We start from the raw sequence: 72,089 nt of genomic DNA, 5'->3' as shown, positions 1-72,089 counted from the left end.
TGGGCCCCCTGGCCTTGATTCTTTCGCCAGTATTTTTTATATTTTCCAAAAGTTATCTCCGTGGATTTTCAGGTCATTCCGAGAACTTTTGTTTTCTGCACAATAAACAACACCATGGCAGTTCTGCTGAAAACAACGTCATTCCTGGTTAGTTTCATTCAAATCATGCAAGTTAGAGTCCAAAACAAGGGCAAAAGTGTTTGGAAAAGTAGATACGTTGGAGACGTATCAACTCCCCCAAGCTTAAACCTTTGCTTGTCCTCAAGCAATTCAGTTGATAAACTGAAAGTGAAAAAGAAAAACTTTTACAAACTCTATTTGCTCTTGTTGTTGTAAATATGTAAAGTCAGCATTCAAGTTTTCAGCAAAGATTATGAACTAACCATACTCACAATAACACTTAGGTCTCACATTTACTCATAACACTTATCTTGTAAGAAGTCCTCAAGATCGGCATTACGCACATATGCGTCACATTCATCCTTAATGCCTGCTTTGACCATAAACTCGTCTGATAGCCACTCAGAAGCTCGCACTTCGGCATCCCTTGGTGGTTCATCATCTTGCTCACGCATAGCACGCCTGGGTCCTCTTTTGTTGAGGAACCACCTTGGTACATTCTCCTAGACATATTTCTTTTTCTGGAAAATTTCTGAAATTTTTAGTAACTTCAAAATAAAAGTGAATAAAACTAAACAAGATTGGTAGCAACTACTCCTACAAGTGCCTAGAGCCCATATCATGCATTAGAATTACTTGGGACCTCATAAATTTGACATGCAAGCTCAAGAACAGGGTCACCTATGCAGCAAAAATTTGCAATGAATAAAGCACTAGAATAAAAACTGATTGGACCAATGGAGGAGTCACATACCAAGCAACAATCTCCCAAAGCAGTTTTGTGAATGGAGCTTTGAGCAAGGAGATCGAAAATCGCAGCAAAATGAGCTAGAACTCGTGCTTGATCTGGATGGGGATTTTTTTGGGAAGACGATGGAGTGTGCGGGTGCAGGAATAAGTGGAGGGGGGCCACCGTGGGCCCATGAGATAAGGGGGCGCACCCTCCACCCTCGTGGCCAGGTGCGTGCCCCCTGCAGTGTTTTCAGTGCCTAAAATCCTCAAATATTCCATAAAAAATCATACTAAATTTCCAGGGCATTTGGAGCACTTTTATTTTCGGGATATTTTTTATTGCACGAATAATTCAGAAAACAGACAGATAATACTACTTTTGCTTTATTTATTCTAAATAACAGAAAGTAAAAGAGGGTACAGAAGGTTGTGCCTTCTAATTTCATCCATCTCATGATCATCAAAATGAATCCACTAACAAGGTTGGTCAAGTCTTGTTAACAAACTCATTCGGAATAACACGGAACCGGAGAAATTTCGAATAACACTAAGTTACCTCAACGGGGATATGAACATCCCCAACAATAAGAATATCATACTTTTTCTTCACAGTAGGAAGAGGAAATTCAAAACCTCCAATAATGATAGTTGGAATTTTTCCAAAAGAATTGATGCTATGGACTTGAGGTTGTTTCCTCGGAAAGTGTACCGTATGCTCATTACCATTAACATGAAAAGTGACATTGCCTTTGTTGCAATCAATAACAGCCCCTGCAGTATTCAAAAAAGGTCTACCAAGGATAATCGACATACTATCGTCCTCGGGAATATCAAGAATAACAAAGTCCGTTAACATAGTGACATTTGCAACCACAACAGGCACATCCTCACAAATACCGACAGGTATAGCAGTTGATTTATCGGCCATTTGCAAAGATATTTCAGTAGGTGTCAACTTACTCAATTCAAGTCTACGATATAAAGAGAGAGGCATAACACTAACACCGGCTCCAAGATCACATAAAGTAGTTTTAACATAATTTCTTTTAATGGAGCATGGTATAGTTGGTACCCCTGGATCTCCAAGTTTCTTTGGTATTCCACCTTTAAAAGTGTAATTAACAAGCATGGTGGAAATTTCAGCTTCCGGTATCTTTCTTTTATTTGTAATGATATCCTTCATATATTTAGCATAAGGATTTAATTTAAGCATATCAGTCAAGCGCATACGTAAGAAGATAGGTCTAATCATTTCAGCAAAGCGCTCAAAATCCTCATCATCCTTTGTCTTGGATGGTTTAGGAGGAAAGGGCATGTGTTTCTGCACCCATGGTTCTCTTTCTCTACCGTGCTTCCTAGCAACAAAATCTCTCTTATCATAACGTTGATTCTTTGATTGTGGGTTATCAAGATCAACAACAGGTTCAATCTCTACATCATTGTTATTGCTAGGTTGAGCATCAACGTGAACATTATCATTAACATTACTACTAGGTTCATGTTCATCACCTGATTGTGTTTCAACATCTGAAATAGAAATATCATTGGGATTCTCAGGTGTTTCTACAATAGGTTCACTAGAAGCATGCAAAGTCCTATCGTCTTTCTTTTTCTTCTTTTTAGAAGAACTAGGTGCCTCTAAATTTTTTCTCTGAGAATCCTGCTCGATTCTCTTAGGGTGGCCTTCAGGATACAAAGGTTCGTGAGTCATTCTACCAGTTCTAGTAGCCACTCTAACAGCAAAGTCATGTTTATTATTTAATTCATGAGCAAATCACTTTGAGCTTTAAGTACTTGCTCAGCTTGAGTGGTAACCATAGAAGCATATTTGCTAATGAGTTTTAGTTCACCTTTAACTCTAGCGTCCTATCTCGAAAGCATTATTCTTTAATTCTCTACCAACATAAGCATTAAAACTTTCTTGTCTAGCCATAAAGTCATCAAATTCATCTAAGCATGGGCTATGAAATTCAGTAGAAGGAATTTTAACTTTATCATATCTATAGAGAGAATTTACCCTTACTAACTGTGTCGGGTTATCAAGACAATGTGTTTCTTCAACAGGCGGTAAATTAAGACCATGTATTTCTTCAATAGGAGGTAAATTGTTAACATCTTCAGCTTTTATACCTTTTTCTTTCATTGATTTCTTTGCCTCTTGCATATCTTCAGGACTCAGAAATAGAACACCTCTCTTCTTCGGAGTTGGTTTAGGAATAGGCTCAGGAGTTGGCTCAATTGGTTCAGGAATTGCCTCAGGAATTGGCTCAGGAAGAGTCCAATTATTTTCATTAGTCAACATATTATTCAATAGTAATTCAGCTTGGTCGACTGTTCTTTCCCTGAAAACACAACCAACACAACTATCCAAGTAGTCCTTGGAAGCATCGGTTAGTCCATTAAAAAAGATATTAAGTATTTCATTTTTCTTAAGAGGATGATCAGGCAAAGCATTAAGTAATCGAAGAAGCCTCCCCAAGCTTGTGGGAGACTCTCTTCTTTGATTTGCACAAAATTATATATTTCCCGCAAGGCAACTTGTTTCTTATGAGCAGGGAAATATTTAGCAGAGAAGTAATAAATCATATCCTGGGGACTACGCACACAATCAGGATCAAGAGAATTAAACCAAGTTTTAGCATCACCCTTTAATGAGAATGGAAATATCTTAAGGATATAATAATAGCGAGACTTCTCATCATTTGTAAACAGGGTGGCTATATCATTTAACTTGGTAAGATGTGCCACAACAGTTTCAGATTCAAGGCCATAAAAAGGATCAGATTCAACCAAAGTAATTATTTCAAGATCAACAGAGAATTCGTAATCCTTATCAGTAACACAAATAGGTGAAGTAGCAAAAGCGGGGCCAGGTTCCGTTCTAGCATTAAGAGATTGCTGCTTCCATTTAGCTAATAACTTCTTAAGATCATATCTATCTTTGCAAGCAAAAATAGCTCTAACAGCTTCTTCATTCATAACATAACCCTCAGGAACAACATGCAATTCATAATCAGGGGGAGAACTTTCATCATCACTATCATCAATAATAGCATCTTCAATAATTTCATTCTCTCTAACCCTAGCAAGTTGTTCATCAAAAAATTCACGTAATGGCAACGTAGTATCACACACAGAAGTAGTTTCATCATAAGTATCATCATTGTTGAGGAAATCGTTAACTGGTAGCTGCTCGGTTGGCTGGTGAGTAAGGGATTAATCGGCTAATGGGCAAGTTAATCGGCCATTTAATCAATGAATCGGACGATTTATCGGTTTATAGGCTACTCGGTGACCCTACGAGTAGGGATTAATCGGCAAGTTAACTGGTTAATCGGATGAATTCTTGAACAGGGAGTATCATGCATAGCAGAAGTGGCATCATCAATAACATGCAACATATCAGAATTCATAGCAGTAGTAGGTTTAGGTGTCGCAAGCTTACTCAAAACAGAAGGAGAATCTAGTGCAGAGCTAGATGGCAGTTCCTTACCTCCCCTCGTAGTTGAGGGAAAAATCTTAGTTCTTTCGTCTTTCAAGTTCCTCATAGTGACCAGCAGATATAAATACCAAGTGACTCAAAGAATAGAGCTATGCTCCCCGGCAACGGCGCCAGAAATTAGTCTTGATAACCCACAAGTGTAGGGGATCGCAACAACTTTCGAGGGTAGAGTATTCAACCCAAATTTATTGATTTGACATAAGGGGAGCCAATGAATATTCTTATGTATTAGCAGTTGAGTTGTCAATTCAACCACACATGGATAACTTAGTATCTGCAGCAAAGTATTTAGTAGCAAAGTAGTATGATAGTAATGGTAACAGTGGCAAAAGTAAAGATAGCAGTTTTATAGTAATTGTACCAGTAGCAATGGAAAAGTAAATAAGCAAAGCACAATATGTGAAAAGCTCGTAGGCATTGGATCAATGATGGATAATTATGTCAGATGCGATCCCTCATGTAATAGCTATAACATAGGGTGACACAGAACTAGCTCCAGTTCATAAATGTAATGTAGGCATGTATTCCGAATATAGTCATACGTGCTTATGGAAAATAACTTGCATGACATCTTTTGTCCTACCCTCCCGTGGAAGCGGGGTCCTAGTGGAAACTAAGGGCTATTAAGGCCTCCTTTTAATAGAGAACCAGAACAAAGCATTAACACATAGTGAATACATGAACTCCTCAAACTACGGTCATCACCGAGAAGTAACCCGATTATTGTCACTTCGGGGTTGTCGGATCATAACACATAATAGGTGACTATAGACTTGCAAGATAGGATCAAGAACTCACATATATTCATGAAAACATAATAGGTTCAGATCTGAAATCATGGCACTCGGGCCCTAGTGACAAGCATTAAGCATGGCAAAGTCATAGCAACATCAATCTCAGAATATAGTGGATACTAGGGATCAAACCCTAGCAAAACTAACTTGATTACATGGTAAATCTCATCCAACCCATCACCGTCCAGCTAGCCTACGATGTAATTACTCACACACGGCGGTGAGCATCATGAAATTGGTGATGGAGGCTGGTTGATAATGACGCCGGCGACGAATCCCCCTCTCCGGAGCCTCGAATGGACTCCAGATCAGCCCTCCCGAGAGAGATTAGGGCTTGGCGGCGGCTCCGTATCGTAAAACACGATGAAACTTTCTCTCCGATTTTTTTATCCGCGAAACGGAATATATGGAGTCGGAGTTGAGGTCGGTGGAGCACCAGGGGGCCCACGAGATAGGGGGGCGGGCCGGGGGGGGGGGGGGGGGGGGAGGGCGCGCCCCCACCCTCTGATACGTCTCCAACGTATCTATAATTTTTGAGTGCTCCATGCTACTTTATCTACTGTTTTGGACTATAATGGTGTTTATTTTCCACTTTTATATTATTTTTGGGACTAACCTATTAACCGGAGGCCCGACCCAGAATTGTTGTTCTTTGCCTTTTTCAGTGTTCCGAAGAAACAGAATATCAAACGGAGTCCAAACGGAATGAAACCTTCGGAAACGTGATTTTCTCACCGAACGTGATCCAGGAGACTTGGACCCTACTCCAAGGAACGAAAGAGGCGGTCACGAGGGTGGGGAGCGCGCCCCCTGCCTCGTGGGCCCCCTCTCGCTCCACTGACGTACTCCTTCCTCCTATATATACCTACGTACCCCCAAACAATCAGAACAGGAGCCAAAAACCTAATTCCACCGCCGCAACTTCCTGTATCCACGAGATCCCATCTTGGGGCCTGTTCCGGAGCTCCGCCGGAGGGGGCATCCACCACGGAGGGCTTCTACATCAACACCATAGCCTCTCCGATGAAGTGTGAGTAGTTTACTTCAGACCTTCGAGTCCATAGCTAGTAGCTAGATCGCTTCTTCTCTCTTTTTTATCTCAATACAATGTTCTCCCCCTCTCTCGTGGAGATCTATTCGATGTAATCTTCTTTTTGCAGTGTGTTTTTTGAGACTGATGAATTGTGGGTCTATGATCCAGCTTATCCATGAGAATATTTGAATCTTCTTTGAATTCTTTTATGTATGATTGAGTTATCTTTGCAAGTCTCTTCGAATTATCCCTTTGGTTTGGCCAACTAGATCGGTAGTTCTTGCAATGAGAGAAGTGCATGGCTTTGGGTTCAATCTTGCGGTGTGCTTACCCAGTGACAGAAAGGGTTGCAAGGCACGTATTGTATTGTTTCCATTGAGGATAACAAGATGGGGTATTTATCATATTGCATGAATTTATTCCTCTACATCATGTCATCTTGCTTAAGGCGTTACTCTGTTTTTAACTTAATACTCTAGATGCATGCTGGATAGCGGTTGATGAGTGGAGTAATAGTAGTAGATGCAGAATCGTTTCAGTCTACTTGTCTCGGACGTGATGCCTATATACATGATCATACCTAGATATACTCATAACTATGCTCAATTCTGTCAATTGCTCAACAGTAATTTGTTCACCTACCGTAGAATACTTATGCTCTTGAGAGAAGCCACTAGTGAAACTTATGGCCCCCGGGTCTATTCTCATCATATCAATCTCCATCACTTTTATACTTGCTTTGTTTTTACTTTGCTTTTACTTTTTGCTTTGCATCTATATACCAAAAATACCAAAAATATTATCTCTATCAGATCTCACTCTTGTAAGTGACCGTGAAGGGATTGACAACCCCTAATCACGTTGGTTGCGAGTAGCTATCGTTTTGTGTAGGGACGAGGGACTTGTGTGTGGCCTCCTACTGGATTGATACCTTGGTTCTCAAAAACTGCGAGAAATAATTATGCTATTGTGCTGCATCATCCTCTCCTATTCGGGGAAAACCAACGCAAGCTCAAGATGTAGCAAGAAGGATTTCTGGCGCCATTGCCGGGGAGTCTACGCAAAAGTCAACATACCAAGTACCATCAGAATCCCTCTCTCTCGCATTACATTATTTGCCATTTGCCTCTCGTTTTGCTCTCCCCCACTTCACCCTTGCCGTTTTATTCGCCCTCTCTTTCCCAATCTCCTCCTCTTTTTCCCTTTGCCTTTTGTTTGCTCGTGTGTTAGTTTGCTTGCTTGTCGCTATGTCTGAAATTGGGGAAATTATCGCCGATATGGGCGATAATAATATGAAAAATTCTGAAGCTCCTACTGAAGAATTCCCTACCTATCACACAAAAAGATTTCGAATCGGTAGTGGTAATATTATTGGAAAAGGAGTTATTCAAGATTTCTTTACTTGTGCGGGTGCTTTACCCTCTATGGGTGGTTCTATTCTCCATAGAACTAGTAGCCTTGCGGACACTATTGACATGCTTATCGTTGAACTTGAAAGGCAATTTATGCATATGCACCCTTCTATACAGAGAATTTTCCTAGAATTTTCTAATATTGAACACTCCTCTGTTAAGCGTGCCGCTACTATCTTTTTGGCTCATGAATTCAGGTTTATAATAAAAGAAGCCGAAGAAATCTTTGCGCATTATAGGGTGGATGCTGGCCGTCCTCCCATAGAATCTATCCTGTTTGATCAAGAAGAAATAATGCGTTTTCAATCTATTGACTATGTTGCTTTCAATGAAAATCTTAGAAAAAAGGTGCCTACCAATATTTTAATTGATATAATCTCTGAGCTTAATGATGATTTGGCTATTCGATATAATGAGCTAGGATGCTCTCTTGAGTATAGACTCACAAAGTTCTGTCAAAAGAACGCTTATAATGATGAATTGGTTGTGCAATACGAAGGGCCGAAAGAGGAACCTATACCTCCTAAAATTGATCTTGGGGACTTTTGACCTATTAAATTTAGCCCTTTTGATTACTTTTGCTTGCCTAAAAAAAAAACTTGCTGCCGAACGTAGAGAATATGAAATGAGTTTCACCGATCTATCTTATTACTACGGCACTACCTAGATCTATCATTGCTTTTATGCCTAGCTAGGGGCGTTAAACAATAGCGCTTGTTGGGCGGCAACCCAATTTTATTTTTAGTTTTTTTTGTTTTTGCTTCTGTTTAGGAATAAATAATCCATCTAGCCTCTGTTTAGATGTGCTTTTATCTTTTAATTAGTGTTTGTGCCAAGTTAAACCTATTAGATCTTCTTGGATGATAGTTATTTGATCTTGCTGTAATTTCCATAAACTTTGCGCTTAGTGCTCGAATTGTTAAAAATCACCAGAAAGTTATAAAATATTGATTCCAATTTATGCTGATAAATAAACAAATTTTCCAGGTCTTCTAATTTTGGTAGAAGTTATTGAATTCCAGAAGTTTGCGTTAGTTACAGATTACTACAGACTGTTCTGTTTTTGACAGATTCTGTTTTACGTGTGTTGTTTGCTTATTTTGATGAATCCATGCCTAGTAAAATAGTTTATGATCCATAGAGAAGTTGTAATACACTAGGGTTAACACCAATATAAATAAAGAATGAGTTCATTACAATACCTTAAAGTAGTCTTTTGTTTTCTTTCTCTAACGGAGCTCACGAGATTTCTATTGAGTTTTGTGTTGTGAAGTTTTCAAGTTTTGAGTGAATTCTTTTGATGGATTATGGAACAAGGAGTGGCAAGAGTCTAAGCTTGGGGATGCCCATGGCACCCCCAAGATAATCCAAGGACACCAAAAAGTCAAAGCTTGGGGATGCCCCGGAAGGCATCCCCTCTTTCGTCCACTTCCATCGGTAATTTACTTGGAGCTATATTTTTATTCACCACATGATATGTGTTTTGCTTGGAGCGTCTTGTATTATTTGTGTCTTTGCTTGTTAGTTTACCACAATCATCCTTGCTGTACACACCTTTTGAGAGAGCCATACATGAATTGGAATTTGATAGAATACTCTATGTACTTCACTTATATCTTTTGAGCTTGATAGTTTTGCTCATAGTGCTTCACTTATATCTGTTGAGTGTGATAATTTTTGCTCTAGTGCTTCACTTATATCTTTTAAGAGCACGGTGGTGGATTTGTTTTAAAGAAACTTTATCTCTCATGCTTCACTTAGATTATTTTGAGAGTCGTTAATAGCATGGTAATTTGCTTAATGTTAATATACTTGGTATTCAAGATATGTGAAACTTTCTTTTGACTGCGTTGAATACTAAGATAAGTTTGATGCTTGATAATTGTTTTGAGATATGAGGATAGTGATATTAGAGTCATGCTAGTTGAGTAGTTGTGAATTTAAAGAATACTTGTGTTGAATTTTGTGATTCCCGTAGCATGCATGTATGGTGAACCGTTATGTGATGAACTCGGAGCATGATTTATTTATTGATTGTCTTCCTTATGAGTGGCGGCCGGGGACGAGCGATGGTATTTTCCTACCAATCTATCCCCCTAGGAGCATGCGCGTAATACTTTGCTTTGATAACTTCTAGATTTTTGCAATAAGTATATGAGTTCTTTATGACTAATGTTGAGTCCATGGATTATACGCACTTTTTCCCATCCTTCCACCATTGCTAGTCTCTCTAATACCGCACACTTTTCGCCGGTACCATACACCCACCATATACCTTCCTCAAAACAGCCACCATACCTACCTATCATGGCATTTCCATAGCCATTCCAAGATATGTTGCCATGCAACTTTCCACCGTTCCGTTTATTATGACACGCTCCATCATTGTCATATTGCTAGCATGATCATGTAGTTGACATCGTATTTGTGGCAAAACCACCATTCATAATTCTTTCATACATGTCATTCATGTTTCATTGCATATCCCGGTACACCGCCGGAGGCATTCATATAGAGTCATATTTTATTCTAAGTATCGAGTTGTAATTGTTGAGTTGTAAGAAAAATAAAAGTGTGATGATCATCATTATTAGAGCATTGTCCCAAGTGAGGAAAGTATGATGGAGACTATGATTCCCCCACAAGTCGGGATGAGACTCCGGACGAAAAAAAGAGGCCATAAAAAAAAGAGAAAAGGCCCAAATAAAAAAAAAAGAGAGAAAAAGAGAGAAGGGACAATGTTACTATCCTTTTACCACAGTTGTGCTTCAAAGTAGCACCTTGATCTTCATGATAGAGAGTCTCTCATTTTGTCACTTTCATATACTAGTGGGAATTTTGCATTATAGAACTTGGCTTGTATATTCCAATGATGGGCTTCCTCAAATGCCCTAGGTCTTCGTGAGCAAGCGAGTTGGATGCACACCCACTTAGTTTCTTTTGTTGAGCTTTCATATACTTATAGCTCTAGTGCATCCGTTGCATGGCAATCCCTACTCACTCACATTGATATCTATTGATGGGCATCTCCATAGCCCGTTGATACGCCTAGTTGATGTGAGACTATCTTCCCTCTTTTCGTCTTCTCCACAACCATCATTCTATTCCACATATAGTGCTATATCCATGGCTCACGCTCATGTATTGCGTGAAGATTGAAAAAGTTTTGAAAATGTTAAAGTATGAAACAATTGCTTGGCTTGTCATCGGGGTTGTGCATGATTTAAATATTTTGTGTGGGGAAGATGGAGCATAGCCAGACCATATGATTTTGTAGGGATGAACTTTCTTTGGCCATGTTATTTTGAGAAGACATAATTGCTTAGTTAGTATGCTTGAAGTATTATTATTTTTTATGTCAATATGAACTTTTGTCTTGAATCTTTCGGATCTGAATATTCATATCACAATTAAGAAGATTTACATTGAAATTATGCCAAAGTATCACTCCGCATCAAAAATTCTCTTTTTATCATTTACCTACTCGAGGACGAGCAGGAATTAAGCTTGGGGATGTCTGATACGTCTCCAACGTATCTATAATTTTTGATTGCTCCATGCTACTTTATCTACTGTTTTGGACTATAATGGGCTTTATTTTCCACTTTTATATTATTTTTGGGACTAACCTATTAACCGGAGGCCCAACCCAGAATTGCTGTCTTTTTGCCTTTTTCAGTGTGTCGAAGAAACAGAATATCAAACGGAGTCCAAACGGAATGAAACCGTCGGAAACGTGATTTTCTCACCGAACGTGGTCCAGAAGACTTGGACCCTACTCCAAAGAACGAAAGAGGCGGTCACGAGGGTGGGGGGCGCACCCCCCTGCCTCATGGGCCCCCTGTCGCTCCACCGACGTACTCCTTCCTCCTATATATACCTACGTACCCCCAAACAATCAAAACAGGAGCCAAAAACCTAATTCCACCGCCGCAACTTCATGTATCCACGAGATCCCATCTTGGGGCCTGTTCCGGAGCTCCGCCGGAGGGGGCATCCACCATGGAGGGCTTCTACATCAACACCATAGCCTCTCCGATGAAGTGTGAGTAGTTTACTTCAGACCTTTGAGTCCATAGCTAGTAGCTAGATGGCTTCTTCTCTCTTTTTGGATCTCAATACAATGTTCCCCCCTCTCGTGGAGATCTATTCGATGTAATCTTCTTTTTGCGGTGTGTTTGTTGAGACCGATGAATTGTGGGTTTATGATCCAGCTTATCTATGAATAATATTTGAATCTTCTCTGAATTCTTTTATGTATGATTGAGTTATCTTTGCAAGTCTCTTTGAATTATCCGTTTGGTTTGGCCAACTAGATTGGTAGTTCTTGCAATGGGAGAAGTGCATGGATTTGGGTTCAATCTTGCAGTGTCCTTACCCAGTGACAGAAAGGCTTGCAAGGCACGTATTGTATTGTTGCCATCGAGGATAACAAGATGGGGTATTTATCATATTGCATGAATTTATTCCTCTACATCATGTCATCTTGCTTAAGGTGTTACTCTGTTTTTAACTTAATACTCTAAATGCATGCTGGATAGCGGTCGATGAGTGGAGTAATAGTAGTAGATGCAGAATCGTTTCGGTCTACTTATCTTGGACGTGAAGCCTATATACATGATCATACCTAGATATACTCATAACTATGCTCAATTCTGTCAATTTCTCAACAGTAATTTGTTCACCCACCGTAGGATACTTATGCTCTTGAGAGAAGCCACTAGTGAAACCTATGGCCCCCGGGTCTATTCTCATCATATCAATCTCCATCACTTTTATACTTGCTTTGTTTTTAGTTTGCTTTTACTTTTTGCTTTGCATATATATACCAAAAATATTATCTCTATCATATCTCACTCTCGTAAGTGACCGTGAAAGGATTGACAACCCCTAATCGCGTTGGTTGCGAGTAGCTATCGTTTTGTGCAGGTACGAGGGACTTGTGCGTGGCCTCCTACTGGATTGATACCTTGGTTCTCAAAAACTGAGGGAAATACTTATGCTACTGTGTTGCATCATCCTCTCCTCTTTGGGGGAAAACAACGCAAGCTCAAGACATAGCACCATCGTGGATAGGGTGTGGGCCCCCTTGCCTTGATTCTTTCGCCAGTATTTTTTATATTTTCCAAAAGTGATCTCCGTGGATTTTCAGGTCATTCCGAGAACTTTTGTTTTCTACACAATAAACAACACCATGGCAGTTCTGCTGAAAACAGCGTCAGTCCGGGTTAGTTTCATTCAAATCATGCAAGTTAGAGTCCAAAACAAGGGCAAAAGTGTTTGGAAAAGTAGATACGCTGGAGACGTATCAGTACACCATACATATGACCCCTGTGACGGTCCTCGGTGCCGGTAAGCCGTACGCCAACATCATGGCCAGGTACTATGGCCATGGGGAATCACCGACCCTGACGCACACGACTGACACGACGGTGACCACGCCGACCTCACCCACGGCAAGCACAAACACGCGTCCATCCTCCTCCATCACAAGCAGGCACCGCGGCTCCAATACCAGCACCTGGAGCCCGAAGCCTTGTCGTACTCGATGTTGTGCACCGACCAGGAATGTAGGGCGGCGAGGTGACAAAGGAGTTTCGGCGGCGAGGCAGCAAAGGTGCAACCAGGCTCGATGCAGAAGTAGGGCACATGCATGCACACACTGCGATGATCGTGAAGTTCATGGTAGGTTACATAGCTCTGGAACCCATCATGGGAGCACTCCTTATTGGCCGATGAGACGATGTTGTCCACCAACGCAGGGGCCAAAGCCTCCACCGTACTCTCACGTTGAGCACTATCCGCTGGGGAGCTTGGTAAGGCATGCGCAATAAGATAAATGCCCACTGTCGGTGTCAAAACCGGCGGATCTCGGGTAGGGGGTCCCGAACTGTGCGTCTAGGCGGATGGTAACAGGAGACAAGGGACACGATGTTTTACCCAGGTTCGGGCCCTCTTGATGGAGGTAAAACCCTACGTCCTGCTTGATTGATATTGATATTGTGGATGTTTACAAGAGTGGATCTACCACGAGATCAAGGATGCTAAACCCTAGAAGCTAGCCTATGGTATGATTGTAATGGTTGTTGTTCTACGGACTAGAGCCATCCGGTTTATATAGACACCGGAGAGGGCTAGGGTTACATAGAGTCGGTTACAATAGTAGGAGATCTACACATCCGTATCGCCAAGCTTGCCTTCCACGCCAAGGAAAGTCCCATCCGGACACGGGGCGAAGTCTTCAATCTTGTATCTTCATAGTCTTGGAGTCCGGTCGATGATGATAGTCCGGCCAATGATAGTTCGGCTGATGATGGTAGTCCGGCTATCCGGACACCCCCTAATCTAGGACTCCCTCAGTAGCCCCTGAACCAAGCTTGAATGACGATAAGTCCGGCGCGTATATTGCTTGGCATTGCAAGGCGGGTTCCTCCTCCGAATGATAGAAGATTGTGAACACCAGGATAGTGTCCGGCTCTGCAAAATAAATTCCACATTTCACCGTAGAGAGAATAATATATACACAAGTTCAATCTGCTGACGTTTTTTGCGGCATGTCGTCAAGCCACTACCAAGCCATTACTTGAATCGTTTTTTACTCCACCACCTTAGCGCATTTTAGCGAAGTGGTTTCCTTGGCACGTCTTGTCGAAGCAGAGATCGTGTTCCCCATTAATCCGGGATTCTCATTAATACGGACGTGGGTAACCCAACCGCGCCCGTCGCTACGCCCCCTCTATCGAAGGCGAGTCCCAAACGGTCACGGAGACGGCTCTTGGTATTCTCCCTCTTTATAACGGGACCAAGGCTCGTTTCTTTTCTTCAATCCTCCATCGAATCCTCTCCCCGCTCCAAGTTCCAGCACCTAGAGCTCCAGATTCGAGTGTTTCGGACCTTCAATGATGTCCGGTTCCGACCTCCAGGGCCGGTGGATGCCCTCCTCCGTCACGGAGGAGGACGTGCTAAAGCTGCGGGAGGACAAGTACCTGGCTTATGAGATTTCGCACAGGTTGCCTGCCGAAGGGCAGGCCATCCCCACCCCCGAGCCCGGCGAGTATGTCGTCTTTGTATCCCACCTCCGTCGGGGTTTAGGCTTCCCGATGGATCCTTTTGTGAGGGGGCTCATGTTTTACTATGGGTTGGAATTCCATGATTTGGCTCCGGAGTCCATCCTCCATATTTCCGCATTTATTGTTGTCTGCGAAGCCTTCCTCCGCGTCGCCCCCCACTTTGGCCTGTGGCTGAAGACCTTCAATCTGGCGCCGAAGATGATCGGGGGGCGTCAAGCGGAGTGCGGCAGGGCGGCCATAAGTAGGAGGGCCGATTCCCCGTGGCCCGCTGGCTCCTTCCAAGAGGAGCTCGGCCCGTGGCAGCAAGAGTGGTTCTATATCACCGTTCCGAGGGGCCGCAGACAAAAGCCGCCGCCCTCATTCCGCCCGGGACGTCCACGACGGTTGATGTCGTGGGTCAACCAAGGGCTCAACTGGGGGCCGTCAAAGGACGTGCCCCAACTGCAGGGCCGGATTCGAGATCTCCAAACGAGGGAGGTCGATATGGTGGTGGTAATGCAGGTTATGCTGATTAGGCGTATCCTGCCCTGCAAACGCCGCCCTCTCCGGCTATGGGAGTTCAATACGGAGGGCTTACGGATTCTTCAACACTTCATGGGTATGACACCCCTGGAGATGTACAAATTATTCTTCGGATCGCAAGAGGCGCGTCCGGAATTGACCGAGGATGCTGGCCAAGCTGCAATCGCCCGGATACTCAAGTAAGTAGTTCCAAGCCCGGACATGTCGTTTGTTTGCCTTTCGATAATTCGCCTTATGACCAACTTCCTTCTAAACAGGAGTGGATAGCGGCAGCAAAATTCATACGGTGTCCGGCCCCCCTCCCCGAGACCGCGCCGGATTCCGTGCTGGTTCGGATGCTTGAGGTTGCGCCTCCAGAGGAAGGCGAAGGGGAAAGCAGGAAAGCTACTGCCTTGCCTAAGGAGGCTCTTGAAAGAGGGGGGATCGAGAATCCCTCCCTCCAAGGGGAGAAGAGGACTGCCTCCAAGGACCCAGGGGCAAAAGCCCCTAAACGGGGGAAGAAATCTTCGCCAGAGGGTCCTGCGTCCGGGGAGGCCCCAGCCGCACAATCTCCCTTAAAGAGTCAGCCCTCCAACGAGCCGTAAGTAGAAAGAAAGGAGTTTTATAATAAGGGACATCCCTATTTGTGCTTCTGAGGATAACTAAAGTTTTTACCTTGTAGTTCGGATCTCCGTCCTTCGCAAATGAGCTCGTCTTCGGGGGACCTTCGTCCGGAGATGATGGAGAGCGAGACGCCTCCGTCCGGGGCACCGTCGGATAGGGCAGACGAGCCTGAAGTGTCGTCACGGAGGGAGCCCCCTGGTTTGGCAGAGCCGGAGAGTTTGGCGCCAACTGGTGTACGGCTGAAGGATCTGCTTGAGAATGCGTCTATCTCAGAAGATCACCACGCATTGATGAGCATGGTGATTGAAAGGATTTCGTCCGCCGAAGGCGGGTTGCATAATGCTGTCAGGAGTTTGCTGGCAGGGTTTGAGGTGCGTAAAAATGACACACCTTTTAACAGTTTAGCATATAGAATGCGCCCTGTATAGATAGTAGCCCCTGAGACTCGGTAGGTTGTGGAAATCGACAGCGTGCCGAGGATCAAAATCACAGGTTTAAATTTCCGCCGTGCCGATGTAGGTGGCGGGTCGTCCGGGGCCAGCCGGACTGATGGAGTTGCTGAACTAAAGCGGCAACTCGCTGTTGCGGATGCGGACATCACGCTAGTCAACAGGCGACTTGATGAGTCGCAAGGTAAGTGTTTTTGTGCGGTCACTTGGTAAGGGGGCCGAAGCCAGCTCCTTACAACATGTGCGTGAAATGCAGATAGTGCCGCTGCTGTGGAAAGCCTGCGGGCCGAACTTGCTCAAGCCAAGGAGCAGGCCAGAAGGAGTAATGCGGCGGCCTCGAGGGCGACCGAGGAGTTAGCGGCAGAAAGGGCCGCACACTGCCGGAGCAGGGAAGAGATGGCTGAAATGGCCGTGAAGTTAAAAGATGCTAGCGACCGCAATGAGGCTCTTGGGAAGGAGCGCCTAGCGGGGCAATAAGACCTGGAGAAGGCCACCGCTGAAGCCAAGGATGCCCACTCTGCAATGCGGGCTATAAAGGAAGAGCTGCGCCAGGCCGGAGATATTGTAGCTGGCAAGCCTTTTCTGCTGCGCCGAAGGTTTACGGATCCAAAGTATGCTCAGCTGGGCCAACTGTGGGGTCCGGAGGACCCTTATATGGACTTAGAAGCGAGTGCGGCGGATGCCGTTGTGCATTTTCGAAGCCAGAAGGATCACAAGACGGAAGAGCTGTATTGGTCTCAATTCCATAGTCCGGAGTGTTCACTTCCACTGACCGATCGTTTGGCCGAGTGGGCTGAGCTAAATAGGTTGTCCGGGTTTGCTATGAAGGATATAGTGACCCATGTCCGGCCGGATAGGCCCGAGCCGAATAGTTACTTTGGCTTATTGCAGCAATTTCTTGGGGCGGTGCCGCATATCAAGGCGATGAAGCGGTCGGCCTGCATAGAGGGTGCGCGGATGGCACTCGCTCGTGTGAAGACACATTGGACAGAGATGGATGCCACCGCTGTTGCGACCCCGGGTTCGGATGATAACCGGTTACCCGCCGAGCACTATTTTGGCGAAGTGCTGCGTGGTGCTCGTGTTATAGAGTCGCAGTGCTCAAAAAATGTTACGTTCGAATGAACGTTTTTATGATGTAAAACAATATTTAAGATGTAAGCGCCTTTTATACTTGTGCGTTCAAGTAATAGAATATCTCCTATGCGGCCGTTCATGTATAAGTGTGTATAACCTGAAAGATGGCAGTCGTCGGCTTCAGCCCCCACGCACAAGGTGCGGGGGTGTTCGCAAAAAATAGCGCGTTTTCACACTTAATCCGACATCTCGGTCCTGTAAAGGAGGTGGTAGCGTAGCAAACGAGGCAACCGGACTATAATGCTTTATCACTTTCACTTAGCCATGGAGTTCGAGGGTGGGGCTACGACATAGCCCCTGGGGCACCGCGCTCTCCGAATTTGGGGCGCGTATGTGCCTGACCGGGAAACGGCCCTTCGTCAAAGTGGAGGAATTCTAAACATTCCCATGGTCGATCGAGTGGTTGACCAGTCTCTCGCTGTATCATGACAGTCAGTTTTCGGCTTTCTCTACTGAGGTGCTCGCCCAGCCGAACTGGGGCACAATCGCAGTAGTTCTCCTGGTGCCGCATTAGCCGATGATACGGAACGTAAGGCAGCAAAACACAGGAGCCGGGCATACCCAACATTTGACCAAAGACATGATTCGGAGCTGATGCATATAAGGCCTAACTCGAGACGCCGAACACTCCCGAAGGTGTTCAGTCTTTACAATAGCGGGCAAAACAATGCCCTAAGCCCCTTGTGTCCAGGTATGGGCAAGTTCTTCTGGCGCGGCCGATGCCAAAACGCCAGGCTCCACTCTGTTTATAATGAGAAACCAGGGGATTATAGCAACAAGAGACAATAAGAAAGGTTTACGTAGGGTCTTAGTCTGAAAAGAGTCCTTGCAACGGGTCCCTACTACACGTCTGCGTCTGTGTCTCTGTTGTGCCGTATCCTGGACGGGTGTGCATGTTGTTCATCTGTAAAAAGAGAGGAACTTAGTTTGGAAAAGAAATCGTGCGAGAAAGTGCATAAAAAATTGAAATATAGATTAATAAAGCTGAGCCTATGCTAGCTCATTATGGCTTATATGTACAAACCCTTGTGAAGGGGTGTGCGGCTAGGTAGCCCCTAGCTTATTCATTCCGGACTCGTCCAGCCGTGTCCGGGCTCTTAGGCGACCTTTTAATGAAATGATGCCACGTGGACCGGGCATTTTAAGCGTAAGAGACGCATAATGTGGTATTGCATTGAAGCAGACGAAAGCTTCCCATCCCAGTGATGCTTGATAGCTACTTTTAAATGGGGCGACATGAAAGGTTAGCTTTGCTCGTCGGAAGTTGTCAGGTGACCCGAACACAACTTCTAGTAGTAATGAACCTATGCACCTGGCGTAAGGGCCTGGCGCCACTCCTTTGAAGGAAGTGCGGTTATGCCGAATTGTAGTGGGGTTTATGCTGACTTGCGGATTGTGTCCGGATATAGCAGGTTTAAGTTACTGCCGCCGTCCATCAAAACCTGCGTGAATTGCTAATCCAGATGGTCGAAAGTGATTGTTTTTGACATCCAATCTCGGTGTTCCGCTGGGGTGGACCATGCGACACTTGTCTTGGCGAGTGCCGTGTTGGTTTTCCGTATTATCACATGAAGTGAGTTTACTGTTTTGACTTCTTGTGGGAAATTCTTTTGACTTCCGGCGCTCTGCTGGTGGGGTTCGTCATCGTCCTCGCTTGGCGCATCGAGCCCCTTGTGTCCGGCGTTGAGTCTGCCGGACTGTTTAAAAACCCAACAATTTCGGTTGGTATGGTTTGCAGGGCTTCCGGATGTACTGTGGATTTGACATATCTGATCTATGATTTTGTTTAAATTTGATAGCTCGTCGCTGTTGTCCTTAAGAGGCAGTGTTTTATTGTTTGGCCGCGAGCTTTTGAATCCGGCGTTGACCGCCGTGCCCTTTGGGCTTTTTTCTTTATTCCGGCGCTGATCTTTCCTGCGTCGTGATTTTCCGTTTCCATCTCTGATCTCGGATGTACTCGGGTCGCTGGTGCTGCATCTCGCTAGCCAGCTGTCTTCTCCTGCGCAAAAGCGCGTCATGAGGCTTGTTAGCGCGGCCATTGTTCTTGGCTTCTCTTGGCCGAGGTGTCTGGCGAGCCATTCGTCTCGGACATTGTGTTTAAAACCTGCTAAGGCTTCCGCATCCGGATAGTCGACTATTTGGTTCTTTTTGGTAAGGAACCTGTTCCAGAATTTGCGCATTGACTCTCCGGGCTGTTGGGTTATATGACTCAGATCGTCTGCATCCGGAGGGCGGACATAAGTCCCTTGAAAATTTGCTCTAAACGCGTCCTCAAGCTCTTCCCAACTTCCAACAGTGTTTTCTGGGAGGCTTTTGAGCCAATGCCGAGCTGTCCCTTTGAGCTTGAGGGGTAAGTATTTTATGGCGTGGAGATCATCTCCTCTGGCCATGTGTATGTGTAGTATGTAATCTTCTATCCAGACTCCGGGGTCTGTTGTGCCGTCGTATGCCTCTATGTTTATGGGTTTGAACCCTGCTGGAAATTCATGATCCAGCACCTTATCGGTAAAACATAGCGGGTGTGCGGCGCCCCTGTATTTGGGTGTGCCGCTGTCTTCGAACACTTGTCGTGTTGTGTTACTTCCGGGGGCCCTCCTTTTTGGCCCGTAGATGGACCTAGTTGGGCCGTCCGTTTTCCCAGGATCATAAGTCGGCTTGTGTGCGGTACCGCTTGTCGCTTTTGGCCTGTCATCTGGCCGTCTATCCGGCTAGGCGGCCTCTTTGTTTTTTGGCTGTGAGGGCTCTATGGCTTCCTCGTCAAATTCTGGCAGCAACTTGGGCTTCGGGTAGCTCTTTGTTTGATGGCCATTGCCATATTTGTCTGCAGACTTGAGTATTTTGCTCCACTTCATTCTGAGCATGTCTTTCGCTATTTTGAGCTTCCTCTTTTCCTTCTTCAAACTTCTTGCAGTGGCGACGAGTCTTTTGTGAAGGTTCTTATGCTCCGGTGGTGTGTCCGGACTGCTGATTGCTCCGTGAAGGGGTTGATTATTCGGTTCGTCCTGTTCGGATGGTTGCTTGGTTGTATGTTTGTCGTCCGCTGGTTTGCCCTGCTCTATCGCTGGGTCGTTAGGAATGCTGCTTTGATCGAGGCGGGACTTAGGGCGGTGTTTACGTCGCCGTTTTGGTTGTTTATCGGCGGGATTACCCTCTGCCGCGTCCCGTTGTTCCTCGGTATCGCTTCCCCTTGAGGTGTCCACCATATGTATGTCATGTGACGAGGTGGCCTTCCAGTGCCCTGTAGGCACTGGTTCTTGATCGTCTCCGGCATCGTCGTCCATACCGTTGATGTCTTCGGAGTCGTAGTTTAGCACGTCGGTTAGATCGTCGATGGTGGCTACGAAGTGGGTGGTGGGTGGGCTCTGAATTTCTTCATTGTCCGCGTCCCGACCATCCTGGCCGTAGTTCGGCCAGGGCTCTCCGGATAGTGAGAGATGCTTCAGCGAATTTAAGATATCCCCGAAGGGTGAGTGCTGAAAGGTGTCCGCAGCGGTGAATTCCATGATCGGTGCTCAGTCGGATTCGACCGGCAGGGGCGCAGGAGGTTCGGAGTCCGGCACCCCAGAGTCATGAGCTTTATGCGGGACAAGGTAAGTGTTCGGCTCCATCGTCGTAGAAGTTGCAGCTCCCGAGGCGGTGTCCAGCCATCCGTCCTCGATCTGAGCGATCGGATCCGGACTATGGGTCGGAGCGGATTCATGTGCGGCCTCCAAGGTGCTGTCCGGCGGCAGAGTTAGGTCGTGCCCATCGTGACATCGTGGCACGCTCGGCTGTGGCTCAGATCCATCGAAGATCAAGTCCCCGCGGATATCGGCCGTGAAGTTTAGGCTTCCAAACCTGACCTGACGGCCAGGGGCGTAGCTTTCGATCTGCTCTAGATGGCCAAGTGAGTTGGCCCGCAGTGCGAAGCCGCCGAATACGAAGATCTGTCCGGGGAGAAAAGTCTCACCCAGTATTGCGTCGTTGTCGATTGAAGAGGCCATCAAGCCTATCGGTGACGACACAGAGGAACTCTCAATGAAAGCACCAATGTCGGTGTCAAAACCGGCGGATCTCGGGTAGGGGGTCCCGAACTGTGCGTCTAGGCGGATGGTAGCAGGAGACAAGGGACATGATGTTTTACCCAGGTTCGGGCCCTCTTGATGGAGGTAAAACCCTACGTCCTGCTTGATTGATATTGATATTGTGGATGTTTACAAGAGTGGATCTACCACGAGATCAAGGAGGGTAAACCATAGAAGCTAGCCTATGGTATGATTGTAATGGTTGTTGTTCTACGGACTAGAGCCATCCGGTTTATATAGACACCGGAGAGGGCTAGGGTTACATAGAGTCGGTTACAATAGTAGGAGATCTACATATCCGTATCGCCAAGCTTGCCTTCCACGCCAAGGAAAGTCCCATCCGGACACGGGGCGAAGTCTTCAATCTTGTATCTTCATAGTCTTGGAGTCCGGTCGATGATGATAGTCCGGCCAATGATAGTTCGGCTGATGATGGTAGTCCGGCTATCCGGACACCCCCTAATCCAGGACTCCCTCACCCACCATTACACTGCACAAATTCAAGCTCATAGCAATAAATTAGTATCAATGCTTCCTTCCTCAGGTGAATGGAACAAAGAATCAGTCTAGTGTTAAAGATAGAAACCTGGAAGACATGAGGCTTTAAGGGGCTGAAACAGATGGGGCAGTTAAGCAAACTTATTTCCACTCCGGCTCGCTCCAGCATCGCCTTGTTGGCACTCCGATCGCCATTCTCCATCATCAACAGAGAACACCTCATCCTTACCATTGAGACATCCAGAGAAACTTGCATCCCCTCCTTATTCCGCAAAGAAATCATGGATTACAACACTTCACATTCATGCCATACTTTGTGGAGTTGGCATGCTCCTATGTACAAATATTTCTTTTGCAAAGTTCATAGAATGTGGAGATGGAAGTGAAGAGCATTGACAAACTTGTGCAACTAAGGCTCGGAGGAAGATCCGTTGGGCCGCAACTGCTCGTCATCTCTCCGGACCTTTCCATGTTCTTGGTTCACAGAGTGATGGTGTGAACTATCAGCATTGGGGCGATAATAGCGCTCCCCTGTCGGGTGTGAGTTTCTTTCCAAGCAGCAATTAGAGTTTGATCTGTGATGTATAAAATCAACGTGAGCAAAAAAGCTGTATTCATCTCATGACCTTGTACTCACATCCATTAGGCGAGCTTCTGAAAGAAGAAAGTTCTACAAAGTTAACAAAATCAAATGCATGTACAAATTCACTAGAATATATGTAGTTTATGGCAAGTTTCTTTTACCCAAAAGTTTAGTTCACTGGTAGTTTATGGCTTGTTGTAGACATCTTCGTTGATCAGGACAACTAAACTAAAGAATCAAAATGTTTGTGTAAATTTGTTATGACAATATAGCTATAGATAATATTATCAGGAAGAAGTGTCTGGTTTGTACCTGCTGATTGAGCTAACGCTACATGTTTAACAATGGCCGAGCTTGTTGCGATAGGATTTTCTATGGCAGTGCCAAGCTCTGCTGAAACATACGGCTTGTTATTCTCATCGACGTCAGTGGTAGCAAAATGATTAGCCAGAGCATCATCATTTCTCTCAGAATCAGCACATTTTCCGTCTTCGGTAATGTTGTCTTTGAGCCTTTTAACAAGCACGGAAGCATAAATTGATTCTTCCGAGCAACGAAACCATTCAAGCAAGAATAATCATATAGTTAATCATATCTACATTATATTGAAGATTATAGTTCTGAAAGAGGTTGCCTAGATGCAATTTCACAAAAGTAATAACCTTGACCGGTCATTAGATTTCATAAATAAATGCTAGATCCGCAACATGTAGAAATTACTTTTGCATGAGTATGTGATACAGGACTGAAATGCCTGTTGATTGGTAGTATGGAGCATGACAATATTTTGAAAAAAGGTATACTTCTATATGATACTCTCTCCGTGAAGAAATATAAGAGCGTTTAGATCACTCAGCAAATCCCAACGTGTTGATCATGCAAATTAAATCATTCTTTCACCAAATCATCCAAATGAACTTAGAATTGAACTCAATAATCCTTTTTTAAGAACTCAAAAAATATCTATGTATGATGTTCACAACTTCAAAGAGGAGTAAAGGTCAGTACTAGCTTAGTGCTGGTAACAAGGAAAACAGAGAGCACAATTAAGCACCAGGGCACATGTGGATATATCATTCTCACCTTCGATCTCCCCTCTTGGTCCATGGAGTCCCCCTCGATATGGATGCCCGCCTCCGCGCCCCCAAATACGTATCCCTTGCTGTTCTCGGCCACCCAGTCCTTGGAGAACCATGGAGGAGGCGGAGAGGATGGCCCATTAGCCGCGGGGACGTTCATCTGACTGTTTAGAGGGCTGTGGTCGCCTGACGGAGGTGGGAGCTCGACATCGCTGATTGCTTGTATCTGCGTTGGTATTTCCCCGAAGAGGAGAGGATGATGCAACACAACAATGGTAAGTATTTCCCTCAGTTATGAAACCAATGTTATCAATCCAGTAGGAGAACCAAGCAACACTATGTAAACGGTACCTACATGCAAAGAACAAATACTTGCAACCTAACGCGTAAGAGAGGTTGTCAATCCCTCCTCGATATTGAAATGGATAAAATTAAGGTAATTGGATAAATAGATCTTGCAAAAACACAAAATAAAATAAGTAAAGAAAAAGTGCGGCAATATATTTTTGATTTTTTGGAATAATAGATCTGAAAACAATATGATAAAAGCTAGACTCGGGGGTCATAGATTTCACTAGTGGCCCCTCTCGAGAAAATAGCATACAGTGGGTAAACAAATTACTGTTGGGAAATTGATAGAAGAGCAAATAATTATGATGATATCCAAGGCAATGATCATGTATATAGGCATCACGTCCAAGATTAGTAGACCGACTCCTGCCTGCATCTACTACTATTACTCCACACATCGACCGCTATCCAACATGCATCTAGTGTATTAAGTTCAATTGCATGATGTAGACAAGATCTATTCAGGTAGGAATGTACCCCATCTTTTTATCCTTAATAGCAACGATATATGCGTGCCTCGCTACCCTTTCTGTCACTGGGTGAGGACACCGCAAGATTGAACCCATCACAAAGCACTTCTTCCCATTGCAAGAAAAATCAATCTAGTTGGCCAAACCAAACCAAAGTTTCGGAGAATAAATACGAGGATATAATAATCATGCATTTAAGATATCAAAGAAGACTCAAATAGTATTCATAGATAGATCTGATCATAAACTCGCAGTTCATCGGATCCCAACAAACACACCGTAAAAATTCATTACATCAAATAGATCTCCAAGAACATCGAGGAGAACATTGTATTTAGAATCAAAAAGAGAGAGAAGAAGCCATCTAGCTACTGCCTACGGACCCATAGGTCTATGGTGAACTACTCACGCATCATCGAAGGAGCACTAATGAGGATGATGAACCCCTCCGTGATCGTGTTCCCCTCCAGCAAGGTGCCGGAATAGGGCTCTAGATTGGATCTCGTGGTTCTGGAACTTGCGGCAGCTGGAATTGTGTTTTGTTGACTCCCCTATGGTTTCAGGAATATTTTGGCATTTATAGGGCTGAGAGGCAGTGGAGAGGACTCCTCTGGGCCCCACCACCCACCTGGGCGCGCTAGGGACCTCTGGCGCGCCCTGGTGGGTGATAACCCACAAGTGTAGGGAATCGCAACAGCTTTCGAGGGTAAAGTATTCAACCCAAATTTATTGATTCGACACAAGGGGAGCCAAAGAATATTATTGAGTATTAGCAGTTGAGTTGTCAATTCAACCACACCTGAATAACTTAGTATCTGCCACAAAGTATTTAGTAGCAAAGTAGTATGATAATAAAGGTAACAGTAGCAAAAGTAATATTTTTGGGTTTTCTAGTAATTGTAACAATAGCAACGGAAAAGTAAATAAGTGAAACACAAGATGTGAAAAGCTCGTAGGCATTGGATCAGTGATGGATAATTATGTCGGATGCGATTCCTCATGTAATAGCTATAACATCGGGTAACACAGAACTAGCTCCAATTCATCAATGTAATGTAGGCATGTATTCTGTAAATAGTCATACGTGCTCATGGAAAAGAACTTGCAAGACATCTTTTGTCCTACCCTCCCGTGGCAGCGGGGTCCTAGTGGAAACTAAGGGATATTAAGGCCTCCTTTTAATAGAGAACCGGAACAAAGCATTAGCACATAGTGAATACATGAACTCCTCAAACTATGGTCATCACCGAGAAGTATCCCGATTATTGTCACTTCGGGGTTGTCAAATCATAACACATAATAGGTGACTATAGCACTAGTGGAAAAAGGGTCAATTGTGAGACACATTAGTCCCGGTTTGTAATAGAACCGGCACTAATGTGTCCATTAGTGCTTGTTCCAACGGCTAGCCGGGAGGAGCTCTTTAGTACCGGTTCGTGGCAAACCTTTAGCACCGGTTCGTGCCACGAACCGGTACTAATGAGAGTGGTGGTAGGATGTTGTCAGAGTGGGGCCCTTCCAGCACCTTTAGTAATGGTTCGTGGCACGAACCGGTACTAAAGGTCGTCCTATATGAATCCTTCATCCACCCGCACTCTGTTCTTCCCCCTTTCCACTCTCCCTCTCCTCTGTTCTTCCCTTCTTCCTCTCGAGTTCATCACAAAATTTGCCCCAAATTTGTCAGGATTTGCAGGCCCTCATCCATTCAAATGATCACCAAGGTTAGCAACTTTGTCCTTTCATCTCTCATTGCTAGATTAGCTCTTGCATTGGTTTATATAGTGATTAATTGTGGGTTTTAGTAATTTGGGAAGAATTATATGTGGTAGTATTTGATTTATATGCAATTTGAGGTCAAAATAACACTTAGTTTGCATATGTAGGTGTGGTTTACTTAGTGCCTTCTAAATCTCCGTCGTAACCACCGTCGATCGCCCGCACCGTCCCGTCGCCGGCACCACCTTGTGGTGAGCCTTGTTCATGAAATTTTATATAAAAAATTAATGTTTTTGTGATTTGGATATATAGTTACTCGTATAATACTTATCTTACCCGTACGTTGTTTGTTATACATAGTGCCATGGTTTTGATATCCATCCCCATCGGCCCTCGTCCTTGTTATGATTCGGATGTGGTATATTCTCTTTTAAAACTATTTGTTGCATTTCGTGTTTATGACAAATTATGCCCATCAAGTTGACATAGATATTTTTATCTAGGAGGTATGTGAACCGGAAATTCCAACCGACCCTATTGTCGAGAGGTTAAATTTAGTTGAAAGAGAAAACAAGTACTTGAAAGAAAAATTGAAAAGAATTGAGGGGGAGAAGATGGAATTGGAGTTGCATGTTGCCGATGTCGTCGATGATCACAAGATCAAGATGGAGAAAATGCGCTTGAAGATTAGAAAGATTAGAAAATATGCCATCGATGGTGAGGCTTGGTATCATTATGCTGTTGGATCAATTGTTACCTTAGTTGCGATCTTGATCGCATTTGTTGTTGCATTTAAATGCTTTAGCTAGAGAGTTATTTGTTTGTTGCATTTAAGTGTTGTATGAACTTTACGTATGAACTTGTATTAATTTGGTCTATTCGGTGTTGTGTAATTAAGATGAGCCGGCAATGGATGTATGATGACCGATGCTCTCCCCAGTTCGTTGAGGGCGTGCATACTTTTCTGCTTGTGGCTGAGGCAAACAAGCGTGCGGATGGTTTTATGCCTTGTCCATGTGCTGGCTGTAAGAATGGTCGCAATTACTCTACGTCAAGAACCATTCACGTCCACCTGTTTGAGTCCGGTTTCATGCCCCACTATAATGTTTGGACCAAGCACGGAGAAAGAGGGGTTATGATGGAAGACAATGAAGAAGAAGAGGACGACGACAACTATCCTGGCCATGGGTTCCCTGAATACGATGATACAACAATGTGGGAAGAAGCTGAGCCGGTAATGCGGGAAGAAGCTGAGCCGGCAATGCGGGAAGAAGCTGAAGAAGAGGCATCAGATGAGCCCGTTGATGATCTAGGTCGGGCCATTGCCGATGCAAAGAGAAACTGCGCAAGTGATTTGGAGAAGAAGAAGTTAAAGCGCATGTTAGAGGATCACGAAAAATTGTTGTACCCGAATTGCGTAGGTGACAAGAAAAAGCTGGGCACCACACTGGAATTGCTGCAATGGAAGGCAGAGAATGGTGTATCTGACAAGGGAATTGGAAAGTTGCTGGTAATGATAAAGGATATGCTTCCAAAGGACAACAAATTGCCCGAGAGTACGTACGAAGCAAAGAAGGCTGTCTGCAAACAAATTCACACTAATTTCAAATAATTCAAAATATAAACTATTCAAATTTGAAAACTACGGGCACTAACAGAAAGTTTGTAATTTTTTGTACCTAAAGAGGCTGTGTTAGCCTCCGGTCAGGCTATGGCCCCACCATCACCATTTAGTGCCGGTTCGTACCATGAACCGGTACTAATGAGGTTGTGTCAGGTAAGGCTGGGGCCCCACGAGCACCTTTAGTACCGGTTCATGGATGAACCAGACGTAAGCTATTTTTTAGTCCCACCTCGCGAAGTGAGAGGGACTAGGAGCGGTTTATAAGCCCTGAGTGCAGAGACGATGAAGAAGAGGATCAATGCTCACGTTGCTTAGCTTCAAGCCTTCAGGAATACGGTAGACTGCACAGAGGTATGCGCGGTGCAGTTTACACTATTCCGAAAGGCTTGAAGCAAATTAACGAGCATTGCACCTCTTTTTTATTTTTAATAACTTATTACAACTCCGGACTTCTTCTGTTATGGCAAAAACTAATTGCACGTCGACATTTCTTTTTTTTAAGTTATAACTCTAGACTTTGACCATCAAGTTTTGCAGAAAAGAAAAAATAGCAGAAAAGAAAGAAAAAGTATAGGTAAAAAGAAAAAAACTATATAAAAAACTACTCAAAAATAAATAGAAGAAAATAAATATAGCAGAAAAGAAAAAACTACTCAGAAATAAATAGAAGAAAAAATAAAGCAGAAAAGAAAAAACAATATTTGCTATTTTTCAATCGTTTACAAAATGACCGTGAAATTGAAAATCACTACAAAATGAACTCTGAAAATGTTGAATTTTGGCAAACTAGATGAAAAACTACTCACAAATAAAAAGAAGAAAATAAATATAACAGAAAAGAAAAAATATACAAAAAACTATGCAAAAATAAATAGAAGAAAATAAAGCAGAAAAGAAAAAAACTATAAAAAAAATTGGGGTGCGGCCCTGTGGGCCTGATAGGCCACAGGTGTGTAATTACATGCCTTAAAGGCCGAGCAGACTCACAGGGCAGCGCGCAGAGTTTAGGCCCACAAGCCTGCTATACAGAGGAGTTCGAAGTGGTAGCCGCGGCTGGGTTTATAAACCAGTGCGGCTGTCCTTCGCCCGGCGAGGTGGGACTAAACTTTGGGGTGGCAGCGCGAGGCCTTTAGTACCGGGTCGTGGCATAAACCGGTACTAAAGGGGGTCGCTTCCCGCCGCTTGGGCTGGCCAAAACTGGCCTTTAGTACCGGTTGGTGGCACAAACTGGTACTAAAGGCCCCTCCTATATAAACAACACTTGCGAAAATTTCATTCTCCCTCTGTTTCTTCCTCTGTTTCCGTCGTCTCCGTTGCCGTCGCCGCCCCCGTCCCCGTCGCCGCCCTCGTCTCCGTTGCCGCCCCCGTCCCCGTCGCCGCCCCCGTCCCCGTCGCCGCCCCGGGCCCGTTCCCTGTCTTGCCGTCCCCGCGTTGCCGCCCCGGCCCGTCACCGCCCCTGGCCGTCGCCTCGCCGTCGCCTCGCCATCGCCGTCGCCCCGCTGTGAGCTCTCCCCCTCTAACCCCTCTCCCTCGCCCCCGGCGGCCACCATGGGCGCCGCCCCTCCCCGAGCCCATACACACACACACAAGCATGATGAACACACACACACACACATATGTATGAATTAATGCATGTATATATTAGTATATACGTATTTTGTATGTTTAATTAGTTTAGATTATTTAGATTATTATTTTTTCACTATTATATATGTATGAATGCATGTTAGATGGATATAATTAGTGTTTAATTAGTATGGAAACTTTTTATATAATTTTGTTTTTCAGTTTTTTAATGGATGTATAGAAGTTGTGTTTTCTGTTTTTAGTGTTAGATGCTTAATTAGTATGAAATATTATATAGATTTTTGAAATAGTAGAAATGTTAGAAATTTTAGTTATCAAAATCCAATCATTAAAAAAATGTTACTTTTTGCGGGCATATAGCTAGTATTTGTTCTCGACGATGCCCGGCCCGCATCCTCACCGTCGACCCGTCCGCGACGATGTCCAGCCGACCCATGTCTGGGACTGGGCTCCGCCGGGCTGGCACTGGGAGGTGCTGCCTGGAGGGGCGCGCCGCTTGATGAGGAACCCGGCCCCGGGTCCCGTCGTCGACCCTGATCTCGTTTGGTGGCGTTCCCGTGGGCCAGTTTCGGTGCGGAGGGACCCGGCCCCGCCGCAGGTGGTACGTCGCCGTGTCAGGGAGGAGGACGAGCACGTCCATCGCTACATGGTTGCGTTAGAGGGCGGCAGGTTCTCCAATACCTGGCAGTATCTTCGGGGATCTCACTTCAGCTATGATCCTGTGAGGGTTCCTTCTCTTTGGGTGTCCACCGCCCGCGCCGTAGGAACCGCGAGTGTCCTAGATTCTTCGGTTGTATTCGATCTTTAATTAGCTAGCCAGTGATGTACTATTCAATATTATATATTATTCGAGACGATGTATTCAAAATTATATCTATTATTCTAGACGAAGTATTCGAGATTATATCTATTATTCGAGACGATGTAATTTGAATACTAAATTGTTTTATATTTCTTTTGGATTAGTTAAATAAAAGCTATGGTAGACAATACCGACAGAGAGGGAGAACAGACCATGTTCGATATGATACGCGGGCCAGATGATGATCAGAATGAAGAAGATTATGACGGCTCCGAATTTCTAAACAACACCGGAGAGGGTGATATGATATTCGATCGCGATGACCGAATTGATGAAGTCATGAACTACGATTATGACGATGACGAAGAACATGTTGATCCTGAAACAACAAAGACCGGCGAGGTATATATATTTATATAAGCAGGTATCTGGTGATCATCACATGTTTTAAATGACTTGAAGATATATTAACGAATCGATCTTTGTTCTTTCAGCCATCCGGATCGAGCAAATCTTCAGGCAAAAGGACGAAACGAGGCCCAAACAAAAAGTTGAAGGAGGGCATAAAGTACAATATCGAGGCAGTCAGACCTAATGGCGAACCATTAGCGCCTAAGAAGATTGCGGACAAGTTCGTTCGTCAGTGCGGAGTTCTTGTGAAGGACCAACTCCCGATCTCCCTTCAAGAATGGAGAGAGCCAGCAAAAGACAAAAGACAAAAAGGCAAAGAGGACGCTGCTCCACGTCCAGATGTTACTTTTGTCGACAAGAATCAAAAAGATCTGCTTCGGGATACTCTCATGGAACATTTCACCCTACCAGATCATTACACAGAAGCAGATGTGCAGAAAGTCAAGGACGCTGCTCTTAGGAAGATGGCGGTTGCATTCAAGAACCACAAGTACGTCAAGGGGGGAAGGAAGACTCTAGTATTTGAGGGAACACTAGAGAACCAACATGCTCATTGGGACGATTTCGTGAAATTCAAGGATTCGGAATTAGCTAAGGAACGGTCGAGAATAAACAAGAAGAATGCCGAAAAAAAGGATAAGTTCCATAAGCTGGGGCCAGGTGGCTATGTGGTGGCAATGCCTAAGTGGTATAAGTCTGAGAAAGAGATGGAGGATGCAGGTGTCACTCCGGTTACAAAGAGCTGGCCCCCCAGGTGCAGGACTTGGTTCTATGCGCATGGGGGGGAGTTAGACCCGAAGACAGGCAATGTTTCGACGAAGGCAAGTCTGAAGGGAGCCAACGATGCGATACTTGTTGCAATAGAAGAGGCACGATCGGGGGTGTTCCAGCCCAACAGAGAGAACGACGAGCTTACGCGTGCCCTGGGAAATCCTGAACACCCGGGAAGAACACGAGGCATGGGCACTATTCCGTGGTATGAGGGGTTTTCAGACTAGAACACCGGCTACAGAACCCGTGCGAGAAAGAAGATTGTGGAGGAGAAGAAGAGGAAGATGGAGGAGGAGCAGAGGAAGTAGGACTATGAACGCCTTCAAGGCCTAGAAGCAAGTCAACCGGAATTGGCAGTCAAATTCCAGCGGCAGCAGGAGCAGATCGACTCACTTACCTAGCAAAGGGGGTCTCAGCAGCTGCAGCTTCTAGCGAATGATCCAGCATTGGATAGCACCGCCCCATCCATGCCGAGAAGCAGCGCGGGTTCCGCCCCGGACGATGCAATGCTAGGTAGATACCCCGTGGATGACATCACGGAGAACACTAACTGCGAGCTACACGTCAAAATAGCGAACATATCCATGAAGGTGGCGGACGCCGTTGCTTTTACAAATCCCCCCGAGGCAACCTTCCATTGCAACCCGATTCCAGCGGGCTATGCTCGTTTCTTGGTTGGTGAGGTGGTGGCCCCACCATATTCGGAGCTACAGCTTGACATTCCTGGAAGTGACGACGAGCGCTTTCTCGGAGAGGCCAAACATCGTATCATCCTATGGAAAAAGGATTGCATCATCTTTCGAAGGCCACCGACACCGCGTCAGCCGACTCCTCGTCGAAGTCCGCCACCGAGTCAGCAGTCTCCCGCTCCTGCAAGTCCACCAAGTCTGGCAAAGTGTCAGGCCACTCCTCCTCCAAGTCCGGCAAAGTGTCAGGCCACTCCTCCTCCTCCAAGTCCGCCACAGCGTCAGACGTCCACTCCTCCTACAAGTCCGGCACAACCTCAGGCCACTCCTCCTCCAAGTCCCGCACAGCTTCAGGCGGCCACTCCTCCTCGTCCAACTCAGCCCCGTCAGCCGTCTCCGCCGCCTCAGCAATCGCAGAAGAGACACCCCGCAGCTATGGTGCATAGCGGTACGAGTCGAGGTAGTACAGGAAGTACAGGCGGAGGCAAGCGATATAAATATGGTCCAAGCCTCACGCCTCTTCCGCAGAGGGCTTATGACAGGTCCGAGGAGGAAATCGCAGCCATATCAAAGGCCGAGGTGGAAGCCCATTTTGCACCAAAACCGCCACCGCCGCCAATGGAGAAAGTGCCTGAGGAAACGATTGACCACTTCATTCGTCTGGCTCAACCACCAGCTCCCAAGCCTGTTGACACAGACTATGAGCGCCACATCAGGAAGTTAAATCGAGCACGTCTACGTAAGGAGGCGAGCTCGGGATTTAGCAAACAAGAAGCAGCTGTCAAAAAATGCGGCAAAACCATTCCCCAGCTGGGAGAACAGGCGGCGCAATCAATCCCCTCGCTTGTTGTGCCAACAACACGTGACAGTACGCGCGCCCAATATTATTGTGGGCAAACAGTTTACGTTCCTGAGGTGGGCAATGTGGTAATAACGGAGGAGCATATAATGCAGGCTGAAGTTCTCAAAATCACTGTTGGACAACTCCTCGAGATCGAGCCCATGCCTGTGCTTAGAGAGGATGAAATAAAACGGAAATATGTCCGGGGCCAACCTTTGGTCGGGCCAGACAAGGTCAAGAACCTCCCAACGAGAATGTATGAATTGCATCAATGGTACATGAACATTACCAAGATTTCAGATCGATTGTCCCTCATGGTGAATGTCAAGGAGGATCATTACTTCCATGAGAAAGCTCTGTCCGTTGAGTATTCTGAACTGTTTCAGTTATAGAATCAAGACGCACTCGACAAATCTACTGTCAGTTGCTATTGTCTGTAAGTGATTTCTTTCTGTAATTTAAGTCTCAAGCTAGCTGTAGTGATCCTTTTGATCAATCATTACCTGTAATTATCCTCACTATATTCTTTTCTGTGGTATTATGCAGGATGAAGATGTATGAAATGAGAAAAGCTGGACGCTATGGCATTGGGTTCATTGACCCAAACACCGTTAATAATACACATGGCGGATAAATCGACATCATCAAAAGGACGTAGAGGACAACATGCTAGAGTTCTTGAAGCGCCTCAAATACAATGAAGATATACTACTTCCTTACAACTTCCAGTGAGTCACACTGTCTTGTACTACAAATTCTCTGTTTTTGCCTACTAGCTAGCTACATGTTTTTGCTTACATATGCCCGCTTAATTAAGACATGCAAACGTGTGTGCATGCAGATTTCACCGGGTCTTGTGTATCATTAAAGTTGACGACGGAATAGTTGAAATACTGGACTCACTACTCAAAGTTAAAACTGACTATAACATCTTGTTTGGGATAGTCAACAGGTAATTTCAATCATTATTAACTATATATCTCGGCCTATTTAGTTCGTCATTTCATGATATGAACTATTTAATAACCCCTTTATTCATTTTCTTTGTCGGCGGGCAGGGCTTGGGCAAGGTTCATCAGCGTCACGGATGGCGAATGGAAAAAAAAGCTTCAATGGTTTCGACCCAAGGTAAGTAATTAAGTAGTAATAGCTAGCTAGCTAGCTGCCATCTCTTTAATTATCATGCTTGATTAATTATTATCTGATCAAATTCCATTCTCGTAAAGGCCCTGAAGCAGGCGCAGGGGACTGATATGTGTGCATTCTGCGTTTGCGAGAACATTCGCATGATGACGTCCGAAAGGAGCAGATCTCAAAGACATGAATGGGTACGCTTGTCAGAACACTATTCACAATTTTTACACCATTATCGATATCTAGTCACACAACTAATACACATGCATATTGATCTCCTTCTTAACAGTTCAGAGAGGTGCGGGAGAAGCTCCTAGAAACGGAGCGCGTAGAAGCACTTCAAGAGGAAATAGCGGGATTTTTGCTCGACCAGGTCATAAATCCGAAGGGAGAATACTATTACCCGCTACCGCCCCCATGAAAACCACTTCCAATTGTCATCGTGCTCCGAAGGCACCAATTAGGCTAATGCCACTGGCACCGAAGGCAACATGCATATGTAGGAGAAATTGTATATAGCTAGCTATACATTTGTGTATGTGTGAATTAATTAATATGGTGGTTTGTGAGACATTGATGATATATATATGCATGATTGGTTCTATTAGAAATTCTATATATATATATATATATATATATATATATATATATGCATAACGTGTACAATGTGTAGTATCGTAAAATACTAGCAAACAAAAAAAAATTAAAATGGAAACACAAAATTAAATGAAAAAGAAATCATAAAACTAAAAAAACCCAAACCTTATAGTACCGGTTGGTATTACCAACCGGTACTAAAGGCCTCCAGCGCCCCGGAGCTGGCTCGTGCCACGTGGTTGCCCTTTACCACCGGTTCGTGCTGAACCGGTACTAAGGGGGGGGGGCTTTAGTGCCCACACTTTAGTGCCGGTTATGGAACCGGCATTAAAGGGCCTTACGAACCGGTGCTAGGTTCTGCACTAGTGTAGACTTGCAAGATAGGATCAAGAACACAAATATATTCATGAAAACATAATAGGTTCAGATCTGAAATCATGGCACTTGGGCCCTAGTGACAAGCATTAAGCATAGAAAAGTCATAGCAACATCAATCTCAGAACATAGTGGTTACTAGGGATCAAACCCTAACAAAACTAACTTGATTACATGGTAAATCTCATCCAACCCATCACCGTCCAGCAAGCCTACGATGGAATTACTCATGCACGGCGGTGAGCATCATGAAATTGGTGATGGAGGATGGTTGATGATGACAACAGCGATGAATCCCCCTCTCCGGAGCCCCGAACGGACTCCAGATCATCCCTCTCGAGATAGATTAGGGCTTGGCGGTGGCTCCGTATCGTAAAACGCGATGAAACTTTCTCTCTGATTTTTTTCTCCGCAAAACGGAATATATGGAGTTGGAGTTGACGTCGGTGGAGCCTCAGGGGGCCCACGAGACAGGGGGCCACGCCCAGGGGGGTGGGCGCGCCCCCCACCCTCGTGGACAGGGTGTGGGCCTCCTGGTCTTGATTCTTTCGCCAGTATTTTTTTATATTTTCCAAAACATGCCTCCATGGATTTTCAGATCATTCCGAGAACTTTTGTTTTCTACACATAAAACAACATCATGGCAGTTCTGCTGAAAACAACATCAGTCTGGGTTAGTTTCATTCAAATCATGCAAGTTAGAGTCCAAAACAAGGGCAAAAGTGTTTGGAAAAGTAGATACGTTGGAGATGTATCAACTCCCCCAAGCTTAAACCTTTGCTTGTCCTCAAGCAATTCAGTTGATAAACTGAAAGTGATAAAGGAAAACTTTTACAAACTCTGTTTGCTCTTGTTGTTGTAAACATGCAAAGCCAGCATTCAGGTTTCAGCAAATATTACGAACTAACCATACTCAAAATAACACCTAGGTCTCACAATTACTCATATCAATAGCATAATCAGCTAGCGAGCCATAATAATAAAACTCGGATGACAACACTTTCTCAAAACAATCATAACATGATATAACAAAATGGTATCTCGCTAGCCCTTTCTGAGACCGCAAAACATAAATGCAGAGCACCTTTAAAGATCAAGGACCGACTAAACATTATAATTCATGGTAAAAGAGATCCAGTCAAGTCATACCCAATATAAACCAATAGTAATGAATACAAATGACAGTGTTCTCTCTAGCGGGTGCTTTTTAAAAAGAAGGTGATGACTCAACATAAAAGTAAATAGATAGGCCCTTTGCAGAGGGAAGCAAAGATTTGTAGAGGTGCCAGAGCTCGATTTTAAAATAGAGATTGAATAACATTTTGAGCGGCATACTTTCATTGTCAACACAACAACTATGAGATGGTTGTATCTTCCATACTACATGCATTATAGGCAGTTCCCAAACAGAATGGTAAAATATTATACTCTCCCACCACCAACAAGCATCAATCCATTGCTTGCTCGAAACAACGAGTGCCTCCAACTAACAAAAGCCCTGGGGGAGTTTTGTTTAATTATTTTGATTTGCTTTGATCTTTTTGGATCATGGGACTGGGCATCCCAGTTACCGTCCCTTTCTCGTGAATGAGGAGCGGAGTCCACTCCTCTTGAGAATAACCCACCTAGCATGGAAGATATAGACAGCCCTAGTTGAAACATGAGCTGCTCGAGCATACAAAACAGAATTTCATTTGAAGGTTTGGAGTTTGGCACATACAAATTTACTTGGAACGACAGGTAAATACCGCATATAGGAAGGTATGGTGGACTCATATGGAACAACTTTGGGGTTTATGGAGTTTGGATGCACAAGCAGTATTCCCACTTAGTACAGGTGAAGGCTAGCAAAAGACTGGGAAGCGACCAACTGAGAGAGCGACAACAGTCATGAACATGCATTAAAATTAATTCACACCAAGTACAAGCATGAGTAGGATATAATCTACCATGAACATAAATATCATGAAGTCTATGTTGATTTGTTTCAACTACATGCGTGAACATGTGCCAAGTCGAGTCACTCAATTCATTCAAAGGAGGATACCATCCCATCATACCACATCATAATCATTCTAATAGCATGTTGGCACGCAAGGTAAACCATTATAACTCATAGCTAATCAAGCATGGCACAAGCAACTATAATCTCTAAATGTCATTGCAAATATGTTTACTTCATAATAAGCAGAATCAGGAACGATGAACTCATCATATTTACAAAAACAAGAGAGATCGAGTTCATACCAGTTTTTCTCATCTCAATAAGTCCATCATATATCGTCATTATTGCCTTTCACTTGCACGACCGAACGATGTGTATAATAATAATAGTGCACGTGCATTGGACTAAGCTGGAATCTGCAAGCATTCAATTCAAGAGAGAAGACAAGTAATATGGGCTCTAAGTCAAATAAACAATCATGCAAATGAGAGCCACTAAACATTTTCAATATGGTCTTCTACTCTCGACCCCCAAAGAAAAGAGAAGAAAACTATTTACACGAGAAAGATCCCAAAAAGTAAGAAGAATAACAAGAAATCTTTTTGGGTTTTCATTTTAATTTCTACTACAAGCATGGAAATTAAACTAACTAATGTTTTGGTTTTTCTCAAAGTTTATCAAACACACAAGAAGAAAGCTAGAAAAAGAAAATTAAACTAGCGTGGATAATACAATGAAAGAGTATGAGCACCGACGACTAGAATAGTGTGTGAACATGAATGTAAAGTCAGTGAGAAATACGTACTCCCCCAAGCTTAGGCTTTTGGCCTAAGTTGGTCTAATGCCAAGGGTAGCCTGGCTGATATCAGTAGTTGTAACTGGGGTCGTACTGAGATGCAGCAGCAAATGCCTCCTGAGCTGCAGCATGCTGGCGAGCCGCCTCTGCTCTCCCTTCGTGTTTAGCTGCTTCCTCCCTGGTAACAACATATCTTCCTTTTGCCTAGTAATCAAAAAGGAGAGGAGCAGGAAGAGTAACATGGACAACATTGCGTCTGTCATAGATTAGTCGATACTGGAGGAATTGTTCATTCCTCTTTAAGAAAATGATGTTGGACCATAGCGTCATAATCTAAATAAGCAGGAGGTAACATCATATCCCCCTCTCGTGGGGCTATACCAAGATAATTAGCCACACGGGTCGCATAAATTCCTCCAAATAAATCTCCTGCCCTACCATTATTATGCAACCTCCGTGCAACTATTGCCCCCAAGTTATAATCTTTATAACCTAACATGGCACTCTTGAGGACACAAAGATTAGGGACACACATATGACATGCTTCATCTTTACCGTTAATGCATCTACCAATGAAAAGAGGAAAATAATGTATAGCAGGAAAATGAATGCTCCCTATGGTAGCTTGTCCTATGTCCCTAGATTCTCCCACGGTAATACTAGCAAGAAAGTCTCTAAATTCAGATTTGTGAGGATCATTAATATTACCCCACTGCAGAAGTTTGCAAGCAGTTGTAAAATCCTTTAAGTCCATGGTATAAGATGTATCATAGATCAAATAGGACACTCGGAGAATTACGTGTACATTTATATTTAAACCTTTGAATCAGTCAATTGATAGTACTGAGGACACTTATCTTGTAAGAAGTCCTCCAGATCAGCATTACGCACATACGCGTCAAATTCCTCCTTAAAGCCTGCTTTGACCATAAAATCGTCGGATGGCCACTCACAAGCTCAAACTTCTGCGTCCCTCGGTAGTTCATCGTCTTGCTCACGTATAGCAATCCTGGGACCTTTCTTTACCGAGGAACCACCTTGGTACATTCTCCTAGACATATTTGTTTTTCTGAAAAATTTCTGAAATTTTAGTAACTTCAAAATAAAAGTGAATAAAACTAAACAAGATTGATAGCAACTACTCCTACAAGTGCCTAGATCCTATATCATGCATTAGAATTACTTGGGACCTCATAAATTAACATGCAAGCTCAAGAACATGGTCACCTATGCAACAAAAATTTGCAATGAATAAAGCACTAGAGCAAAAACTAATTGGACCAATGGAGGAGTCACATACCAAGCAACAATCTCCCAAAGCAGTTTTGTGAATGGAGCTTTGAGCAAGGAGATCGAAAATCGTAGCAAAATGAGCTAGAACTCGTGCTTGAGCTGGATGGGGATTTTTTTGGGAAGAAGATGGAGTGTGTGGGTGCTGGCATAAGTGGAGGGGGGCCACCAGGGGCCCACGAGACAGGGGGGCGCGCCCAGGGAAGGTGGTCACGCCCTCCACTCTCGTGGCCTGGTGCTTGCCCCTCCTGCAGTGATTTCAGTTCCTAAAATCCTTAAATATTCCATAAAAAATCATACTAAATTTGCAGGACATTTGAAGCACTTTTATTTTCGGGATATTTTTTATTGCACGGATAATTCAGAAAACAGACGGATAATACTATTTTTTCTTTATTTATTCTAAATAACAGAAAGTAAAAAGAGGGTACAGAAGGTTGTGCCTTCTAGTTTCATCCATCTCATGATCATCAAAATGAATCCACTAACAAGGTTGATCAAGTCTTGTTAACAAACTGATTCCGAATAACACGAAACCGGAGAAATTTCGAATAACACTAAGTTACCTCAACGGGGATATGAACATCCCCAATAATAAGAATATCATACTTTTTCTTGACAGCAGGGAGAGGAAATTCAAAACCTCCAATAATGATAGTTGGAACTTTTTCAATAGAATTGATGCTATGAACTTGAGGTTGTTTCCTCGGAAAGTGTACCGTATGCTCATTACCATTACCATGAAAAGTGACATTGCCTTTGTTGCAATCAATAACAGCCCCTGCAGTATTCAAAAAGGGTCTACCAAGGATAATCGACATACTATCATCCTCGGGAATATCAAGAATAACAAAGTTCGTTAAAATAGTGACATTTGCAACCACAACAGGCACATCCTCACAAATACCGACAGGTATAGCGGTTGATTTATCAGCCATTTGCAAAGATATTTCAGTAGGTGTCAACTTATTCAATTCAAGTCTATGATATAAAGAGAGAGGCATAACACTAACACTGGCTCCAAGATCACATAAAGCAGTTCTAACATAGTTTCTTTTAATGGAGCATGGTATAGTTGGTACCCTGGATCTCCAAGTTTCTTTGGTATTTCACCCTTAAAAGTGTAATTAGCAAGCATGGTGGAAATTTCAGCTTCCGGTATCTTTCTTTTATTTGTAATGATATCCTTCATATATTTTGCATAAGGATTTACTTTAAGCATATCCGTTAAGCGCATGCGTAAGAAGATAGGTCTAATCATTTCAACAAAGCGCTCAAAGTCCTCATCATCCTTTGTCTTGGATGGTTTAGGAGGAAAGGGCATGTGTTTCTGCACCCATGGTTCTCTTTCTCTACCGTGCTTCCTAGCAACAAAATCTCTCTTATCATAACGTTGATTCTTTGATTGTGGGTTATCAAGATCAACAACAGGTTCAATCTCTACATCATTGTTTTTGCTAGGTTGAGCATCAACATGAACATTATCATTAACATTATCACCAGGTTCATGTTCATCACTTGATTGTGTTTCAGCATCAGATATAGAAATATTATTGGGATTCTCAGGTGTGTCTACAGCAGGTTCACTAGAAGCATGCAAAGTCCTATCATTTTTCTTCGTCTTCTTTTTAGAAGAACTAGGTGCCTCTAAATTGTTTCTCTGAGAATCTTGCTTGATTCTCTTAGGGTGGCCTTCAGGATACAAAGGTTCCTAAGTCATTCTACCAGTTCTAGTAGCCACTCTAATAGCAAAGTCAGGTTTATTATTTAATTCATCAAGCAAATCATTTTGAGCTTTAAGTACTTGCTCAGCTTGAGTAGCAACCATAGAAGCATATTTGCTAACGAGTTTAAGTTCACCTTTAACTCTAGCCATATAATAACTCAAGCGTCCTATCTCGAAAGCATTATTCTTTAACTATCTACCAACATAAGCCTTAAAACTTTCTTGTCTAGCCATAAAGTCATCAAATTCATCTAAGCATGGGCTATGAAATTTAGTAGAGGGAACTTCAACTTTATCATGTCTATGGAGAGAATTTACCTTCACTACCTGTGTCGGGTTATCAAGACAATGTGGTTCTTCAACAGGCGATATATTAAGACCATGTATTTCTTCAATAGGTGGTAAATTCTTAACATCTTCAGCTTTTATACCTTTTTCTTTCATTGATTTCTTTGCCTCTTGCATATCTTCAGGACTGAGAAATAAAACACCTCTCTTCTTCGGAGTGGGTTTAGGAATAGGCTCAGGAATTGGCTCAATTGGTTCAGGAATTGCCTCAGGAATTGACTCAGGGAGAGTCCAATTATTTTATTAGTCAACATATTATTCAATAGTAATTCAGCTTCGTCGACTGTTCTTTTCCAGAAAACACAACCAGCGCAACTATCTAAATAGTCCTTGGAAGCATCGGTTAGTCCATTATAATAGATATCAAGTATTTCATTTTTCTTGAGAGGATGACCAGGAAAAGCATTAAGTAATCGGAGAAGCCTCCCCCAAGCTTGTGGGAGACTCTCTTCTTTGATTTGCACAAAATTATATATTTCCTCCAAGGCAGCTTGTTTCTTATGAGCAGGGAAATATTTAGTAGAGAAGTAATAAATCATATATCCTGGGGACTACACACACAACCAGGAGCAAGAGAATTAAACCAAGTCTTAGCATCACCCTTTAATGAGAAAGGAAATATCTTAAGGATATAATAATAGCGAGACTTCTCATCATTAGTAAATAGGGTGGCTATATCATTTAACTTGGTAAGATGTGCCACAATAGTTTCAGATTCAAGGCCATAAAAAGGATCATATTCAACTAAAGTAATTATTTTAGGATCAACAGAGAATTCATAATCCTTATCAATAACACAGATAGGTGAAGTAGCAAAAGTAGGGTCAGGTTTCATTCTAGCCTTAAGAGATTGCTACTACCATTTAGCTAATAACTTTTTAAGATCATATCTATCTTTACAAGCAAAGATAGCTCTAGCAGCTTCCTCTTCCTTAACATAACCCTCAGGAACAACAGGTAATTCATAATCAGGGGGAGAACTTTCATCATCACTATCATCAATAATAGCATCTTCAATAATTTCATTCTCTCTAGCCCTAGCAAGTTGTTCATCAAGAAATTCACCTAATGGCAAAGTGGTATCACACACAGAAGTAGTTTCATCATAAGTATCATGCATAGCAGAAGTGGCATCATCAATAATATGCGACATATCAGAATTCATAGCAGTAGCAGGTTTAGGTGTCACAAGCTTACTAATAACAGAAGGAGAATCTAGTGCAGAGCTAGATGGCAGTTCCTTACCTCCCCTCGTAGTTGAGGGAAAAATCTTGGTTCTTTCGTCTTTCAAGTTCCTCATAGTGATCAACAAATATAAATCCCAAGTGACTCAGAGAATAGAGCTATGCTCCCCGGCAACGGCGGAAATTAGTCTTGATAACCCACAAGTGTAGGGGATCGCAACAGCTTTTGAGGGTAAAGTATTCAACCCAAATTTATTGATTCGACACAAGGGGAGCCGAAGAATATTATTGAGTATTAGCAGTTGAGTTGTCAATTCAACCACACCTCGATAACTTAGTATCTGCAGCAAAGTATTTAGTAGCAAAGTAGTATGATAATAAAGGTAACAGTAGCAAAAGTAATATTTTTGGGTTTTGTAGTAATTGTAACAATAGCAACGGAAAAGTAAATAAGCGAAACGCAAGATGTGAAAAGCTCGTAGGCATTGGATCAGTGATGGATAATTATGTCGGATGCGATTCCTCATGTAATATCTATAACATAGGGTGACACGGAAGTAGCTCCAATTCATCAATGTAATGTAGGCATGTATTCCGTAAATAGTCATACGCGCTTATGGAAAAGAACTTGCATGACATCTTTTGTCCTACCCACCCGTGGCAGTGAGGTTCTAGTGGAAACTAAGGGATATTAAGGCCTCCTTTTATAGAGAACCGAAACAAAGCATTTGCGCATAGTGAATACATGAACTCCTCAAACTATGGTGATCACCAATAAGTATCCCGATTATTGTCACTTCGGGGTTGTCGGATCATAACACATAATAGGTGACTATAGACTTGCAAGATAGGATCAAGAACACACATATATTCATGAAAACATAACAGGTTCAGATCTGAAATCATGGCACTCGGGCCCTAGTGACAAGCGTTAAGCATAGAAAAGTCATAGCAACATCAATCTCAGAACATAGTGGATACTAGGGATCAAACCCTAACAAAACTAACTTGATTACATGGTAAATCTCATCCAACCCATCACCGTCCAGCAAGCCTACGATGGAATTATTCACGCACGGCGGTGAGCATCATGAAATTGGTGATGGAGGATGGTTGATGATGACGACAGCTATGAATCCCCCTCTCCGAAGCCCCGAACAAACTCCAGATCAGCCCTCCTGAGAGAGATTAGGGCTTGGCGGCGGCTCCGTATCATAAAACGCGATGAAACTTTCTCTCTAATTTTTTTCTCCACAAAACGGAATATATGGAGTTGGAGTTGAGGTCGGTGGAGCATCAGGGGGCCCACGAGACAGGGGGGTGCGCCCAGGGGGGTGGGCGCGCCCCCCACCCTCGTGGACAGGGTGTGGGCCCCCTTGTCTTGATTCTTTCGCCAGTATTTTTTTATATTTTCCAAAACGCGCCTCCGTGGATTTTCAGGTCATCCCGAGAACTTTTGTTTTCTACACATAAAACAACATCATGGCAGTTCTGCTGAAAACAGCGTCAGCCCGGGATAGTTTTATTCAAATCATGCAAGTTAGAGTCCAAAACAAGGGAAAAAGTGTTTGGAAAAGTAGATACGTTGGAGACGTATCAGTGGGTTGTGGGCCCCACGAGCCTCCCCTTAGGAGCTTCCTTGGCTCCCAACTTGTCTTCTGGGTAGAAAAAAATCTCCAAAAAGTTTCGTATCATTTGGACTTCGTTTGATATGGATATTCTGCGAAGTAAAAAACAAACAAAAAACATCAACTGACACTTGGCATTATGTCAATAGGTTAGTCCCAAAAAATGATATAAAGTTGCTATAAAGTGAATATAAGACATCCAAAAATGATAATACAATAGCACGGAACAATAAAAAAATTATAGATACGTTGAACACATATCAGTCGTCATCGTAGTCGGTGTTGCTGTCCAGCGAGGCCATGAGGGGGATGTGAACGACTGCTGAAACGTCTCCAACGTATCTATAATTTTTGATTGTTCCATGCTATTATATTACCCATTTTGGATGTTTATGGGCTTTACTTTACACTTTTATATCATTTTTGGGACTAACCTACTAACCGAAGGCCCAGCCCGAATTGCTGTTTTTTGACTATTTCAGTGTTTCGAAGAAAAGGAATATCAAACGGAGTCCAAACGGAATGAAACCTTCCGGAGCGATCTTTTTGGAACAAACGCAATCCAGGAGACTTGGAGTGGACGTCAAGAAGCAGCCGAGGCGGACACGAGCTAGGAGGGCGCGCCCTAGGGGGGTGGGCGCGCCTCCCACCCTCGTGGCTCCCCTGACCTACCTCCTTCGCCTATATATATCCACGTACCCCGAAAACATCCAGGAGCACCACGCAAAACTATTTCCACCGCCACAACCTTCTGTATCCGCAAGATCCCATCTTGGAGCCTTCGCCGGCGCTCCACCGGAGGGGGAATCGACCATGGAGGGCCTCAACATCATCTCCAAGGCCTCTCCGATGAGTTGTGAGTAGTTTACCATAGACCTTCGGGTCCATAGTTATTAGCTAGATGGCTTCTTCTCTCTCTTTGAATCTCAATACAAAGTTCTCCTCGATCTTCTGGGAGATCTATTGGATGTAACTCTTTTTGCGGTGTGTTTGTCGAGATCTGATGAATTGTGGGTTTATGATCAAGTTTATCTATGAGAAATATTTGAATCTCCTCTGAATTCTTTTATGTGTGATTGGTTATCTTTGCAAGTCTCTTCGAATTATCAGTTTGGTTTGGCCTACTAGATTGATCTTTCTTGCAATGGGAGAAGTGCTTAGCTTTGGGTTCAATCTTGCGATGTCCTTTCCCAGTGACAGCAGGGGCAGCAAGGCACGTATTGTATTGTTACCCTCAAGGATAAAAAGATGGGGTTTATATCATATTGCATGAGTTTATCCCTCTACATCATGTCATCTTTCTTAATGCGTTATTCTGTTCTTCATGAACTTAATACTCTAGATGCAGGAAGGAGTCGGTCGATGTGTGGAGTAATAGTAGTAGATGCAGAATCGTTTCGATCTACTTGTTGCGGACGTGATGCCTATATACATGATCATGCCTAGATATTCTCATAACTATGCACTTTTCTATCAATTGCTTGACAGTAATTTGTTCACCCACCGTAATACTTATGCTATCTTGAGAGAAGCCACTAGTGAAACTTATGGCCCCCGGGTATATCTTTTATCATATAAGTTTCCAATCTACTTTTATTTGCATTTTTACTTTCCAATCTATATCATAAAAATATCAAAAATATTTATCTTATCATATTATCTCTATCAGATCTCACTTTTGCAAGTTACCGTGAAGGGATTGACAACCACTTTATCACGTTGGTTGCGAGGTTCTTGTTTGTTTGCGTAGGTACGAGGGACTTTTGAGGAGCCTCCTACTGGATGGATACCTTGGTTCTCAAAAACTGAGGAAAATACTTACGCTACTTTGCTGCATCACCCTTTCCTCTTCAAGGGAAAACCAACGTTGTGCTCAAGAGGTAGCAAGAAGGATTTCTAGCGTCGTTGCCGAGGAGATCTTCGCTGAAGTCAAGACATACCAAGTACCCATCACAAACTCATCTCCCTCGCATTACATTATTTGCCATTTGCCTCTTGTTTTCCTCTCCCCTACTTCACCCTTGCCATTTTATTTTCCCTCTCTTTCCCGTTCTCCTCTCTCTTTTTCGCTTGACTTTACAATTTGAGCATGATAATTTCTTTAGAAACGAGCTTAAAGAACAAAAAAGCTTTATGGGGTACATGAATAAAGAACTTGATGATATGTCCAAGGAATTTTATGGTTTGAATTCTCAGATTGCTCGTCTTGAAAAATCAATAGCCCAAATTTCTGATAAGCAAGCCACCTTAGTTAATAAGATGGCTGCCAAACCGGAAGGGTTAGGGGAAAATAATGATGAAGATCTAAAAGTTATTGATGTGTCCCCTATTAAATCTTTGTTTTGCAATATGAATCTTGATAATGATAGGACTGGAGATGGGTCAACTTTAGTTAAAAGGCGTCCCAATGATTTAGTGTTTTTAGATCTTGATGCTAAATTTGGTAAAAGTGGGATTGGAGAGGTCAAAACTTTACATAGCATTGAACCCACTATTTTGTATTTCAAGGAATTTAATTATTATAATTGTTATTTAATAGATTTATTTCCTTGTTGCAATCCGTGTTGAATTCTCCTCATGCTTATAGCCAAAATAAAGCTTTTACCAAACATATCGTTGATGCTTTGATGCAATCTTATGAGGAAAAACTTGAACTGGAAGTCTCTATACCTAGAAAACTTTATGATGAGTGGGAACCTACTATTAAAATTAAAATTAAAGATCATGAATGCTATGCTTTGTGTGATTTGGGTGCTAGTACTAGGTTTCCATGAATTTGATGATTGCTCTTTAAACTTGCACCCTGCGGGTTCCACTATTAATAAACCTATGGGAAGGATTAATGATGTTCTTATTGTTGCAAATAAGAATTATGTGCCCGTAGATTTTATCGTTCTTGACATAGATTGCAATCTTTCATGTCCTATTATTCTTGGTAGACCTTTTGTTAGAATGATTGGTGCGATTATTAATATGAAGGAAGGGAATATTAGATTCCAATTTCCATTAAGGAAAGGCATGGAACACTTTACTAGGAAGAAAGTCAAATTACCTTATGAATCTATTATGCGAGCCACTTATGAGTTGAATACTAAAGAGGGCAATACTTAGATCTATTCTCACTTTTATGCCTATCTAGGGGCGTTAAACGATAGCGCTTGTTGGGAGGCAACCCAATTTTATTTTTGTTTCTTAATTTTTACTTCTGTTTAGTAATAAATATTTCATCTAGCTTCTGTTTAGATTTGGTTTTATGTTTTAATTAGTGTTTGTGCCAAGTAGAACCTATAGGATAACATACGGTGATAGTTAATTTGATTCTACTGTAAAACATAAACTTTTGCACGCACGCGAATAATTTTAATAAATCACTGAAACGTGCTTTTGCGTTGATTATTTTTGCACTAGATCAATAGAGAAATTGCCCAGGACTTAATATTTTGGTAGGATTTTTAGAGTTCCATAAGTATTCGAAAGTTATAGATTGCTACAGACTGTTCTGTTTTTGACAGATTCTGTTTTTCGTGTGTTGTTTGCTTATTTTGATGCATCTATGGCTAGTATCGGGGGGTATAAACCATAAAGAAGTTGGAATCAGTAGGTTTAACACCAATATAAATAAATAATGACTTCATTACAGTACCTTATGTGGGGTTTTTTCTTTCTTGCACTAACGGAGCTCATGAGATTTCCTGTTGAGTTTTGTGTTGTGAAGTTTTCAAGTTTTGGGTAAAGATTTGATGGACTATGGAATAAGGAGTGGCAAGTGCCTAAGCTTGGGGATGCCCATGGCACCCCAAGATAATCCAAGGACAACCAAAAGTTTAAGCTTGGGGATGCCCCGGAAGGCATCCCCTCTTTCGTCTACGTCTATCGGTAACTTTACTTGGAGCTATATTTTTATTTACCACATGATATGTGTTTTGCTTGGAGCGTCTTGTATGATATGAGTCTTTGCTTTTTAGTCTACCACGCACAATCATCCTTGCTGTACACACCTTTTGGGAGAGACTCACATAATTTGGAATTTATTAGAATACTCTATGTGCTTCACTTATATCTTTTGAGCTAGATAGTTTTGCTCTAGTACTTCACTTATACTTTTTAGAGCACGGCGGTGGCTTTATTTTGTAGAAATTGTTGATCTCTCATGCTTCACTTATATTATTTTGAGAGTCTTTTAGAACAACATGGTATTTGCTATGGTTATAAATTTGGTCCTAGAATGATGGGCATCCAAGTTGGGTATAATAAAAACTATCATAGGAAGCGAATTGGATGCTATGATCAATTTCATACTTGATAATTATTTTGAGATATAGAGGTGGTGATATTAGAGTCGAGCTAGTCGGGTAATTGTGAATTTAAAGAATACTTGTGTTGAAGTTGGCAAGTCCCGTAGCATGCACGTATGGTAATAGTTGTGTAACAAATTTGTTGCATAGGATGCTCTTTTGATTGCCTTCCTTATGTGTGGAGGTCGGGATCGCGCGATGGTTAACTCCTACCAACCCTTACCCTAGGAGCATGCGTAGTAGTACTTCGCTTCGAGGGCTAATAAAATTTTGCAATAAGTATATAAGTTCTTTATGACTAATGTGAGTCCATGGATTATAAGCAATCTTACCTTTCCATCATTGCTAGCCTCTTCGGTACCGTGCATTGCCCTTTCTCACCTTAAGAGTTGGTGCAAACTTCGCCGGTGCATCCAAACCCCGTGATACGATATGCTCTATCACACATAAACCTCCTTATATCTTCCTCAAAACAGCCACCATACCTATCTATTATGTCATTTCCATAGCCATTCCGAGATATATTGCCATGCAACTTTCCACCGTTCCGTTTATCATGACACACATCATCATTGTCTTATTTCCTTGCATGATCATGTAGTTGACATCGTATTTGTGGCAAAGCCACCTTACATAATTTTTTATACATGTCACTCTTGATTCATTGCCCATCCCGGTACACCGCCGGAGCCATTCATATAGAGTCATATCTTGTTCTAGTTTCGAGTTGTAATTCATGAGCTGTAAATAAATAGAAGTGTGATGATCATCATTATTAGAGCATTGTACCTTATAAAAAAAGAAAGGCAAAAAAGCCAATAAAAAAAGAAAAAAAAGGCCAAAAAATAATAAAAAAGGGGGGACAATGTTACTATCCTTTTCCACACTTGTGCTTCAAAGTAGCACCATGTTTTTCATATAGAGAGTCTCTTATGTTGTCACTTTCATATACTAGTGGGAATTTTTCATTATAGAACTTGGCTTGTATATTCCAACGATGGGCTTGCTCAAAATGCCCTAGGTCTTCATGAGCAAGCAAGTTGGATCCACACCCACTTAGTTTCTTTTGTTGAGTTTTCATACATTTATAGCTCTAGTGCATCCGTTGCATGGCAATCCCTACTCCTCATGTTGACATCAATTGATGGGCATCTTCATAGCCCGTTGATTAGCCTCGTCAATGTGGGACTTTCTTCTTTTTTGTTTTCTCCATAAAACCTCCATCATCATATTCTATTCCACCCATAGTGTTATATCCATGGCTCACGCTAATGTATTGGGTGAGAGTTCAAAAAAGCTGAAGCACGTTAAAAAGTATGAACCAATTGCTTGGCTGAAACAGGGGTTGTGCATGATGGGAGTATTTTGTGTGATTAAAATGAAACATAGCCTAAGTATATGACTTTGTAGGGATGAACTTTCTTTAGCCATGTTAGTTTGAGAAGACATGATTGCTTTATTAGTATGCTTGAAGTATTGCTATTTCTTATGTCAATATGAACTTTTATTTTGAATCATTTGGATCTGAACATTCATGCCACAATAAAGAAGATTGGGGATGAGCAGGAATTAAGATTGGGGATGCTTGATACGTCTCCAACATATCTATAATTTTTTATTGTTCCATGCTATTATATTGCCCGTTTTGGATGTTTATGGGCTTTACTTTACACTTTTATATCATTTTTGGGACTAACCTACTAACCGGAGGCCCAACCAGAATTGTTGTTTTTTTGCCTATTTTAGTGTTTCAAAGAAAAGGAATATCAAACGGAGTCCAAACGGAATGAAACCTTCGGGAGCGATCTTTTTGGAACAAACACAATCCAGGAGACTTGGAGTGGATGTCAAGAAGCAACCGAGGTGGCCACGAGGCAGGAGGGCGCGCCCCCACCCTCGTGGGCCCCTCGTGGCTCCCCTGACCTACCTCCTTCGCCTATATATATATCCACATACCCCGAAAACATCCAGGAGCACCTTGAAAAACTATTTCCACCGCCTCAACCTTCTGTATCCGCAAGATACCATCTTGGAGACTTCGTCGGCACTCCGCCGGAGGGGGAATCGACCACGGAGGGCCTCTACATCATCTCGAAGGCCTCTCCGATGAGTTGTGAGTAGTTTACCACAGACCTTCGGGTCCATAGTTATTAGCTAGATGACTTCTTCTCTTTCTTTGAATCTCAATACAAAGTTCTCCTCGATCTTCTTGGAGATCTATTCGATGTAACTCTTTTTGTGGTGTGTTTGTCGAGATCCAATGAATTGTGGGTTTATGATCAAGTTTATCTATGAGAAATAATTGAATCTCCTCTGAATTCTTTTATGTGTGATTGGTTATCTTTGCAAGTCTCTTCGAATTATCAGTTTGGTTTGGCCTACTAGATTGATCTTTTTTGCAATGGGAGAAGTGCTTAGCTTTGGGTTCAATCTTGCGGTGTCCTTTCCCAGTGACAGCAGGGGCATCAAGGCACGTATTGTATTGTTGCCATCGAGGATAAAAAGATGGGGTTTACATCATATTGCATGAGTTTATCCCTCTACATCATGTCATCTTTCTTAATGCGTTACTCTGTTCTTCATGAACTTAATACTCTAGATGCAGGCAGGAGTAGGTCGATGTGTGGAGTAATAGTAGTAGATGCAGAATCGTTTCGATCTACTTGTTGCGGATGTGATGCCTATATACATGATCAGGCCTATATATTCTCATAACCATGCACTTTTCTATCAATTGCTCGACAGTAATTTGTTCACCGCCCGTAATACTTATGCTATCTTGAGAGAAGCCACTAGTGAAACTTATGGCCCCTGGGTCTATCTTTTATCATATAAGTTTCCAATCTACTTTTATTGGCATTTTTACTTTCCAATCTATATCATAAAAATACCGAAAATATTTATCTTATCATATTATCTTTATCAAATCTCACTTTCGCAAGTTACCGTGAAGGGATTGACAACCCCTTTATCGCGTTGGTTGCGAGGTTCTTGTTTGTTTGTGTAGATACGAGGGACTTTTGAGGATCCTCCTACTGGATTGATACCTTGGTTCTTAAAAGCTGAGGGAAATACTTATGCTACTTTGCTGCATCACCCTTTTCTCTTCAAGAGAAAACCAACGCAGTGCTCAAGAGGTAGCAACTGCGAAGATGAAGGGGTCGTAGATCTTGCACCCGCTGGGGAAGAAATGCCGCTTGCGGGGGAACATCACGTCGCCTTGCCGGTAATAAGAAAGCTAGTGTGAATCTAGAGAAAAAAAGATGCAGTCAGCCTTGCGGCGAAGAAGAAGGGCGTCGTACTTGTTTTTGAGATGGCTGGGTTGGAGTTCCTTCCTAAGCCAAACTACAAGAGCGGAGCGATGGCTGGCTTTTGCATTCAGACGAGCTAGTCACTCAGTCATCATCTCCACTGCAGGCGCATGTCCACTAGTGAGAATCTCTTCTCAAGGAAACCGGCAGGAACTCTTCATTTTCATATGGAGCCTCTTTTTTGACTGAAAAGGTTTGCTTTTCTTTGGGAAGATTTCAACCCTCATGCTTTGTTTGGATGTCCGTATTGGAGAGCTCCGTAATTGATTTCGACTTCCAATTCACTCAGCAAACTGAAATGTCTCTGGTGTTTCAAACCAAATCTTATTTGGATGAAAAAAACATGGAATTGCATAGCTACATTGCCATGAAGATTATACCTTGTTATGCATGACTCAAAACTGAAATCTGCTCACATCTGATGATAATTGAATGAATATGCAGCGGTATAAAATAATTAATATTCTAGAAATGAATCACAACAACATAATTGGTCACACAATAACAACAATACTCTCTTACGATAACATAACACAAATTCTAAGTAATAATAATAAATAGTGCATAGACTCAAATATGATAATTCCAAACAGTACGCAACACTAGTTCATAGGTACGTAGGCTCAAATATGATAGTTCCAAATAGGACATGGACTCAATGTGATAGTTCCAAACACTAGTTCATATATAGTTCCAACTTTAAGAAAAATGAGTGGACAAATATCTCGAAAACCCTAACCGTATGGACGAGACAACGGGGATTGTACTGAGATACCGTGCGATATACAAAGTATTGCGGTAGAGTAAGATTGAAGGTGTCAGCCGTCTGGACAAGGCTGCACAGACCTTTTGGGTCCTTCCACATTGGGCACTATGAATGAGAACCCTAACATCAAGCCGAGAAAAAAAATTATGCATCGTTATTCCGGTGCACGTATTACGGATATGAACAGAGCATCAGCACAAAAGAAACATGTGCACCCTTATTTGAAGAAGGCTAAGCAGGATAGATGCAATTTTGCCTGGATCTCATGCATTGCGTTCAACTCCATTGGGGTTTTCTCGCCTATGGAGAGTGAGGAGAGCAATGACAAATGAACAGCGGCACTAACTGTTACTGGTACCGATGCTTCGATCAGTGAAATTGCAGTGACCGACGGGAGTACAAGTGAAAAGAGAGTAGATCGTCTACAGGACGACAACAGAAACCAAGAGCAAGAGTGGATGAGAGGATAGGATGTAGACAGAAGTTTATACTTCTGTGGAGCAAGCTTAGTTGGGACCACAAAAATAAATGCCTTGTAAGTCAAAGGAACAATATGCGCGGTGTCGGAGGAAGAAGAACTAAAAGAATTATAATGTGTGGGACAACAAAACGTTGTTGTACAGTAAGTTTGGAACAATGAAACCTGGCACGATTATTTTCGTTCCGCAAGTTTGGGAGGACAAAACTGACAAGTTAAATCAGAATCAGATAGGAAAAAAAACGAAAGGCAAGTTACATTACAAGTTTGGTATAACCCAACTTAAGGAAATAAGATCTAATAGGTTGCGAGTAAGAATAAAATCAAATATAAGAACAATCATTGTAGTTCAAAGAATGCAATCGCTGTGGTATATGTAAGTTAAGAAGGACAGAATGAGGATTCCATGGAAGATGGCATAATATGTCGTATCACAATAATGACATGGAATAAAGAGTCACTGAATTTGCAGTACAAAGAACCATCAGATGAATTTCCAATGTGACAGAACATGAAGATGATGATAGTTGGGCGGATATAAAATGAATTGAGAAAGAAGATGATGAAATGAGGGCAATGAAGAAACCATATCACCGGAAAGGCATGACACTGAAAACTATCCTCTTGTTCTAGGAATCTGATGATAGGAATATTTCATATATTTTTCATTCCTTATGAGCAGCAGACGGATGCGCAGGTACGTGTCCCTGTGCCCCCCCCCCCCCCCCCCCCCCCAATAAGCAAGGGCTATGGGTTATCCTTAGCAAAATCCAAAAATCCACCACTTCCGGTAGAAAGGAGATTTACCCTTGTATTGGGCAGATACATGTAAAATTGTCAGCTCTATTTCAGAGGTGGAATTTGACAAATTCGCCAACTGAAAAAGCTAACAAGTCCATCGTTATGATCTGTATCCCAAATAGATTCCTTGGACCTTCCACGAGGTAGTAGACAATAATATGTGTAGTCGAAATCACCCGACAAATGATCGAGGATGCACGACTGGAGGTCACGTTTACCAGCCAATTTTTTTTTTTACAAAATCCAGTCCATGTCAACACACACAGTCCTGGGTTTTCTTGCGTTCATGTTGTCCTATCGGTGGATCGAAGCAGATGATAGGCCGGGGCATGCTATGGAGAAAATAATTTTTGTATAACATAAACACCGATGAACTAAATCTTGGTCAATCAAGCAACATATATATTTGGAGTGCTAGCTAGACATCACAATTAGAATGGGCAAACTTACCCCAAATCATGATCAATCAAGCAACATATATATTTGGAGTGCTAGCTAGCTGCAACAAAATACTACTACAGTAAATTGCTGCGTATCCCCATTGGCATTGCAACTGAAAACCATCATTCCTTGGCAAAAACGTACTAGTCCAGTTCAAACTGACTTAAGAGGACAACATAGGACAATCAGTATGTTACGATCAGGATCACATCTTGTCAATGCGAACGTCAAGAGACACCTCCTTGGATGCCCCAGAACCAACCAGATAAGTAGGCGGCACCATCAAGAAAGACGGCAGCTCCTCCACGGCCACCTCCCCAGGCCTCGTGCTGCTCGTCACTGGCTTCATGGCCAACAAAATGCTGCCTTCTACGCTGCTTGGTGGTGGCGGACCATTTGCCTGAAGCTTGACAGCGTACTGCGGCCATGAGGATGCCTCAGCTCTGATGCACACCACAGACACGACGCCGAACACGCCCATGACCAGGAGGAACACGCTGTCGTCCCCTTGCCCATGGAGCAGGCACCGCGGCCGCGTCACCGACAGCCGGAGCTGGTGAACTTGGCCATAATGGACCTTGTGCACTGGCATTGCGTGCAGGGCGATCAAGTGGCCGAGGAGCGCCTGTGGTGCACCGACGAAGCCACAGCCAAGCTCCGTGCAGAAGCACGGCACGTGCGGGCACACACTTTGATGGTCGTCGAGCTCGTAGTAGGGGACGTAGCTCCCGCAGCCATCATGGTGGCACTTGACTGTCAAGGAGGAGACGATGGCGTCCAATGACCGGATGTGTCCAAAGCCACTGCTGTGCTCACACGTCTGGCACAGTTTATAGGGGAGCCCGATGAGGCATTTGTAGCAAGCCAAGTGCCCGGCATTGCACTGCACAAAATTGTAAAGATTACGGACATCCTCAGACCTCGAACAAATAGAACAATAAATTGATGGAGCATCTATCTATTATCTTATAATATTAAATACTAAAATCACAATACATGTCAAAAATAGAGAAATATGCTAGAAAGAAAATGCAGCCAAGGGATCTCGACAATTACCTATTAACATGATATATGAAAGAAATTACCCACCTGTGCCCTAATTACTTTTCCAAACAATAAATAAAGAAAGTTGCGGTCCATAAAAAATCGGTCAGAGCATGACTACTCTACTCTAAAGGTTATTGGTACCATTTACACTTCTTGGATGCAAATACTGTTGCGGTCCATAAAAAATTGAAGTCTATTTCAATTAGCTTGCATGGATCTTAAATATAAGCTAATTTTTACATGGTGAAAAATTGTTTTTCAAAAATCTGGGTGTGCCATGGCACACGTGGCACACCCCTGGGTACGCCACTGTGTTGTCTATCATGCAATGAAAGGAAAAATAGAAGTAAAAATATATTATATACGATTAAAAAAATAACATGGTCGGCCGGCTGAAGCATGATGCCCTCGCATTTGCCAGGGCCACCTTGCTAGTTGGTGAAAGAAATTAACCTCGAAGACAGGGGGCTTGATGGGGCGGGAGCACACGCTGCAATTAAGCAAACTCATGTCCATCTTTATGGTAACTTCTTCGGCTTGCTTCACCTGGCCACTCCCGGATAGCTCCACCCGTGCCTTCTTGGTGCTCCGATCGTCCTTCTCCATCGTCAACAGCAAACCCCTGCGCCTTTCCACAGTGGTATCCGGAGGAACCTGCACACTGCCCATAATCTGCATAGAATTCATGGAGGCAAACACATCACGTCGTGAACTGGAACCCACAATGACATAGAGATGTTTCTTCCATGTAATTAAAAGAATACAGTCGTGGAAGTGAAATGAAGTGCGGGAACAAACTTGTGCCGAATGCGGTTCATCAGAAGGACCAGCAGACTGCAATTGCTCGCCACTTGTTGGAAAAATTATGTGTTCTGTCAAAGAACTGGGCGCTGCAACTGTAAAATCAATGTTAAAATGGAATTGTTTTCAATTCATGAATCATTTACATGTATGCTGTAGAGATTTGTACAAGGATAACAAATTCATGATAATACAATACCGAGTTCATAGCATGTTACATACATATTGATTGGGACAAATCGTGCCAATTAATGGGTGAAAATGTTTATGTAAAATCTGTATATAACCTGCAATATATGGAGAAGGATTATGTACCTGATGCTCGAGCTGGTGTATCTAACACTACATGTTCAACAATGGGCGAGCTTGATGTATTATGGGTTGTTCTGGCATTGCCAAGCTCTGCTAAAATGGGATGCTTGTTGTTATTCTGATCGGTGTCGGTGATTGCAAACTGATCGGCCAGAGCATCAGTATTTGAATCAGAATCAGAGCATTTTACTCCTTCAACAGTGTTACCATTTGGCATGTTATTAAGCACCGGAGCATAGACAGACTCTTCTAGACAGCGTACCTATTTGAATCAGAACACACATATTAATTGTAGCAAACAAAATACACAACTTAGGAAAAAGAAAAAAACATGTCTGAAAAAAGTAACTTGAATATAAATTTGCACACGTAATAAACTTGATCGGTCATTAGATTGGTTAAATAAATGCTACATAAATAATTCATTGGCTGAATGTTGTTATGGGTCTTCTATTGCATGTAGCAGTATAGACTATATAGCATGACATTCTTTTGAAACAAGGCATACATTCATATAATAACGAATATTTTGTTTCAAATAAATAGTATATCACAATTTGCTTACAGAATTTAGTGGTGCACAAGTAATTACCGGCACGAAGCTACCAAAGGGATGTGCAACTACCCATTTGGATGTGAAGCAACCCATTTCCGTAGTGACAACACTCAAGCGTGGAAAGCCATCAGGAACTATGAGTGTAGGGTGTTTTGCAAGATCGATGAAAATGACCTGCATCTCAATGACAATTATGGAAACAAATTTTGTAAATTAACATGTGACATCAGCACAATCAAGCAGTTTATTATAGCACAATAATGATAGTTTCTGTAAGTGTGGTTGGAATGTTCTTACACTCAGAATGTGCACAGAGCCCTTCACATGGACACACAATCTATCCGATTGTTTGTAATCCTTGATTCCTTTGAATAGGCAATCAGCAACCAAATTGCACCAATCCATCTGTTTGAGATTACCAACCTGTCGAGCAGCTCCTAGAAATGACCTGCTGACACTCACAGATGTATTTGGTGCTAGATAAATTGCAAGTATCGCCATCATAAAGGCTATGCAGAACGGTTCCTCCTCTGTTATGCTGCACATTTCTTCCGCCACTTCCTTCGCCTTCTTCCCTCTCGTATCCCAAGTGTACTGTTCGTAGAGAGCATCGTCGACATGGAGACCCTCTATAACTTTGATGGGTCCTGAAGGAATTCCAAGGACAAACTTCACAAGGGGCCTCACTGGAATTGATATGCCTTCGTCAAATTCTAGCTCCTCGGTGTCACAATTGAACTTATCAACCAGCCATAGGGTTAGATCTTTATCCATCTTAAAATCTTGCATTGACAAGATGCTCTCAAACCCAATTTTCCTGACAAAACCTATCTGCTTGTCACTAAGACATTTCATAAATGGCGGAAGTTGGTGAGGTGAACATCTATAATGCACATTGTTTTTGTCCTAAAAAAACAAGGAACGAGTGGATTAGCCAAAAAGATTTATTATATTATTAAAAAAGACAAACTACCCATCATATTCATCCGCATAAGCTAAAAATATTGAAGTCATTGATTTTGATTGTAATGGTTGATTTAATTTCCAATTAAGGTTGCGCACAAAACTATTGGCACGTGCAAAAATTTTCATAAGACATGATGACATGAGCAGATAGAACCATACTATAACGGCATATAGAAAAGTTAGAAACTCTCAATTTACCTCAAAAAATTTAGGAAGTCTATGTCCTACTGAAAGGTACAACCATTGTCAAACAGATTGCATGCAAGGAAAAAATACGTTGGCTTCTAGAAACGACTCTGAGGGGGAGAACAAAAGGCAGAGACGGACTCTTCCAACGAAAACATATGCAGACTATTCCATGCTAAAAAATCACATGGGCTCACATGGTCGTAAAAATTCGTAGAATTATTGGTCGGCAAGGCCGAAAACAAATCCCAGTATTGAAAAGGCTGGAATATCAAGACCCCACGTGCCAACCCAAGCTGCACCTAAATAAGCTTCACTTTGTTCTAATAAAAAAACTAAAGGACCTTCACTTTATTGGTATAGATCAGATTAGAAATATATTTGTGATAACCAGTCAGGTACCTCTATTCTTGAATCGATATCCCTCTGTCTTATTATCCTACTTCGATTTTTTATCTCGATGTCTACTGTGTATTTGCCTTATATATTTTGGGAATGGTACAATTTAGACTGAAAAATAGTCTTTTAAAATTTATAAAGGTTCAACATAATCAATCAAGTGAGCTAAATTCTGGATTATTTTTACAGGAACGATCATTTATATTTATACAAGGAAAATCAACCTGAAACTAAAATGTGAGATAACTACAGTAAAATAAAGTTGGCCCAAGCAAAACATATACTAGCCTATATGAATAACGACCAGTGGTGGACAAAAGTGGCAGAACCCATGGAATTAATAGCAAGGGAATGAATGAAGTGGACTGGAAATATATAAACTTCACATGCAGGTGATCTAAGAAAAAATCTTACATGCAAGACATGCATGGAAATAGATAAGAATATGGTACATATCAATTTCAATAATAGGCTAGGTGTGTAGGCATCTTAGCCTGTTCTTTATCGCCGGATGTGGCGCTTTGCATACTTATTTTCTCCTTTTTTGCTCGGACTTTGAGCTTCATTGGATGTTAAGACTATGTTCCGATTTCTATTAATATGGCTGCATGCATCGACTGATGGAGAGGCCAGAGGTATTCCTCCTTTTCTAAAAAAGAAACATATCAATTTCAATGTGATTTGTGTGCGACTGGAAACAAACATGTCATACGAGAAACGAGAAGGAACCACACAACGATAAACATAGAGGAATAAATATGTCAAATATGCAATTTGTCATTTTCTGTTATTCTACATATATATGTTGATGCAAAACAGCACAAATGAATACAAAATCAGTTATAAGCATGAGATGATGTTTTTGGAATTCAGATGAAATTAGACTGATAATTAATTTTGCTTAGATGGCCAAGTGGCATGGTAAGACCATGTTGATCCACATGGGCTAAATAATTATCTGATCTGTGAATTATATGCTAGGTCCAAGATTAAATAATGTATGCTCATGAGATCCTGACATACCGATTGAGATTAAATTTGCATGACAATCGGGAATGACAGACCACTAATCCGGAGCTGCCCAAGCATATACGTGAACAGAAAAGGAGTTGGCATGCATGTGATGACATCACTGCCAATGTAAAAAGAAACTTATACTGCTGCTTTGGTTTGTGCTTGCTTTCCCAGATCATATATTAAGTTAGCATCTGACGGACTTCTACGTATCAAATCTATAGTCATAAATACATCAATTGTTATTATGTAGACAACGATTTGCATGTCTAATTTAATTATGAAAATCAACATAAAAAGTAAAGTTATTTCCATAGCACGCTTTTAAATTTACAAAACTAGACTTCAGAATATAAAAAAATTCAAACAAAACTTAAACCCTAAATGTAGAAACAAAATACAATGAAATGAAATGTTTGACGAGTAGGACACGTAGGTCAATTATTCATTTGGCAATCATACCTATAGTGTTAATCAAATGGTAAATATGGAGAAAATAATGTATATATGCAAAACCAAATTAGATGCAAGGCAGGCATGTTCCGGGCTAGAAAGATAGCAGATCGATTCCAGTATGATTCGTGTATGAGTTTTTATTTTGCAGGTTAATATGTGTACGAAGTTGTATCCTACAAGAAAACACAACCATGTTTAATACAACATGTAAACTATGCAAGAGCATTTTAGTTGTGCCAAAATATACAAGTCTTAGAAAAACAATATGGGCACAATAAACAGTGCTATGAGAGGAGCGAGTTAAAGGCGTGTGCTTTTAAAACTATTGATTGATGTATATCTGTAATTATATTTTTCATGAAGGAAGTATGTACAAAAGGTCTAATAATAATTCTACACCTTATATGAATCCCTAATTGATTGGCTTGAATAATATAGGTGATAAGACTATACATCCACTCTCCAATTAAGTGAGCTAAGCTCCATTTCTCTCTCAGAGTTATATTTCCATAGAATGCCAAGTAAAAAAAACACGTGAAGCACGAGAAGAAAGTGACATAAATTGGGAGTGATGGAGAGAATGTTTCATCACAAAGTGATAGAAAAATATATATTATATAAGGTATAGAAATTTTATTGTGATAAGATTATGGAAGTAAATTAAAAAGAACATAGACACAATCACAGAGAACAGTACAGATGGTGCGAGGGATTTTTTTTCATATATATACTAATAATAAGACTTCTTATTCAATAGCCATGCAATACATTAGGATGCTATAGAGAGTCTAGATATATGTGAATGCATGTAATTCTATATATACAAAACACCGCTGCAGCACATTCACCGAGAAGGTGAGTGGACAACGTAGGTCTCCTGATTCAGATGCAAACTATCTATGCTTCTATTTTAATTATAGATGAACAAATTTACAAAAAATAATGGTAGGAAGAGGACACCAGTCACCAGGGAAGGAGGACTGCAAGAGGAGAACTTGGAGCACTGTATATAAGTCTGTGTTCTCACATACCAGGCAGCGACTTGAGTGTTGTCTGTAATTTGTCAATACTTTCCCTTAATTAAATATTTGCAATCAAAGTGCAATCATGTTTTCATAAGATGTATACATTGACTATATTGAGAAGTTATGTGATATCAGATTTTTGAAAGAAAAAATATTAAATATAACAGTACGTATGAAACCTAGCCGCGCAAACGCTCGCTCTCCCTGGTAGTTTTGAACTGAATAAAACATGATGATAATGGAGGATGCCAACTCCTTGAAAAAAAAGAAGGGGCGGGGGGATTCCAGCAATGTACCCTCCCAGAAGATCCAATTGGTAGATTACTATAAGTATCCATGACACTCCCCCTTCTTTGGATCGGTTCCTACTGGGATTAGCAGGCCTGGAACAGCAAACCGTGAAGCTGTTAGTGATCTTGGAAAGATAGGCGAAAGTAACACTGGGAACTCATACAGATTAATTGAAGGCACGGTAGACAGATCCCAAAACATTGTATATGAGAGAGATTGAAGCAGTTTTGAAAGATCTCTCTCATATACAATGCGTTATAATAGTCGATGTTCTATATTCGTACGAGAGAGATCTCTCACGTGCACGGCCGGAAGCAGCTTTGACCGAGAAGGTGGGTGGACAACGGAGGTCTCCTGATTCAGATGCAAACTACTTCCTCCGTTCCTAAATATTTGTCTTTTTAGAGATTTCAACAAGTGACTACATACGAAGCAAAATGAGCGAATCTACACTCTAAAATATGTCTACATACATTCATATGTTGTGTCCATTTGAAATGCTTAGAAAGACAAGTATTTTGGAACGGAGGGAGTATATATGTATGCTTCTATTTCAATTATTGATGAGCAAATTTACAAATATTAATGGTAGGAAGAGAACACCAGGGAACAAGGATGGCAAGAGGAGAACTTGGAGCACTGTATATTAGTCTATGTCCTCACATACCAAGCAGCGACTTGAGTGTTGTCTGTAATTTGTCAATACTTGCCCTTAATTAAATATTTGCAATCAAAGTGCAATCAAGTTTTCACAAGATGTATACATTGACTATTGATAATTTATGTGATACCATATTTTCGAAAGAAAAATATTAAATATAACAGAATGTATGAAACCTAGCCGCACAAGCGCGGTCTCCCTGGTAGTTTTGAACTGAATAAAACATGATGATAAGGAGGGGAGGCGGGATTCCAGCAATGTACCTTCCCGGAAGATCCAATTGGTAGATTACTATAACTATCCATGACACTGCCCCTCTTTGGATCGGTTCCTACAGGGATTAGCAGGCCTGGAACGGGAAACCGTGAAGCTGTTAGTAATCTTGGGAAGATAGCCACAAGTAAAACTGGGTACTGATACAGATTAATTGAAGGCACGGTAGACAGATCCCAAAACATCGTGTATGAGAGAGATCCGAAAACAAGCAAGATCCGAAGAGGGGAAACAAGCAAGATCCGAAAACTGATAAAGTAAAACTGGGTATTGATACAGATTAATTGAAGGCGCGGTAGACAGATCCCAAAACATCGTGTATGAGAGAGATCGAAGCCATTAAACGGCGATTCAGGTTTCAAAGCAGTGAAACAAGCAAGATCCGAAAACAGATACGGAAACTAGATAACGAAATCCTCTGCTTACCGGCCGTGGATGAGCCCGAGCTACGGTTTGAGACTCAGGTCCGATGATAACCAGGGGAAATCAATCGGGGAGAGAACTGAATTTCGCTGCAAATCACGGGAAATCAAGGATGGCGAGTGAAAGTGAATGGTGCCGCTCGCCCTGCCCGCATGGTAAGTAGTGGACTGGAGTGGAGGAGCGGGGGAAGAAGAGCTGCGTTTTCCTTAGTAGCGAAGCCAAAGATGAAGGGGTGGCGGCTCGGGTTTGGTACTCCAGTCAGCGTTCCGAGACGAAAAGCCTTTGGGCATCGAGCGACTTTCCTAGGCCGAGCGCTTCTCCGCTGACGGGCTTCTTTTGGGTCTGTCAATGGGAAGTCGTCATTTCTAGCTCGGCGCATCCAGCCCGCTATAAAGGAAAAAAAAAACTCAACGCATCCCTACTGACACATGCAGCTCAAGTGGCAACAGCCGTACCTTTTTTAGCAAAAGGAGGATAATCCCTGGCCTCTGCATCAGGACGATACATTCAGCCATAAATTATTAGTAGTGCAAAATCCAACAACCAAACACCATTGACCCAGAAATAAAGCAGAAAACAATCCCTGAGGCCATATACTTCGTGACATTACCTCCCCAGAAATTCACTAATCCCTGTGATACAAAACACAACCTAAAAAGAAAATACACAACTCCTATACTACGTCTTCAAGAAGGGGTCGCCGCACGTGCGCCGATGATGGCGAGTCCACCACAAGGTTAAACTCCGGATTCTCATCCCCAAAGCCGAGTTTCAATCCACCACCTTCAGCAAGGACACGACACAGAGGCGCGACGACATAGTCTGATCAGAGATCTTGTGTTTTCCCCGGAGTGCATAAACTCGTTGTTGAAGTCGTCTGTACCATCCGTCCTTATCCGTCTACTGACACCTTGATAGCCAGATACCTCTGGAGGACACATTGGAAGACAAAGACGTCCCATACCGCCCGCCTCCCGCTACTGTTGCAGCACCTTCGATCTGACAGCAACAGGCTAAACTTGATACCTCCGCTAGAGCCACCGTGCATCACCTATCGGTAGAAGGCATGACTTGACGTCTTCATATAACACGTTGTGCGTAGCATTCGTTGGTAGCACATCTACCGGTGGCTTTACCCGTCGGCAACACGCACCGCCCCACAACTCCGAAAGAGGCAAATGTGTCGCATGCCGAGCTGCATCGAACCTGATCTGTTAATGGAGGGGACGTCCTATACAACCACCAGCCTCAGAAGGCCGTCACCACCTCAAGATCCAGATTATGAATCGCCTACACGATCTCGGAGTCCGCCGCCGTTGATGAAGAGGGACCGCTGCACTGATTCCGGGCGCTACAGGGAGCACCCACTGCCGCGCCAGCCGTTGACGTCGCCCATACAATAGCAACCGCCGCCCATACAACAGCAACCGCCGCCGCGATCCCGCATCAAGCGCCGCCGACGCCGGAGGAAGCTCCGGTCGCCACGCGCGTCCTGCGACGTCCCCGGGTGCGGGATCCTAAGATCCGCCGCCACCGGGGCCGCCACAAGGACCCACTATCTGGCCCGTCATCCTCGGCAAAGGGGATGCCTCCACTGCCATGTTCGAATCCGGGCCAGAATCGCCGCCGCCCACTTCAAGACTGGATCCGGGCTGGCCGCCACCGCGCTACCGGCCATGCCCAGCCCCACCTCCATCCTCTGGCCATCTCACCCCGCACCACCACAAACACCTCCAGCAGGAGCCACCGCGCCGCCATGGATCGAGGAAGAGGCCGCACTACCGCGGATTTGGCGCCCTTGCCGCCTTACAGCCCGGGAAGGAGGAGCAGCCCTCCGCCGCCGCCACCGAACGCACGGGCTCTACACGGGCAACAACCGTACCTGGATTCCCAAAAATCTATGTTTGACGGTGGAGTAGCAAAATCATCGAATAAAGGTGTTGTTGGACTTATCTGCAGAGATGACCAGGGGCGTTTCCTTGGAGCGGCGGATGTGGTCTTCGAGGGGATGTCGGATCTCGAAGCTGTTTAAGCTTTCGCATCTCAGGAAGCACTAGTTTTGGCTGAAGATTTGCTAGTGTTCCATGCACCCTATGACCTTGCTATTGTCATGTTTAGCTTCACAAACATGGCTTCTTACTGTTGGGTGCCTTGCCATGCCATGTTTTGCTCTGTAGTGAGTTGCACAAGCTCATCTACATTCCTTCATAATTATGTTCCTGCCATGTTTGAATCTGTAATATAACTTGTTATGTTTACGTGGGTGCCATCATATTTTCTGATCCTTTTTGGCTTATGGTCACTAAGGGACTCTTGATCTATGCTTTGAGTAGAATCATTCCATGCCTTTGTTTGCCATGATAAGTTCTTGTAACATGTTGTTTGATAGCTCTAAACATTGCATCGTGATGATATTTTCTGCAAAGTCTGAAATTGTTATAATTTGCAATCTTATCATGTGTGTTTGAGCATGTTCTAGTGATTTCTGGAGATAGCTCAGTGTTCATGTTTTGACATGCTTTACCTGTACATCATGCCCATGTCTTTTGTTTTCATGTTGGGGTGCTGTAGCATGTTGTTTTGTTGCTTGCAATATGCCTACTTGCTGTTTTGGACAGCTTGTCCTTTAAACTTGTATAGAGTGCATGTGTTGAACCGTTGCTCCGTTTTGAGTGTGTTCTATATGAAACTTGCTTGATTTTGCTTGTAGTTTCATATTATCATGTTGCATCCTTATTTTGAGGTGTTTGCTTGATGTTTGGGTGCATTTTGCATCAATGCCATGTTTAACTTGTGTTGCTCATATCTTCTAGGCCGTAGCTCCAAATCTAATGAACTTTATATGTAACTTGACTAGAATCTCGTGTAGATCATCTTTGTGCATCTTAACTTGCTGTTTAATAACTTGAACATAAGGTTTATTCAGATCTGGATCAATTTCGAAATATGCATATGAGGACTTACCGGAATTGTTATATGTTGTTCCCGGCCTCATTTAAACTTGCCTTGATGTGTTGCTCTTGTTTGCATCATCTCTTGCCATGAGTAGCTTCATGTAGTCTTGTCATGCATCATGCTTGTGTGTGCATCATGCCTTGTTCATGTGTGGTGTGTTTACCATGTTGTGTGCCTCTTCTTGTTAGTTCCTGTTTCGTTGCGATCGTGAGGATTCGTTCGTCTACGGTTGGTTCGGCTTGATCCGTTCGTATTCTTCATGGACTCGTTCTTCTTCCTAGCAGGATTTCAGGCAAGATGACCGTTACCCTGGATCTCACTACTATCATTGCTATGCTAGTTGTTTCGTTCTATCGCTATGTTGCGTTACCTATCACCTGTTACCAAGCCATCCCAAATTGCCATGAACCTCTAACCTTTGACACCTTTCCCATGCAAACCGTTGTTTGGCTATGTTACCGCTTTGCTCAGCCCCTCTTATAGCGTTGCTAGTTGCAGGTGAAGTTGAAGATTTCTCCATGGTGGACAGGATTTTGGTTGGGATATCACAATATCTCTTATATTATTAATGCATCTATATACTTGGTAAAGGGTGGAAGACTCGGCCTTTTGCCTAGTGTTTTGTTCCACTCTTGCCACCCTAGTTTCCGTCATACCGGTGTTATGTTCCCGGATTTTGCGTTCCTTACGCGGTCGGGTGATTTATGGGACCCCCTTGACAGTTCGCTTTGAATAAAACTCCTCCAGCAAGGCCCAACCTTGGTTTTACCATTTGCCTCACCACCACCTATACCCTTCCCTTGGGTCGGCCAACCCAAGGGTCATCTTTATTTTAGCCCCCCCGGGCCAGTGCTTGTCTAAGTGTTGGTCCGAACTGAGCTGCCTGCGGGGCCACCTCTGGGCAACTTGAGGGTTGGTTTTACTCGTAGCTAGTCTCATCCGGTGTTGCCCTGAGAACGAGATATGTGCAGCTCCTATCGGGATTTGTCGGCGCATCGGGCGGTTTTGCTGGTCTTGTTTTACCATTGTCGAAATGTCTTGTAAACCGGGATTCCGAGTCTGATCGGGTCTTCCTGGGAGAAGGTCTATTCCTTCGTTGATCGCGAGAGCTTGTCATGGGCTAAGTTGGGACACCCCTGCAGGGTATAATCTTTCGAAAGCCGTGCCTGCGGTTATAGGTAGATGGGAATTTGTTAATGTCCGGTTGTAGACAACTTGACACCAGATCCGAATTAAAACGCATCAACCGCGTGTGTAGCCGTGATGGTCTCTTTTCGGCGGAGTCCGGGAAGTGAACACGGTTTCTGGGTTATGTTTGACGTAAGTAGGAGTTCAGGATCACTTCTTGATCATTGCTAGCTTCACGACCGTTCCGCTTGTTCTCTTCTCGCTCTTATTTGCGTATGTTAGCCACCATATATGCTTAGTCGTTGCTGCAGCCTCACCACTTTACCCCTTCCTTTCCCTTTAAGCTTTGCTAGTCTTGATACCCATGGTAATGGGATTGCTGAGTCCTCGTGGCTCACAGATTACTACAACAACAGTTGCAGGTACAGGTTATTCGATGATCATGACGCGAGAGCGATGCTTGCTTGCATTGAGTTCTTCTTCTGCTTCTTCTTCGATCAGGGGATAGGTTCCAGGTCGGCAGCCTGGGCTAGCAGGGTGGATGTCGTGTGAGTTTCTGTTTGTGTTTCATCCGTAGTCGGATGATGCTCTGATGTATTGTGATGTTGTATTCGTGTGGCATTGTATGACTCTTGTATGTATCCCCATCTATTATGTAATGTTGATGTAATGATATCCACCTTGCAAAAGCGTTTCAATATGCGGGTCTATCCTTGGTGGGACCTTCGAGTTCCTTTTGGATAGGGTCGCATATTGGGCGTGATTACCCTATCCAAAAGGAACTTGAAGGTCCCACCAAGGATAGATCCGCATATTGAAATGCTTTTGCAAGGTGGATATCATTACATCAACATTACATAATAGATGGGGATACATACAAGAGGCATACAATGCCACACGAATACAACATCACAATACATCAGAGCATCATCCGACTACGGATGAAACATAAACAGAAACTCACACGACATCCACCCTGCTAGCCCAGGCTGCCGACCTGGAACCTATCCCCTTATCAAAGAAGAAGCAGAAGAACTCAATGCAAGCAAGCATCGCTCTCGCGTCATGATCATCGAATAACCTGTACCTGCAACTGTTGTTGTAGTAATCTGTGAGCCACGAGGACTCAGCAATCCCATTACCATGGGTATCAAGACTAGCAAAGCTTAAAGGGAAAGGAAGGGGTAAAGTGGTGAGGCTGCAGCAGCGACTAAGCATATATGGTGGCTAACATACGCAAATAAGAGCGAGAAGAGAACAAGCGGAACGGTCATGAAGCTAGCAATGATCAAGAAGTGATCCTGAACTCCTACTTACGTCAAACATAACCTAGAAACCGTGTTCACTTCCCGGACTCCGCCGAAAAGAGACCATCATGGCTACACACGCGGTTGATGCGTTTTAATTCGGATCTGGTGTCAAGTTGTCTACAACCAGACATTAACAAATTCCCATCTACCTATAACCGCAGGCACGGCTTTCGAAAGATTATACCCTGCAGGGGTGTCCCAACTTAGCCCATGACAAGCTCTCGCGATCAACGAAGGAATAGACCTTCTCCCAGGAAGACCCGATCAGACTCGGAATCCCGGTTTACAAGACATTTCGACAATGGTAAAACAAGACCAGCAAAACCGCCCGATGCGCCGACAAATCCCGATAGGAGCTGCACATATCTCGTTCTGAGGGCAACACCGGATGAGACTAGCTACGAGTAAAACCAACCCTCAAGTTGCCCCAAGGTGGCCCCGCAGGCAGCTCAGTTCGGACCAACACTTAGACAAGCACTGGCCCGGGGGGGCTAAAATAAAGATGACCCTTGGGTTAGCCGACCCAAGGGAAGGGTATAGGTGGTGGTGAGGCAAATGGTAAAACCAAGGTTGGGCCTTGCTGGAGGAGTTTTATTCAAAGCGAACTGTCAAGGGGGTCCCATAAATCACCCGACCGCGTAAGGAACGCAAAATCCAGGAACATAACAACAACAACAACAACAGCAGCAGCAGCAATAGGGAGCACCCACTGCCGCGCCAGCCGTTGACATCGCCCATACAATAGCAACCGCCGCCCATACAACAGCAACCGCCGCCGCGATCCCGCATCAAGCGCCGCCGACGCCGGAGGAAGCTCCGGTCGCCACGCGCGTCCTGCGACGTCCACGGGTGCAGGATCCTAAGATCCGCCGCCACCGGGGCCGCCACAAGGACCCATTATCTGGCCCGTCATCCCCGGCAAAGGGGATGCCTCCACTGCCATGTTCGGATCCGGGCCAGAATCGCCGCCGCCCACTTCAAGACTGGATCCGGGCTGGCCGCCACCGCGCCACCGGCCATGTCCAGCCCCACCTCCATCCTCTGGCCATCTCACCCCGCACCACCACAAACATCTCCAGCAGGATCCATCGCGCCGCCATGGATCGAGGAAGAGGCCGCACTACCGCGGATTTGGCGCCCTTGCCACCTTACAGCCCGGGAAGGAGGAGCAGCCCTCCGCCGCCGCCACCGAACGCACAGGCTCTACACGGGCAACAACCGTACCTGGATTCCCAAAAATCTATGTTTGACGGTGGGCTAGCAAAATCATCGAATAAAGGTGTTGTTGGACTTATCTGCAGAGATGACCAGGGGCGTTTCCTTGGAGCGGCGGATGTGGTCTTCGAGGGGATGTCGGATCTCGAAGCTGTTTAAGCTTTCGCATCTCAGGAAGCACTAGTTTTGGCTGAAGATTTGCATCTGCGGAAGATAACCATAGCTTGTCTGAGAGTGACCAACTAACTCAAGTCCACCAATCTGTTGGGAGAGTATTACATGATTACAGAGTTGAACCCCCGGAAAACAAGTTTTTAGGCATGTGATATACACCACAAACAACACGAGAACAATGTGGAGGCACATAGCTTAGCGCCACCTGTGGATCTCTGCCCCCCCCCCCACAATTTTTTTTGAAACATAAGATAAATTTATTCCTCAAACAATAGCCATATCGTTTACAATTTGTGGAAGAATAAAGCCGGAAGCAAAAGAATCCCAGAATTCAGGCACACTACATCTAAAGCAGTGTTTTGCCAAACAATCGGCAATAAGATTAGCTTCCCTGCAGCAATGAACAAAAGTGATATTTGAGAAATCCATAGCTAGCAGGGTTGCTTCCGTGATGATTGGCACATCTGTGCGTAAGTACACTCCAGGATTTGAAACCCCCTCCAGAGCCACCACACTATCAGATTCAATGATGAGCTTTGTGCATCCTATATTTGCAGCAAGAATCAACCCATAATGGATTGCATTTATTTCTGCTGAGTCCGCCGAAGAAACATGGGGCAAGGTCCAGGTCGCCGCTGCAGTGAAGTTGCCATGATCATCTCATGCCACAGCTCCAAAAGTTCCTGCCAAAGTTTCTGCATGAAAGGAGGCATCCACATTGATTTTCACACTGCCTGAATCTGGTTTCTTCCATATTTGGTCAAGCTTTCGAATTGGCTGGTTCGGAGTATAAGCCCGTATAAAGTTTGTAGCCAGTACTCAAATTGATATTGCCGTTCTGTCAGGGGATTGGATGGGCTCCCCTTTCACTACTTGCCTTCTTTGCCACCATATATACCATATAGCAACCAGAATAAGCTTGATTGCCGGTATTTCATGTACCGTTGATTACAATTCCAAGAGGATCTCAAGCGTTATGGACCCCGATCGGTCTTGTACCACTGCCTTCTGTATAGTTTCTGCAAGGTTGAGTGCAGACCAAATCTCGCAAGCCCTTGGACACGTGAAGATGCAGTGTTGGATGTCCTCGAGACCGACTTTGCATAATGGGCATTGGGGGACTAGGGGGATATGTACCACGTGTACATAACTACGCACTTAAAATACCTTGGGCAACGCCGGAGGCACACTGCAAAAAAGGTCCATAGTAAGGTTCGACCCTATTCGGACCCCCACATACATTTTTTCTTTCTTTCACGACAGGTTCATTCAAAAACCTAAAAGCTATATGGTTGCACGAGGGCTCCCTCTTCGGCCCCTCTTTATTCTTTACAGACAACCATCTAATCCTCCTCTCAAAGGATTCACTACTAAGGAGAAACGGCACAGACGTGCGGCGGGGCACCATTGGGATCTTCAAACCACTACTTTAAGGCCCTGCGTAAACCTTTCCATTATGTAAATTTTTGGCATGTAACATGACCTCAATATTCATGGCATTATCTGTCTAAACGCGTCTTGATGCATTAATAAGGATATAAAGGAAGCAAATGATCACCGCCTTTTGTTCGGTACTCATGTTATATTATCATCTGTATTCCCTCCTTACGTCTGACTGACGTACGTGCTTTAGCCTGGCTTTCGTTCCGGGGGCTGTAATCGGCCTTGCACATTCTAAAGTCCGAACACCTATAGGGAACTCTTCGGCGTCCCAGATATTGCATTATATGCATCGGTTCTGATTCATGTCTTTGGCCTATAGTTGGGTTGCCCGGCTCTTCTGCTTACCACCTTATGTTCCGGCAATTCAGCTAAGGTAGTAAAGGGAGAACTACTGCGATTGTATTTCTGGTTCAGCCGGTTAAGTACCTCAGTAGAGAAAGCCGAAAACTGGCCGTCATGATAAGCGAGAGTTGGTCAGCGATCCGGTGACTTAGTGTCATACTACAAATCATTAGCGATTCTTGCCATGTCACACAACGGGCTGAGCTTCGACCAGTCGTGTTGCCAAGGCATCGTAATCCGGATGGCCGCACAATGCAACAAGGGTTAGTACTTAGCCCCACCAATGGACTCCTATGGCTAAGTGAAGGTAATAAAACCGCATAGTCTGATTGCCTAGTTCACCTCGCGGACGCCTCCTCTATGGGCCAAGACGTTGGATAAAGTGCGGCCATGCGTTCATGAACACCCCTGTAATATTTACATGGGGGCAGAAGCTGACGACTGGCAACCTTCAGAAATATAAACAATGAACGGCCACACAGGAGGATAAATTAACACAAAAGGCGCAATCATAGCGCGGATTCATAACATGGTTTCTTCCACCCGAATACATCTAATCGAACATAACGTCCTTTCAACACTGGCCCTCTACTATTCGGGCCCCTTCTAGGACATCTTGAAAGTACCTCTCCAGCTTCCGATGATCTTTGCCCTCGGGCGGACCTGCGATTGCCACTTCGGTGGCCTTCATCTTCGCCCATTGCATCTTGACGGAGGCGAAGGCCATCTGGGCACCTTCTATGTAGGCTGACCGCTTTATGGCGTCGATCCGAGGACGCGCGTTGACAAGCCGCTTCACGAGGCCAAAGTAACTACTGGGCATGGGTTCGGCTAGCCAAATTTGGACTATTAGATCCTTCATGGCCAAATCGGCCACCCTATGCAGCTCGGTCAGCTGCTTCAGCTGGTTGCTCAGAGGCGTCAGATGCTCCCGCGCGAGATATTGCGACCAGAACAACTTCTCGGTCGAGCTCCCCTCCTTGGCTCTGAAGAACTTCGCGGCGTCGGCGACACTCCTCGGAAGATCCGCAAACGTGCCTGGAGAACTCCAAACTCGGGTAAGCAACATGTACCTCTTTCTTCCAAATTTACTCTACAGAAGAAAGACCTTACCGGTCGCTATCTGCCTCGCTTGCTGGA

General features: G+C 43.4%; 1 protein-coding gene and 1 long non-coding RNA gene across 2 annotated transcripts; both read right to left on the bottom strand.

The window, feature by feature from the left end:
* Positions 1 to 25,056: 25,056 nt before the first annotated feature.
* LOC123067140 (uncharacterized) lies at positions 25,057 to 57,702 on the bottom strand. The gene is made up of 11 exons (XM_044490063.1): positions 57,662 to 57,702; positions 56,986 to 57,571; positions 56,725 to 56,862; positions 56,136 to 56,394; positions 55,818 to 55,915; positions 55,473 to 55,691; positions 54,201 to 54,855; positions 53,665 to 53,754; positions 52,333 to 52,372; positions 43,852 to 43,972; positions 25,057 to 25,077 (listed from the first exon to the last, which is right to left on the bottom strand). The coding sequence occupies exons 1-11, from the start codon at positions 57,700 to 57,702 to the stop codon at positions 25,057 to 25,059; spliced, it is 2,268 nt and encodes a 755-aa protein (XP_044345998.1).
* A 3,327-nt stretch (positions 57,703 to 61,029) lies between these two features.
* On the bottom strand, positions 61,030 to 62,648 carry LOC123064321 (uncharacterized). Its single transcript, XR_006430676.1, has 3 exons — positions 62,386 to 62,648; positions 61,950 to 62,035; positions 61,030 to 61,117 (listed from the first exon to the last, which is right to left on the bottom strand). It is a non-coding gene; the product is annotated as an uncharacterized lncRNA (long non-coding RNA).
* Positions 62,649 to 72,089: the final 9,441 nt, after the last annotated feature.

Source organism: Triticum aestivum, chromosome 3B (genome assembly GCF_018294505.1).
Source record: "Triticum aestivum cultivar Chinese Spring chromosome 3B, IWGSC CS RefSeq v2.1, whole genome shotgun sequence".
Lineage (NCBI taxonomy): Eukaryota > Viridiplantae > Streptophyta > Magnoliopsida > Poales > Poaceae > Triticum > Triticum aestivum.
The sequence above is the reverse complement of the archived record's forward strand: the minus strand, read 5'-3'. Positions and strand labels throughout refer to the sequence as shown.

Coding starts and splice junctions, on each gene's coding strand:
- LOC123067140 (XM_044490063.1), bottom strand. CDS start 57,702: ATGACTTCAATATTTTTAGCTTATGCGGATGAATATGATGG. Junction 56,863..56,985: donor GCTCTGTGCACATTCTGAGT/GTAAGAACATTC, acceptor ATTGAGATGCAG/GTCATTTTCATCGATCTTGC. Junction 53,755..54,200: donor ATCCAAGGAGGTGTCTCTTG/ACGTTCGCATTG, acceptor AAAAAAAAAATT/GGCTGGTAAACGTGACCTCC.